The following is a 72,089-nucleotide window of genomic DNA, read 5'->3' as shown; positions in this document are numbered from 1 at the left end:
CCAAGGATTCAAACCTTCTGGCAGCACATATGTAGCGTATTTTTAAAAAGAAGAGAAAGTAGTCATCAAATATTTTTGCTGCTAAATATAGTACATGGCCATAATATTTTCACAAGATAAAAGGATTTATTTCCATTTCTTCCCGTGGCAGCAAACTGGACAAACCCACACCCTGAAGGAGTCTAATAGCATTCTTTTGATGAACCTATGGTTACACAGAATATGGGCACTCCTTATTGTGGATAATTTATTGCATCAGGGTAAAGAAAAGAGCCCTGGTTTGTCCACCCCCCCCCCCCAAAAAAAAATAGTCCAACATGGAATTATTCTAGTTTATGTAGAAGCAATCTCTGCATGTATAGAATGCCATTTTAAATCTATACTGAACATGCTTATTGCATCAAGACTGATCCTAAACTGGCATACAGAAATTGTCATTCAGTTTGCAAAAAACATGGTATTAGAATAAAAATATATTGTGTTTTTTCAAGAATTCTAATAGTTGCACATGACTCACCTCTCCAGATGCATTTGGGAGCAGTTCCTTCCCATTCCTAACCTCCCCATTATCTGCAAAAACAGGAATGTTGGGGCTGAAGACCATGAGGTCACTCTTGGCTCCAGCCTCCCCGCTCACACCTGCCAGGATGTGGCTGTGGCGATTTGAATATGACCAGCTGCCCACTTCACTGGCACATACCAGTGTGGCTGTACCAGGACCATACACCATGGCCTCCTTTGCCTGGCAACGACATCGCAAGGCCACGTAAAAGATTACTGCTAGGAGGAACAAGCTGGACACGGAGCAGATGGCAATGATCAGGTAGACATTGACATTGTCCACCAAAGGCTTTGAGCTTTCACCTGTCCTGGAAAGGGTGTCAGTCTTCACAGCCTGGGCACTTGCCACCAGTGACAAACTCAGTGTGGCTGTGGCCGTGAGTGAAGGTGTGCCATGATCTTTCACCAACACAAGGAGAGTCTGGCTGCTTCTGCTCTCCACCTCATCCAGGGCACGTGTGGTACTGATCTCCCCACTGTATAGCCCCACACGCCAAGGGCCAGCGGTCAACTCATGCATCTCATATCGCAACCATGCATTGTACCCTGAGTCAGCATCCAGGGCACGGATCTTGCCCACCATGTGTCCAGACAACACAGGAGCCACTAGAACAATTGGAGTCTCTTCTGATGACCCAGCCACTGTAGGCGCATTATCATTCTCATCCACCACAAACACCTGAACTGTAGTGTTGCCACACAAGGAGGGCAACCCGGCATCCTTGGCCCTCACTTGAAACTCCAGAAGCTTTATGTCCTCATAGTCCAAGGGCTGCAAAGCATAGACCTTCCCACTCTCTGAGTGCACTGAGATGTAGCTTGTCAGGGGCCAGAGTGTCTCATCGATCCAGTAGCTGACTAGAGCATTCTCGGCCACATCTGGGTCTGAGGCAGACACAGTGAAGATGTGGGCTCCCGGTGGATTATTCTCCTTCACAAAGACCGTGTAGGAGGGCTGCGTGAAAGCTGGAGCATTGTCATTTACATCACGGATAGGAACTAAGAGGCTGCTGCTAGCAGACAATGGTGGAACACCTTGATCTTGAGCTGTCACTACCAAGCTGTACTCAGCCGCCCGCTCCCGATCCAAAGGCTCTGCTAGAGTTAAGGAGTAGTAGTTCTTGAATGTTGATGCTAATTTGAAAGGCAGCCCAGGGGGCCACAGGGAGCAACTCACTTGCCCATTGGCTTCAGAGTCCCTGTCCGAGACGCTGACGAGGGCCACCACTGTCCCTGGAGGAGAGTCCTCTGGCACTGGCACAGCAAGAGAAGTCACAGAAACTTCTGGAACATTGTCGTTCATGTCTAACACCTCAATGAGAACCTTACAGTGTCCAGACAAAGGCAAACTGCCTTTATCTTCTGCAACAATTTGAAGGTCATATAGATTAATGTCTTCAAAATCTACTTTCCCAATCACTCTGACCTCACCTGTGTTGGCATTTATGCTAAATATCTTTGTGAAACGGGGTGGTACATTATTACTAAAAAAATAAGTGATTTCCCCATTAATTCCTTCATCTAAATCTGTAGCATTCAGTTTAATAACCATTGTTCCATTAGCTGCATTTTCCCATAGCTTTACCTTGTAAGTGGATTGGTTAAATACAGGAGGGTTGTCATTTGCATCCAGGACACTGATCACCAGCTGGACTGTGCCTGTGAGCTTTGGTTTGCCCCCATCAGTGGCTGTGAGTACCAAGTGATGCACAGGAGTCTTCTCTCTGTCAAGTGGGGTTTTTAGTATAAGTATTGGAGATTTGCTCTGGTCCTCATCACCTCCTGATTCAAGAATGAAATAGTCATTAGGGCTGAGCTTGTAGGTCAGCAAAGCATTGGCATCTGTATCTGCATCAGAGGCACCAGTTAACAGGAAACGGAAACCTGGTAAACCTGATTCTGCAATAGTCAAATTCTGGTCATTTACTGAAAAAAGAGGAGCATTGTCATTTATGTCCTTGATCTCCACTTCCACATGGAAGACCCTGAGAGGTTTATCCACAATCATCTCCAGGTGAATGGAGCACACAGGGTTCTTGCTGCAAAGCTCCTCCCTGTCTATCCGGGAATTCACAAACAAGATTCCATTTTGCACATTTACATCAAAATAGTCTTCATGTCCTCTAGACACCATCTGGAACATCCGAGGCACCAGCTCACTTACATCCAGCCCAAGATCCTGAGTGATGCGACCCACAAAGGTGCCATGCTGGGATTCCTCCGGCACAGAATAATGGAGCTGGCCGCTCCCCATTTCCCAGGCTGTGTGAAGAAGAACCAGCTGCAGCAGCTGCTTTACCACGGAAGGATTCTGCCAAGGAACCATTGCAAATACAGACACAAATCCCACCAGTGGCATCTCTCCTTTAAAAATCACCTTTCTTGAAGAAGTGAAGAGCAGGGTCCAAAGAGCTCATCAGGGTTGGTGTAATCATTTGAATAGATTCCAGTAGTCTTGCATCTGGTGTGCGATATCCCTATTGTGAATTTCACAGGCAGGATTTTCAGGCTCTCTAAGGGAGGAGCTATGAATTCTCTCTGTTCTTAAAACATTTACTTAGGCAACAGTGACCCCTTGTGACTGAATTTTGAAATGGAGAAGCAAATTATTACATTTTGTATTTTAATCAGATGTTGCCCCCATTTGATTAATAAACCTTTTACTTTTGCATGAAGTGCTTAACTTTCTCTTACAATTGCATTTATTTTCCTTTGCTTCTCTGAATACCCTGCATAAACTCATTTTAGCTTCTTCTAAAGTTAATTATTTTAAAATACAGTGGTACCTCAGGTTAAGAACTTAATTCGTTCTGGAGGTCCATTCTTATTCTGAAACTGATCTTAACCTGAGGTACCACTTTAGCTAATGGGACCTCCTGCTGCCGCTGTGCTGCCGCCGCACAATTTCTGTTCTCATCCTGAAGCAAAGTTCTTAACCTGAAGCACTATTTCTGGGATAGCGGAGTATCTGTATCTGTATCTATAACCTGAAGCGTCTGAGGTACGACTGTATAATGCATGCAGTACAAGGGTTAAGTCCACCTAAAAGTCCACATGTCAATTTGATCTGCATGTGTTTGTCAACACACATCAGACACATCATCATCATCATCACCATCATTCCAACTTTTTCTCTGACAGGAACTCAAAGCAGCTTACAAAAGCAGCTTACAGGTAAAAACAAGAATTGCTGAAACACAGGAAAAACAATAATTAAAAAACAAGTAAACATTAATAGAATTAAAACTCTATACACACAAACACAGCATTACACCAGCCGTTTCATTAAAAGCAGTCAGTTTCCAAAGCCGGTCGGAACAAGAAAGTCTTCACCTGCCAGCAGAAACACAAGGAGGGACGGAGCCAGTCTAGCTTCTCTAGGGAGTTCCAAAGTCTGAAAGCAGTAACTTTCCTGTGTCCACACCACCAATGGAGGCAGGATTAGCTGTGGACTCCGGCTGATTGTATTTTAGGAGGCAAATCTGGATCTGTTGCCATGTAATATGTGAGAGCCATTAATTAATATTTTCCCTTTAATCTGCTCATGTCACATGCTGGCATTGCTCATATTATGAAAATAAGAGTGGCATTCAACTGAATAATTGTGTGAGCAGAATGACTTCCGTTCATGCTGTAGGAATCTCCCTACCTCTCCTTCCCCACCTCAATACCCTCCCCAAATCTGCTCCAGATGGTTGGGGAGGGGAACCCAGAACAGATTTATGGGCTGCACAAGAGAGGAGAGGGGAGAGAATGCTTTGCTGTGCAAAGTGAAATCCTGAAAGTTCTAGATTGCCATACATAATTGTAAAAACTTACTATTATTTTTTGCACTTTTAGACCACTCTTCATGCCATAGCATCCTGTTATTTGTAGAGGTGGTCCAAGTTTGGGGGGGGGGCAAGAGACTTGCTGGGTCAACCTCCAAGGCCACAGACCAGCGGAACTACATTCCACTCCCTCATTTTCAAAGCTACTGTTTCTAATCAGTATCTCAGGTGGATATGGTTACGGATCACCCCTCCTGTCAGGAGAAGCAAATGACAGCAATAGAGGGAGCACTGTGGCTTTGTTGTGTTCCTTTGGCCTGACCAAGACAGGTCATCTTGAACTGGGCTTCCTCCCTGTGTTCCTCTGGAGCAACATCATAGTTACAATTGTAAGTTAGATGCCTGAGAGAGAAGCAGCACTTTTGGGGATGCTTCTTCCGAGGCAGGTAGAAAACCCATCACCAGACACCAGCTTCCACAGTGCTTGCCAGTCTAAGGCCTTGGCAGATGCCCAACTGTGCCAGCAATGTCTGTTTGCTATTGCCTCCTCCATTTTATTTTCTACTGGATAAGTTTATATAATGTTAAAAATCCAATGCATAGCTTTAATAATAATTTTTTTAAAACCTACGCCAACCTCTGATGCTGGGTCTCACAAGTTAATATTTTTGTATCTACTTCTTCTGTGGGGGGAGGGGGGTACATTTTGTTTAGACAAGCCTATCTGGATGTGTGAGGGACGCAGGTGGCGCTGTGGGTTAAAGCCTCAGCGCGTAGGACTTGCCGATCGAAAGGTCGGCGGTTCGAATCCCTGTGGCGGGGTGCGCTCCCGCTGCTCGGTCCCAGCGCCTGCCAACCTAGCAGTTCGAAAGCACCTCCGGGTGCAAATAGATAAATAGGGACCGCTTACCAGCGGGAAGGTAAACGGCGTTTCCGTGTGCGGCTCTGGCTCGCCAGATGCAGCTTTGTCACGCTGGCCACGTGACCCGGAAGTGTCTCCGGACAGCGCTGGCCCCTGGCCTCTTGAGTGAGATGGGCCCACAACCCCAGAGTCTGTCAAGACTGGCCCGTACGGGCAGGGGTACCTTTACCTTTACCTTTACCTTTTTATCTGGATGTGTAGAATGTGAATATATGCTTTAATCAGTTTTTAGTTTGTTGTTTATCTTATGTCTTGAATGATTCAAAGAGTTGTTTTATGGTTTTCTACTCACAGTTTTATTGTGTGTTATTTTGTAAACTGCTTTGGGGATTTCCTAAGAATTAAGCAGTATATAAATGTTATGAAATAAAGTAAAATAAATAAGGAAAGAACACACAGCCTTTCTTTCATAATTGCCTCATCCTCTTTTTCCCTACCTTATTCTCAAGTTTGGAAGGAGTGGTGGCTATTTTTTGCTTTTATGTACAAATAGTGGTGTGTGTGTTTTTCTGACCCTCTTTCCATGTTCTTTATTGCTGAAAGAGAAGTATTTTACTGAAATTCAAATTTTGGGAAAGTATTAATAGACCTGGAACAGTTTTTCAATAGACTTTAGACTGTTTGAGATCATGGATGTTGTGAAGGATTGAAACTATTTAGCCATTTTGTGTTTCATTGTTGGATGTAAAATTATTGCTCTCAGTTTAGAGGTTATTCTTGTGGGATGGTAAAAAACTCAGCCCAGGAAACAAACTTAAAATGGGAAAGAAATATACAAACTTCAGGAAGAAAAAAGAAGCCTAAATATTATTGGGCAACAGAAACAAAACTCTACCGCACTGTCCAAGATGGTGGCCAGGGCGAGGTGACATCATGCATGTAAATAAAGCTGGCAAATAGGAATAAAGTTGGCATTAAAGTCAGAAGAAAGAGATGAAATCAGAAGAAAGGAGCCAGGATTGAGAGCACTGTAGAGAACAACTGTTGATAGTACTGAACTGAAAAGCCTGGAGGCTCGTTTCCTCCAGACAATGATGAGCTGAAACTGCTTAGGGCTGGCTCTTTACACATCAAAAAAGCATTTCAGGAAAACAGGCTGTAAACTTTATAATGGGAATTCATGTTGGTGAAAGACTGGATTCCACAGTGCCATGTGGTGACCAAGATAACTGCAGTCATCTGACCTGGCTGGCCAATGGCTCCTCCTAGGCAAGGAGAAGTATAAAGGACCCCCTTTTGCAGCTGAGTCTTTCTTCTGCAACAAGTTCAAATATATAAAAGGATGTCACATAGAGGAGGGAGAAAGGTTGTTTTCTGCTGCTCCAGAGAAGCGGACACGGAGCAATGGCTCCAAACTACAAGAAAGAAGATTCCACCTAAACATTAGGAAGAACTTCCTGACAGTAAGAGCTGTTTGACAGTGGAATTTGCTGCCAAGGAGTGTGGTGGAGTCTCCTTCTTTGGAGGTCTTTAAGCAGAGGCTTGACAACCATATGTCAGGAGTGCTCTGATGGTGTTTCCTGCTTGGCAGGGGGTTGGACTCGATGGCCCTTGTGGTCTCTTCCAACTCTACGATTCTATGATTCTATGATTCTAAGGTCTGCTTGAACTATAGGGTGCTACTGTGGAGTGCCGGGTGCTGACTCGGTATTTAAAGAAAAGTGATTTTTTAAATAGATAGTGTACTTTGTGAGTTTGGGGGATGTGTGTGTGCGCGCACAAGACTCTAACCTGATCTGGGCAACAACTCCCCTGGCCCCAAATAAATATTTTTGGGGGAGGAAGCTAGTGTTTAAATAGGGTTAATTTGGTCCATAATCTTGATTCAAAATGCTGCCCAACATCCAAACATTGTCCGAGACTGCTGCCTCCACCTTGGGAACCCTCATGTCGAGTTTAGTGACAACTCAAAAGACAGTTGAACCCATGCCAAAAAAAGTGTGAAGTCGCACCAAAGTGACACTTTGGTCAGCCATCTTGATTCAAAGTGGTGCACGGTGTTCAAACATCAATGAAGTCCGCTTTCCCACCTTGGGAGTCCTCATGCCAAGTTTGACAATGATATCTTGAAAGGCATCCAACTCTTTGAGAACAAATGGACAAGCAGACAAATCACTTTCCCAAATATGTCTAGGACACCTTGCGTTTCTTGCCTTCCTCTTTGGTCCTGACTCTTGGCTTGTTCTTCAGTCTGGTTTGCTTCTGATTCTGATTGCTGTATGATCATGCCTTCCAATTTGTTCTTCAGTCTTGGCTTCCAATCCTGAATTAGTCTTGGCTCTTGGTTTGTTTTCTGACCCTGCTTCCTGATTACTCGCAAATCCTGAATGCTCTTTGGTCCTAGTTCCTGGCTGTCCTGACACTGCTGTTTATAGCCCAGCTATGTTTAATATAATTCATTTATCACAAATATCCAAAACATCTGTTTTATTGAATTTTCTCAGTGCTGAAATAGCATTTGACAGTGTGGAAAATGTTGTAATGTACAAAGTAATAAAAGCATTAGGATTTTGCCTCACTATGTGAACATCAATTGAGTTGATTCACTATGCAGTGAAAAAATAATTGTTGACAGACAGCAATGAAAACTGTATTTCCTGAATGAGGAATGTTTTCTTTCATCTTTCCTATTTAATTTTTGTATAGAGCTCTTCCCGACCACTGGTACAGCTTAAAGTTAGCCATGGGATTGATTGGATTATTAGAATATATGTTTCAAATTGCACTTTAGGTGGATAATATATTTCTGGTACACTTATAAAAATAAATTGAAATGCAAAGATTCAGAGTTGGTAGCTGCATTTGGAAACACAGTGGGGGTGTAAATTCAGGTGAATGGAGAAGGTAGTGGTGTTTAAAAAAAAATCTGTATCCCTTGCCCTATCAACAGAGCTCCAAAACACCACTCATATTTACAAAGATATTCATTGCTACAGATGCTCTCCAATGCAATCTTTTAAATATCACATCCAAATCAGTCAAAAGCCTTTTCGTATCTAGAAATATCCAAGCTCTCATTATAAAATTGTTTGGTAATATAATCCAATTGTATATGATTGTATTCAATGCAGGGGTGGAACTTCTGGGGGAACAGAGCTTCTCTTTCACTCCTGTCCCCTCCAGCACCCCACCACCACACACCCTCAAAATCAGTTCTGGAGAGTTGGAGGACCCTCCAGATTTTGAGGGTTCATAGGAGGGAGGAGAGGAAATGTAGGTCCTGTTCCACCAACAGAACTATGTGTGTGGAGCATTAGATGCAACCCATAGCTTTCATTTTCTCTGAAAGCTTTTTTAATTAGGAAAAAAGCCTGCTTTGTTATCAGATATATTGATAAACAATATTTTATTAATGACAGAATTTTTATCCATTTTCCTTTGATGTAATAAATAATGCTTTATGGCTGACTTAAGAGTCATGATTATTTCAATTATATTCAATTATATTTATTATATTTATGAAGAGAGAGAGAGACAGAGAGAGAAAATCTATGTTGCACTGGAGGCATGACAAGCATGGCCTGGCAGAAAATTTGATTCTTAATTTCAGACCATAATAATGCAGAATTGAACCATTTACCAGCTACAGACAATTTGCTTAAACCAATCATCATCAACCATTTGTGACCCAGCATCCACCCTTAATTGTACCACACAGAACATTACCCACTTATTATTTTTATATAATTAATCATTATTAGAATGTTGACATAATACTTTTCCATTTTGTGAACTACTTGTGTTAATTTAAAATAAACAGACTTTCAACAACGCAATTATCAAGGAACAATGGTTGAAAAGGCACCACACAGATAAAATACTCTCTGCTAAGGTACATCTCCAGCTGTCTTGTACTGTAGTTATTTATATTTATCTCCTTCTGATATGGGCTTTCCTAGCACCAGATATCTTATGATATGCCCTTTTCCTGAAAGTGGAATATCAATATTTACAAACTTGAGAGACTTCAGAGCGACAAGACTCCACAGAATTTCATTCAACAACCTTCCCTGCATCCAGTTTCCATCGCCATCCCAGAGCTGAAAGATTCACCCTCTTTTATTCTGATATCTTTTTTAAAAAAAGTGTGTAATTCTTAAACTATGAGCTTACCTTCCTAAAGGCAGGTGAACCAAGAACAGGTAACAGCTAACCATCACCACCAAAATGCCAGTCCAATTGTAGCACCTGTCCAGGCCTCCTCATTAACTCTCTAAAGGCTTCCCTAAACCCTCAAACTACCAAGCACTCACAAAGTAAAATGAAAAATAACATGAATTTTTGGTGCATTTCACAATCACACAGGCAATTCACTTCTTGTCTGAGAAATATAATTCAGATCTCATCATGGATTGTGCAGCACAAATAATTGTTTATGCAGCGTAACTAGTATTTCACCAAAAAGGCAAATATTAAAATTCTGAAAAAAATATTAGATTCACACCGTATTTCTACCAAAGTATGTGTATGTGTACAAGGCAAAACACAGCAGCCAGAGCCCTGTTTGACATTTCCTTCTCAGAGCACATTTCTCCAGTTTTATACTATCTGTATTGGTTCCCAGCTAGTTTGTGGGCACCATTAGAAGTGTTAGTTATTTTCTTTGAAGTCCTAGATAGTTTGGTACCAGAATATTAGAGGGACCATCCCCTGTCACATGAACCAGCCTGCCCATTGCACTCAGCATTGGATCCCTTGCCTTACAGAGCAATTGAAACCATACCAGGGAGCAGTGCAACTGAAGACCTACTGCCACACCTGAAGTCCTGCCAGCTGGCACTGGCCAGGAGAGAAGGTAGGGGATGGTCTTGTTTCAGTTTCTGCTGCACAAAATCCAGGCTGGTGCTGCTGGAGGGCCTGAAGACTGGGCCCCTCAAGGGCTCAGCAAGGCTTTCGATCCATCAGATCTGAAGCTTCAGATACCTTATCTCAACCTTGAAATACCCTGCTTCAGGGTTTATCAGCCAACAACCTCCTGCTCTCTTGGATGCAGCATCTCATCCTAACTGCTCCAGTGGCATGGATTGAGGATTAGAATTGCACTCTTAACAATCTTCTCCCCGCACCCCAAGCCAGGCTACATATTTGAGGATTTTTAGTTGATTTATTATGCTATAAAGAAAGTTGAGAGGTTCCCCTCCCTCCCCCCATTCTCCAATTACCCAGTAAAATCATTTGGCAGGAACTCTTTTTTTCCCAACAAAGCAGATATTTAAATATGGCATTCACTTAGGTAGCTTTTAGAAGTAGGATTAGACAAGTTCAAAAGAGATAGATCTATCATAACTATTAAGCTTGATATCTAAATGAAGACTCCATGTTAAAGAGCAGTATATCTCTGTGATAGAGACAAATAGGTCAGTAGGTCTCCTTTGTGCCCTGTCTGTAAGCTTGCCAGATTTGGTTGCTTAGCTGCTGCTAGAAACATACTATTTACCTATATGAATCTAAGGTCTGATGCAAGCAGGCAATTTCAATTGAAATTGTCTTGGTCATTCTGGCAGACCACCTTTACCAGCAAAGGGACGATAGAAGTGCAACTCATGATTCTCCTGAACCTTCAGCAATTTTTTAACAACTGGCCATGTTATCCTTCTGGAATACCTCTCTTGGATGAGATTGGGAGACAAGAAAACACACTGATACTTTTAATTATGTGTGAACTCATTCTCTACAGTAAGTCTCCAGCTGGATATTTGTTTTGTGTGTAGCTGCTAACTTAGTAAAACAATATAGAAAAATTAAAGAAGGAAAGCCATCTCCTGAGACTTACCTGTCCAGATGAGGTTGGAGCCATTTCCTTCCCATTCCCAAGATCTCCATTCTCCATAAATGCAGGGATGTTGGGGGTAAAAACCATGAGGTCATTCTTGGCGCCAGGCTCCCCAGTTGCAGCTGCCAGGATATGGCTGTGGCGATTTGAATAGGACCAGCTGCCCACTTCGCTGGCACAAACCAATGTGGCTGTGCCAGGGCCATACATCACAGGCTCCTTGGGTTGACACTGGCATCGGAGAGCCATATACACAATAATTGCCAGCAGAAACAATGTGGAAACTGAGCAGATGGCAATGATCAGGTAGACATTTTTGTTCTCTTCAAGTGGCTTTGAGCTCCCTCCTGCTCTAGAATGATAGCCTTCTGTGTGGATGGCCTGAGCACTGACCACCAGTGACACACTCAGGGTGGCTGTGGTTGACAGCATTGGCTTGCCATGATCCTTCACCACTACCAGCAGATTCTGGCTGCCAGCATCACCCTCCATCTCATTCAAAACACGGGTGGTGCTGATCTCCCCACTATATAGGCCCACCCGCCAAGGACCGCTAGTTGACTCATGCAGCTCATAGTGAAGCCATGCATTGTAGCCTGAGTCAGCATCCAGGGCACGGATCTTGCCTACCATCTGTCCAGCAACCAAAGGGATCACCAGCAAGATGGGAGTGTTCTCTGGCCCAGATACTGTTGGGGCGTTATCATTTTCATCCACCACAAAGACCTGCACCATCACATTGCTGTGCAAGGAGGGCAATCCGGCGTCCTTTGCACTCACTTTGAACTCCAGCAGCTTCAGTTCCTCATAATCCAAGGGCTGCAAAGCATAGACATTCCCACTTTCTGAGTGTACTGAGATGTAGCTTGACAGTGGCCAGAGGTTCTCATCTATCCAGTAGGTGACCAGAGCATTCTCAGCTATATCTGGATCTGAGGCAGACACCGTAAAGATGTGAGCACCAGGTGGGTTGTTCTCTTTCACAAAAACTGTGTAGGAAGTCTGAGCAAAAGCAGGTGCATTGTCGTTCACATCACCGATGGGCACAACCAGGGTGCTGCTGGCTGACAAGGGTGGGTCCCCTTGGTCTCTTGCTGTTACAACTAGTTTGTATTCTGCAACCTTTTCTCGATCCAGAGGTTCATTTAGCACCAGTGAGTAGTAATTCTTGAAAGTGGATACCAGCTTAAAGGGGAGCCCAGGAGGCCACAGAGAGCAGTTTACTTGTCCATTGGTGCCAGCGTCCTTGTCTGAGGCACTGATTAGGGCCACCACTGACTCCAGTGGGGAGTCCTCTGACACAGGTACTGATAGCGATGTCACTGATACTTCCGGGATGTTGTCATTTACGTCCACTATTTCTATGATGACATTGCAGTGCCCTGAGAGAGGAGGGGTTCCTTTGTCTTTCGCCTCAATTTCAATATCATACAGATTGATATCTTCGTAATCCACTTTTCCTTTGACCCTAATCTCACCTGTAACTGAATCTATACTGAATGTCTTTTTTACATTGGGAGAAACATGCTTACTGAAATAGTAGGTGATTTCCTTGTTACTTCCTTCATCTAAGTCTGTTGCATTGAGATGAATAACCAATGTTCCATCTGCCACATTTTCTAACAGTTTCACCTTATAAACAGATTGATTAAATACAGGGGCATTGTCATTTGCATCAATCACAGTGATCTCAAGATGAACTGTGCTTGTGAGTTCTGGTTGACCCCCATCAGTAGCTGTTAGCACTAAACGATGCACAGGGATTTTTTCTCTGTCCACAGGTTTCTTTAACACAAGCACTAATGATTTACTGTGCCTGTCGTTGATTTTCTCTTCAACAACAAAATATTCTGTGGAGTTGAGCTTGTACTTCAGTTGAGCATTAACACCAACATCTGCATCCGAGGCTCCCTCTAGAGGGAAATGAGCACCTGGCAGTGTTGACTCTGCGACACTCAAAATCTCCTCGCCCTCCGAGAAAACAGGAGCATTGTCATTTATATCCCTGATCTCCACTTCCACATGAAAAACCCGCAGGGGCTTATCCAGGATCACCTCCAAGTGAATGGTGCACACAGGGTTCTTGCTGCAAAGCTCCTCCCTGTCTATCCGGGAACTAACAAACAAGATCCCATTTTGCACATTTACCTCTAAATAATCCTTGTGGTCTTTGGAAACCATCCGGAACATCCGAGGCACCAGCTCTCCCACCTCCAGCCCCAGATCCTGAGTGATGCGGCCCACAAAGGTGCCATGCTGGGATTCCTCAGGCACAGAATAATGGAGCTGGCCGCTCCCCATCAACCAGGCTTTGTGGAACACAATCAGCTGCAGCAGCTTCATTGTCACCTGGAAATCTCTTTGCAGAAAAGGCATAGCAAATGCAAGTACTGATGATCTGTTATAAATTACCTGGCTATAACTGAGCAAATGTTGACTGACCTGGATAGAAAGGAGTCAATGCCGGTCCTTTTACATTGAGGATCGAAGGTTTTCCAATGAAGGAAGAGGCAGATTTTTTATCTAGTCAGAGGGAGGAGCGTGTCCTTTCAGAAATGGTCTTGTTAGTCAATGGCTCCCCCTTGTGTTGAAATGTTTTTGGTTGCATAGTACCGGTATTTCTTCTGACTAGTAGTATAAATGTATTCTTCTGCCACATAATGTTTAGTTTATTTTTCAAAATACTGTAGAACATTTGGAACTCCAGGTAAACTAGGCTTCTTAAAATAAGAACAGAAAGATCTTCCACTAAGTATAGGAATTTTAAAATATATAATGGCTTATTCCTTCAGAAGAGTAACTATTACCCATACAGCTCTTTGTACCGTTTCTATTTTACAGTGCTGGCCCTACTCAGAGTAGACCCATTTAAAGTAATGGATATTGCTAGCTTAGGTATAGGAGGCACTGTTTTATAGTGGTTCCATTCCTACCTAGAGTAAAGAGACTGTGCTTCAGCTCAATGGTAGAGTTACTTTCATTTTCAGGAGCAAGTTCAAGCTTTTTAAACAAACTTGCCTTGCTTTTAAACCTTTGGAGTCCTCTGATATTGTGCTATTAAGCCTTTGAAGCCAGCTCTTTCTCTTAATTTAGATTATCCATGCATGTTTTGTTGTTATTTTATAAAAGTTCCCCCAACTGAAAACCCTCTCAGATTTGGATTTAAAATCTTAAATTTCAGATTTAGAAGTCATAGAGGAAAAAGCAGGGAAGGGAAGCTGTTGCTTGGGAGACAACTCTAGTCAAGAGACACTATAGCTTAGGGAGAAAGTATTCTTACTTCATGTCACCTGTCACAAATACTAAAACAGACCCAAAACTGTGGTGATGTGATAAGGCTCCCAACACACATTGGAATTTGCTACGGGGGGGGGGGGGAATTACTACCCTCTTTCTTTAATACAGGTGGCAAAACAAATATGCAGTAGAAAACCTTACCACATGGAGATGTGGTTGTCTTTAGTAGGCAAACATTAGAGATTATTTGTATACAATTGTCTAAAAGTCACATTCAATGGAATTTCCAAAAATCACTTCTTCACAGAACCAATTCTTGACCACATTCATTCACAGAGGCAGTTGAACAATGGAGACAGTGTGCATACCTATTAACGCAAACCCAGGTGGTGGGACTGGGGCAGGCCTTCTTAAGTATCCTGGGAGTGGAGTGAAGTCTACGTGCTCCTCAGGCCTGCCCCCAAGGAGGACCTTGCCTCCAAGTCTGCCTGCCATTGGCCAATTTTGCAGACAAGCTTGGATCTGAAATCCTAGTCGCTCATCAGGGCAGTCCCCAGCAGCCTGAGCTCTGTTGGATCGCAGTGAAAGGAGACATTACCAGCCCACAATGCCTGCATACCAGAAGAGTAAGTAGACTTAGGAAAAAATAGCATTGTCCCTTGCCATTGGTTACTGGCTTCATGTGCAGTTATCCTCAACAGACGTGGGCTACCTGTCTCTGGCTTTGCTTGAAGATTATGCTTGCTCTTGGCTGAAATTTGTTAACGACTAAGTTAACATCTCTCACTATTTTCTACACCATCTTCTGCCACTTGGGTTAGAAAAAACTGGCTGCACCACTTCTAGGTCTTTGTTTATCAACTCTACCAAACGGGGTTGGCTCACCACTGCACTGTACCTTGGTCTACAACATAGTGGTGATTATCAGCCTGCTAGGCATATAGCAACATAACGGTAACTAAAGAGTGGCTAGTTCAATGCTTTGCCATCAGCAGTTATGGAAGGTGAATTCACAAGGCTGCCTTAGCAATCTTGCCCTTGTGGAAGCAGCTCAGATGAAATAGTAGCCAATGTTCTGTTATATTATAATGTTCATAGGGTTTGTTGGTTTGTTTGCTTGTTTTATATACCACCCTTCATTGTAAGATCTCAGGGCAGTTCACAGAATAAATATCACAGTTTATCTTCAGGTACTTTCTCTACACTTGGGGAACTCAGGTGAATTCCATGTTTCAGGTTTAATAGCAGATTCCAACCCAATGGTCACAGGAAGTATAGCCAAGTTCCTTGCTGTAGCCATCAAACCAAGTCACAATTATTAAAAGGAACCCGAGATTCAAGTCAAAATGCTTTGTGTTGTTCCAAATTGCTTGCTAGTATATTGTCCTTTTTTCACTCTGCTATGTGGCGATGTGGGTTAAACCACAGAGCCTAGGACTTGCCGATCAGAAGGTCGGTGGTTCGAATCCCCGCGAAGGGGTGAGCTCCCGTTGCCTGGTCCCTGCTCCTGCCAACCTAGCAGTTCAAAAGCACGTCAAAGTGCAAGTAGATAAATAGGTACCGCTCCGGCGGGAAGGTAAACGGCGTTTCTGTGCGCTGCTCTGGTTCGCCAGAAGCGGCTTAGTCATGCTGGCCACATGACCCAGAAGCTGTACACCGGCTCCCTCGGCCAATAAAGCGAGATGAGCGCCGCAACCCCAGAGTCGGTCACAACTGGACCTAATGGTCAGGCGTCCCTTTACCTTTACCTTTATGTCTGTCCTAGCAACCTTGGTAAATACAATAGACTGTATCTGATGTGTTTTGGTCTACAGACCAAATAAACTGAAACTGTTGTTGAACTATTTATTCCACAGGCATTTAAACAATGTTGGTATAAATAATCTTAGAAAGAAATCACTATAAAGAAATAAAAACAAAGAATCTTCCTACAACTAAGATAATTTCATCTAAGTGCTATGCAGATTTCAAACTGTGTACAATGAATAAGGATTGACGAGAACAGGATTGTAGTGTCATTGTGGCAAGCCACACCACTGATCACCAAGCACTCCATGTTATGTCTGCACATGCTCTACAAAACTGTACATGTAGTCTGTGTGCAACTGGCAACTTTGGGGGGGGGGAGCAAACAAGCCTACATGTCTAAAGTTTGCACAAGTGCAAGGTCTCCCCTTTATGTGAGCTGTCTATATATAGTTGAATGTCTTAATAGCCTCGAGTTGTCTGCCCAGAAGCAGGGATGTTTCTTGAAAGCTTCATTTGAAATGGATTCCATAATCTGTCCAGGCAATCTAACAAAATGAGATTGAATTTTGTTTCACGTATGACAAACATAAGCAGTTTCTTCCTTCTCATTTAGATATGATTTCTTTCAAGACTTTTCATACTCCTGCTTGTTGTCCTCTAGAACATTCCAAATTTGGTTGGATCCTTATCCAATTCTGATACAAAGAACTGAACCCCAGTCTCCCATTAATCAAGGCACTGGTTTTGACCTCTGACGTGTATTTTTGTGCTGTATTTATATATATATTTGCTTTTATTGTTGTTGAATTTTAAATGTTTTAATTGCTATGACCTGCCCTGAGAACTTTGTTATATAGGATAGTCAATAAATAATGGTAAGTAAAAAAATAAATAAAATAATGAAGTAGATTGAATATTGGGTTTGTGGTTTACTGTGAAGCATTTCCACTTTTGTGATCATTGCTACAATCCTATGCATTCTTACTTAGAAGTAAGCTACTAATTTCTGAAACTAATGCATTGGCAATAAATGTTGTAAATAAGGCATCTTATTGAGAATTCTGGTGCTCTTGGATGGAACTATCTTGGCCCATTCCAGTCTGGGTCCAGGCTTGATTTGGGGACAGAATCAGTCATGGTTGCCCTAACAGATTACCTCCTTTGGGAAAAGGACAAAGAAATAGGATTCCGTGGATTCTCCTGGATCTCTCCATGGCTTTTGATACCATGGACCATAGTGTCCTCCTGGACCACCTCCATGTTTTGAGGACTGAATGCACTGTTTAATGGTGATGCCACTTCTACTTGTGGGGTCGGTTCCAGAATCATATTGGGTGACTGTGCCTCAGCCCCGTGGCAGTTGATCTGTGGAATCCCACAGGACACAATTTCTTCCTCAATGCTATTTAATAGCTGTATGAAACCAATGGGGATAGTCATTAGGAGATTTGGAGCCAGTATGCTGATGAGACGCAACTCTGTGACAGCTGAAGTTGGAAGTTGTGTGTCCCCTAAACAGATCCCTGGATGCACTTATGGATTGAATGAAGACTAATAAACTGTGACTGAATCCTGACAAGATGGAGATCCTATGGATTGGTCTGAGAATTGGGTTGCGTACCACCGATGAATGGGATTTCACTCCCCCACAGGCAGCAAGTACATAGTTAGAGGTGTTCTAGATCCACCACTATAACTGGAGGCCCAGTTGGCCTCAGATCATCCATTAACAACTTAGCTGGTATAGCTTTGCTACAGTGGCCCATACATCTAATATCATTATTAGATTGTACTACACGTGGGGCTACTCTTGTGCCTGATTTGGAAGCCACACATATTTCAAAATGAAGCTGCTTTGTGTATTTTACTACACGTGGGGCTACTCTTGTGCCTGATTTGGAAGCCACACTTATTTCAAAATGAAGCTGCTTGGGTGCTTTGTGGAACACCTAACTTTAAAAATATTTCACCAATGTTGAAATATCTCAGCTACCTGCCTATTAACTCCTGAGCCAAGTTCAAAGTTTTTCTGCTAACATTTACCGCTCTAAATAACTTTGAACAAAATCGCCTGTCAGGCCACCTCCCCAAGTACAGCCCAAGTCGATCTAAGATCTCCTGACCAGTGAATAGTCACTTGGTGACAATGCAGAAGATGGCTGTGGCGTTTGCCTCCTAGGTGGGTCATAAGGAAAGGGTTAAAATGAGTGTGATGTGATTGGCCAGAGAGAAACTGATAGGAGGAGTTAGAGTGAGAGTGGGTGTTGTGTGAAAGTCAGTTGAGAGTTGGGAGTTGAAGAAGAAAGAGGGAGGATAAGTCTGTGGGTTGGTTGAGTTGTGTTGTGAGGGAGTGAGAGGAATTGTTAGGTGGAGTCAGATAGATAGTTGGAATAATCAGTTTGAAGTTGTTAGGAACGCATAGGACAGTTAAGGAATTAAGATTAAGAAACTGCCAAGGAAAATTAACTGAAACCATAAGCTTGTTCATGCCTATAAATAAACTTGATTATTTGTTAATGTTAACAACTGTCTGGACTCCGTGATTACTCGTGAGAAACGGGTTGGTGGCAGTGAAGAAAGCAATCACAGGGGTGGCACAGGGTCAATAGACCGTCAAACGTCTGGGCACCCTGTGTGATCGCTACAATGGCCCCCTCTGTGATAGCACCAACCCTCTGAAAAGCATCTCTCAGGTGGAGGAAGTGATTGCTTTTAAATTCCTCCTTTTAAATTTGTCCAATATTTCCTGGCTCTGACTCAAGTTTTAAAAAAAGTTATTTTGCACACTGCTCAGTTTTATGTGACATATACAGTTGTGTTGTGTTTTCATTTCATTTTTAACCAGCTTTTAGGAATATTGTATTGAATGCTACTGCATTTTTACTAAGTTTATGTTAGTCATTTAGTAACTTTTATTATTTTAAGTGTATACATATTCAATAAACAAATAAAAATATTTCTCAGGAAGAAAACACCAGTGAAATTGAACTGAAGAGGGGGTTATACGTGTTTCTCATAAACCAACCATTTGGAATTCAATGTGGATGCTTACAAAATTAAGTTCAACAAAGAAAATTTCAGATTCAATATTGAATAACTAGGATATACTCTTATTCAATGTTACGGAGACTGAACAATGGCTGAGAAAGAGAAGAAACCAAGTCAGATACTAACCGTTGCACAGAGCAGGTCCTGCTGCTTCCCATTATCAGCAGAAGTAGGAATGTTGGGGCTGAAGACCATGAGGTCACTCTTGGCTCCAGCCTCCCCGCTCACACCTGCCAGGATGTGGCTGTGGCGATTAGAATATGACCAGCTGCCCACTTCACTGGCACATACCAGGGTAGCTGTACCAGGACCATACACCATGGCCTCCTTCGCCTGGCAACGGCATCGCAAGGCCACGTAAAAGATTACTGCTAGGAGGAACAAGCTGGACACTGAGCAGATGGCAATGATCAGGTAGACATTGACATTGTCCACCAAAGACTTTGGGCTTTCACCTGTCCTGGAAAGGCGGGTATCCGTTTTGATGGCCTGCGCACTGGTTACCAGTGACACACTCAGTGTGGCTGTGGTTGAGAGTTGAGGCTTCCCATGATCTTTCACCAAAACCAGCAGGCTCTGACTTCTGCTTACTTCTGCCTCATCTACAGCACGTATGGTACTGATCTCTCCACTATACAGGCCCACACGCCATGGTCCACTTGTCACCTCATGCAGTTCATATCGCAGCCATGCATTGTATCCTGAGTCAGCATCCAGAGCATGGATCTTGCCCACTGTGTGCCCAGACCCCATAGGAAGCACTAGCAGAATGGGGTTCTCTTCTGTTGTCCCTGACACTGCAGGTGCGTTGTCATTCTCATCGACTACAAAAACCTGAATAGTCACATTGCCACACAGGGAGGGCAGCCCAGCATCCTTGGCCCTCACTTGGAACTCCAGCAGCTTCAGCTCCTCATAGTCCAAGGGTTGCAAGGCATAGACCTTCCCACTTTCTGAATGAACTGAGATGTAGCTTGTCAGTGGCCAGAGCTTCTCATCAATCCAGTAGCTGATCAGGCTGTTCTCAGCCACATCTGGGTCTGAAGCAGACACTGTGAAGATGTGAGCACCAGGTGGGTTGTTCTCCTTCACAAAGACCGTGTAGGAGGGCTGTGCGAAAGTGGGTGCATTGTCATTTATGTCACTAATTGGAACTAATAAGCTACCACTAGCTGACAGTGGTGGAACACCTTGGTCCTGGGCCATCACCATCAACTTATACTCAGCTACCTGCTCCCGATCCAGGAGTTCAGACACTACTAATGAGTAGTAGTTCTTGAACGTGGATGCCAGTTTGAAGGGAAGCCCAGGAGGCCACAGTGAGCAGCTTACTTGGCCATTGGCCCCAGAGTCCCTGTCTGAGACACTGATTAAGGCTACCACTGTCCCCAGTGGGGAGTCCTCTGGCACTGGCACAGAGAGGGATGAGACTGACACCTCTGGGGCATTATCATTCACATCCAGCACCTCAATTATCACTTGGCAATGTCCAGACAAAGGAAGGATGCCTTTATTTTCTGCCACAATCTGAAGATCATATACACTAACGTCTTCAAAATCAATCCTTCCATTTACCATTATTTCCCCGGTATTGGAATTTATGGTAAAAATCTTTTGGAAATTTAGTGGCACATGGTTAGTAAAAGAATAGGAGATCTCCTTATTAATTCCTTCATCTAAATCAGTGGCATTCAGCTTAATAACCAATGTTCCAGTAGCTGCATTTTCCAATAATGTTACCTTGTAAACTGATTGGTTAAATACAGGAGGGTTGTCATTTGCATCTAGCACATTAATCATCAGCTGGACTGTGCCTGTGAGCTCTGGTTTGCCTCCATCAGTGGCTGTGAGTGAAAGACGATGCACAGGAGCCTCTTCCCTGTCCAATGGCTTCTTTAAAACAATTGCTAAGGGTTTATTGTGCTGGTCACCTGTTCTCTGTTCTACAATGAAATAGTCATTGGGCCTGAGCTTGTAGGTTAGCAGAGCATTACTGCCGATATCTGCATCAGAAGCCCCCTCTAAAGGGAATCTGGTGCCAGGTGCTGTTATAAATTCTGCTATGCTCAGAATTTGTTCACTTGCAGAGAAAATGGGAGCATTGTCATTTATGTCCCTGATCTCCACCTCTATATGGAAAACCCTCAGAGGTTTGTCCACAATCACCTCCAGGTGAACGGCACATTCAAGATTCTTAGCACACAGCTCCTCCCTGTCTATCCGGGAATTCACAAACAAGATCCCATTCTGCACATTTACCTCAAAATAGTCCTCCTGTCCTTTGGACATCATCCGGAACATCCGAGGCACCAGCTCTTCCACCTCCAGCCCCAGATCCTGGGCGATGCGGCCCACAAAGGTGCCATGCTGGGATTCCTCCGGCACAGAATAATGGAGCTGGCCACTCCCCACCATCCAGGCTGCGTGGAGGAGAAGCAGCTGCAGGAGCTGCTTTGCCACCGAATCATTCTGCCAGGCAACCATTGCAAGCATAGCCACAAATTGTTGTCTCCTTCCTTCCTTCCTTCCTTCCTTCCTTCCTTCTTTCCTTCCTTTCTTTTTATAAATCCTTTTCTTTAATGTAGTGTAGAGCAGAGTCCAAGGAGCCCATCTGAATTGGTATTTGTGAAGTCATTTGAATAGATGCCGGTGCTCTTGCATTCTGTGCTTGATAGCCCCATTGTGAATCTGACAGGCAGGGTTTTCAGTCACTCTGAGGGAGGAGCTCTGAATGTTCTTTCTTCTTAAATATTTCCTTAGGCAACAGTGACCTCTAGCGAATGATTGTAGAAATGGAGAAGCAGGTGACTAAACTATGAAACATTTTGTGATAATAAGTGCCTGTTCTTCAGAGATTTTATGCACTTCTACTTTCAACTGAAGTTATTAAAGTCCATTCATGCTTCTAATGTGGTGGTTCACATTACAACATTACTGTTGCACACTCAGTTATCATAACAGCTTATATCTGAATGGCTCCTCCAAGAAGGGTTGCACTTGTGGTGACACCAAGTGATAAGAAAGTTCTGCCAGTTGTGTTAGATCCATGAAGGCTCATTCACCAATTGATATTGAAGTGATATGACACTTGATTATGCTCTTATACGTTTATTGAGGGAAAGTGTCATGTATTTTTCAAGATCAAAGTGCCTGTTATATGTAATAGCATGTAGCCCTCTCTTTTCATACATTTTCCAGCAACCTCTGGCATGCAACTCCATGCTTAATAGCCTGTAACTCTCAAGAGTTGAGAGGAGTAGACACTGAATGAGTTATATAGGGAAACAACAATGCACACTAGACATTGCACAGCAATGTGATGGGCCTTGCAGATGATGCTGGAATCTTGAGCAGAGAAATGGGAGGGGAAGCAGCTGCTTAATCTTTACACAACATTTGCTCATATTTGCATAAAAATTCTAGTTCAGCCAATAAAAAGGTGGGATAGTGCTTCTAGTTCTAGCAAGTTCTTTTAAAATCAACAGCAGATTGCAATCGTAAGCATACATAAGAGTCCATAGGGCTTGAGATTGCACCCATAAAGACTTACCTGGCATCAATCACCATTTAACACAGTTGGGCTCATTTCTGAGTGAGTATGCATAGGATCAGGTGGCATATTTGAGAATTTCCACCTAAGTCCTAACTAAATAATTTGCCGTTTTTTAAAAAGTTAAGAACTATCATTTAGGGCTTTTGTTAGTTTCACAAATATAATAGCTCCCCTAATACTAGAACTCTGATGGTGGAAATGCATTATATGATACTAACACGGGGTTGACAAACCCACCCCTGCCTTCACTGTCAGGGTCTACCCACTAAGTTCAGTGGGGCTTACTGCCAGTATATGGGTACAGGACTGCAGCCTTAGACACACCTAAGTGGAACTGAAATAAATGGGAACAGTTAGTCATGAAACCCAATAGGTTTCATTTACTGTCCTGGCAAATGTGCTCCAAGATACTTTTAACCAAGCTGCATTTTCATCTTCCTGGACATTGTTCTTGCTTCACTTGTCTCGATGACTGACCTACCTCACAAGAAGTTAAACAGTCATCAAAAAGTAATTAAAAGACCCTCTGTAAAGGATCAGATGCACTATTTCTCTTGTATTGCAATTTTAATTTAAGAATTACAAAGAGGAGAAACAGATGAGAGACAAAGTGAAAGCATTCTGCACTTTCTTATGCTTTGGGTAATTCAATTTATCTTCTTTCCACCCAAAGGTAAATTTTGGTTAAATATAAAAGAGGTAAACAGTAAAATTGCAAGACTCAGAATTTGACTCAGCAGGAACTGAAAATATTTTAAATTATTACTATAAATATGGAAACATGCAAAACAATATTAATAATTCATAACACTAGAAGGTATTTAAATATTATTTTACATATTAGTTACATATTAGTATACATTCAATGTACTCAAAAACAATTAGGAATTCCCTACAATTAGTTGTAGGAAAAGTAAACAATACTGAAAAGGCTGTGGTTGATATGGAAAAGGGAGCTGCAGCCGTTAGTATGGAAATAGAAAAAATGGAAACAACAAAGACAGAATTTAAACTATTGTGAGAAGCGAAAGCAAAAGATAGAAAATATAGCTCTCAAAGTCAGTAAACATGATTTAAGGAAACAACCCAGGAACAACACAAGAATTAAAAACTTAGAAGCCTCCTAGAATACATAGAAAGGGAGGACATAGTCACTATTTTAGAAGAACATCTATCAAATTACATATAGCTTGATAGATTATATACAATTGGTACTGAAGTTGTTTCAGAGGAAAAAGTAAAATCAAGACTGGCCATAGCAATTTAAGAAAAGCAGTTTATGCTAAAGTCATCTTGGTCAATTTAATTATTCATCCTAATACTCTGAAGGAAAATGAAGTTAAGTTTCTTACAGTGATACCTCGGGTTACAGACACTTCAGGTTACAGATGCTTCTGGTTACAGACTCCGCTAATCCAGAAATAGTACCTCGGGTTAAGAACTTTGCTTCAGGATAAGAACAGAAATCGTGCTCCGGCGGCGCAGCAGCAGCGGGAGGCCCCATTAGCTAAAGTGGTACCTCAGGTTAAGAACAGTTTCAGGTTAAGAACAGATCTCCAGAACGAATTAAGTTCTTAACCTGAGGTACCACTGTACATCAATGGCCAGCTCTCTCGCTTGCTCGCTCTGTCCCCTTTTAAGTTAATTATTTTGTTTGTTTGTTTTTAAAAGAGGTTAAGATTAAGACAGGGAAGGAAGCTTTACAGCTGAAAGCATATTTAGAGGAAATTTCCATGCCAGATAATGTTAGATAACGGCCACAGACATGAATACAACAAAATCAGAATAAAAAATTAATTTAAGAATAAAGAAAACCAGAGAAGACAAATAAATAATACTGGGGAAAGAGCTGAGCAAGATTCTCTGAAGGAAGCAAAGGAACAAGCTATCTCAGATCAGTAAACTCTAATAAATCTGAAGAAGATAAAATAATTAGTGAGAATAAGGTTCACTTTTTTCTCCTTGTTAGTGTTTTGTTTTAATTGTTAAATGACCATAAAACAAATTCAGTAAGAACTCTCTCACTGATTGTAAAGGTGCTGAACTCTTCATTGAAATGCTGGATATTTACAAGAAAATTGTGTTCAGAAAATGCAGGTTTTATATTTCTGCAAGAAATACAGATAAAAGCAGGGGAAATATATGAATGAAATTAGATTAGGACAAGTCTTCACTGCTTCAGAAGTACAGTGGTACCTCAGGTTAAGTATTTAATTCATTCCGGAGGTCCGTTCTTAACCTGAAACTGTTCTTAACCTGAAGCACCATTTTAGCTAATGGGGCCTCCTGCTGCTGCCGCACCGCAAGAGCACAATTTCTGTTCTCATCCTGAAGCAAAGTTCTTAACCCGAGGTAATATTTCTGGGTTAGCAGAGTCTGTAACCTGAAGCGTCTGTAACCTGAAGCGTATGTAACCCGAGGTACCGCTGTAGTGGTCTTAGTTAAAAATGGGTTAATCAAGAAATATTGAGAGATAATGGGGAAAGAACATATTAGTATTTATATATGGTCCACATAACTCACAAGGGATATTCAATTTTAAAAATAGATTCAATTAGATAGATTTTATAATGGATACATAATTATGGCAGGTAACTTGAATTAGTGAAGCATTAATGATTTTAAAGAAATTTAAATATACCAAAAATATCTAATGATATCCAAAGAAAACTAGAGGCTCCCTTTTCTTTATCGAGCCTGGTAAGACTGATGATAATTAATATTTAAATGACAAACCTCCCAGCCCAGGTGGGTTTACCAGATGGATGTTATAAAACCTCTTGAGGACCTAGAACAACCACTCTTGTGGTTCAATAAATCAATACGGTAAAAGAAATTGCCAGGCTCGTGGGATGTGGCAAAATCACCATGATATCTAAACCTAATGAATACCTAGCAAACCAGGAATCTTATAGATCTATTTCAATGTTAAACCAAGGTGTGAAAATCTAGTTCTGTAATATTGCAGAAAAAGTTATATCCATCATTGTGAAGTACATAGATATTGACTGTATTCTTGAGAGACAGAAAATGATAAACTAATATGAAAATAACCTTTTCATTATTAATATGATAATAAGATAAAAAACTAACATCTGTACTGTTATTTTTAGATGCCAAAAAGGCTTTTGATAGAGTGGAGTGGAAATATCTGATAGAGGTTATGAACTATTTCAAACTGGGTTTAAATTTCGGGTCCTAGATCCAACTTTTATATCCGACACCAACAGCACAGGTACAGATGACTGGCTGTCTCTTAGATCTTTTTTCACTGTGCAGAATAAATAGGCAAGGATGCCCATTTTTACCTCTATTTTTTTTTAGCTATCAAACAATTAGAGCAATTACATTAAATGTGAGCAATTATTAAGTTAGAGCAATTATAGCAATTAGAGAAGAATTTGAAATGTATTAAATGTGATAGGGGGTTATTCATACAAAAAAAATCTTGCTCATAATGGATGGCATCTTTTAAACATTAGCGCATCCTTAATACTTCTTATAGACATCTAAAAAGATATGAGATAGATATGGGGAAAATATCAATATATAAACTCTAGAAAATCTGAATAGATAGGCCTAGCTTCAGATAAAGAGTTGAAAAAAAGAATGAACAGGAACTGTGTATATAACTTGGTAATCTAAACCTGTTAAATGATTCTTCATAATTTGTCACAATTAATTAAAATCAATTATGAAAAATTGCACCAGGAGATGGAATCAGCATTAAGATCTTGGATCCAGTTTCCTGGATGGGTTGTATTGCAATTGCTAAAATATCTATTTTCTATTTTCTATTTATTTATTTATTTATTTATTTTTGAGTATTCCATTACAAGTCTCATATTTTGCAAATATGGCATTAATCCATTTGGGGTTGCATGGCGGGGATCCACTTGTTGCAGTAAAACAAACTGAACAGGGGCATACGGGAGTTCCAAATATACAAAACTTCTTATGCTGCAAAGCTAACATCTATCATGGAGTGGTATCTGATCACACTACCAGAAAACTATTTTAAAGAGTCAATCAAAGACAATGCTATGGTTCCAGAAGAATTGGGAAATGTTTGCTAGTAAGGTACCGTGTTCACAGTGCTCTAATAAGTTGGTATAAATTAAGTAACAAAATCTTCCCAGCTTTATCACATTATTTCATAACATACAGTCATGCCCCGCAAGACGAATGCCTCGCTAGATGAAAAACGCGCAAGACGAAAGGGTTTTTCATTTCTTGAGTTGCTTTGCAAGACGAATTTCCCTATGGGCTTGCTTCGCAAGACGAAAACGTCTTGCGGGTTTGCTTCCTTTTTCTTAAAGCCGTTAATACCCGGGGAATCTGCGCTCCGCAAGACGGAAAAATCGCAAGACGAAGCAACTCGCGGAACGAATTAATTTCGCCTTGTGAGGCACCACTGTATTTCTATCACATACACAAAGGATGATAGGGGATTTGACATTATGGTATCAAACAGAAGAGGATAGTGTTAAGAACAACATATCCAGGCAAGAAATTAAATGATACACAAAAGTTATTAAAATTATGGGTGGTCTTCAGCCACAATTATATTAGCATTTTCTAATAAAAGAAGCATTTCTATGTTTACTAAGAAAACATTGTGTCTCAAGGGAGGAAACTGAATTTGAATTTCTAACTACTGTAATATCAAACTGTGAACTGCTAATATGCATTCCATAATTACAAAACTTTATAATAAAACTGGAACGTTCATAAAGAAATGGGCCAGAGACTTAAAAGAGTTAACCTTGGATTTGGGTAGATATTTCTCTTTCAATTATATCTATGGATTTAAGGAAAACTTTTACAAGATCCAATATCAGTGGTATTTAACTCAATGTAGACTCACTAAGACAGAGCTTTCCAAACTTTTCATGTTGGTGACACACTTTTTAGACATGCATCATTTTGTGACACAGTAATTCAGTTTTACTAGCAAACCAGAAGTTAAACTAAATAAAAAAATTCCTTCCAGTAGCACCTTAAAGACCAACTAAGTTAGTTCTTGGTATGAGCTTTCGTGTGCATGCACACTTCTTCAGATACACTAAAACAGAAGTCACCAGACCCTTCTATATAGTGAGAAGGTGGGGAGGGGTATTACTCAGAAGTTAAACTAACCCCTTCCCAGCCCCGGAAGGAGAGCAAGGAGTGTTCACGTGACACACCTGCACAGTGCAGCCAGCACACTAATGTGTCATGACACACAGTTTGGAAAGTTCTGCACTAAGATATACCCAACCACATAAGATTAATGTTGGAGATTTAGCAATCATCTTGCAGATGGTTTACATACATTTTGCTCAGTAATTCAGAATTATTAAAGGTAAAGGTAAAGGGACCCCTGACCACTAGGTCCAGTCGTGGCCGACTCTGGGGTTGTGGAGCTCATCTCGCTTTATTGGCTGAGGGAGCCGGCGTACGGCTTCCAGGTCATGTGGCCAGCATGACTAAGCTGCTTCTGGCGAACCAGAGCAGCGCACGGAAAAGCTGTTTACCTTCCCGCCGGAGCAGTACCTATTTATCTACCTGCACTTTGACATGCTTTCGAATTGCTAGGTTGGCAGGAGCTGGGACCGAGCAACGGGAACTCACACCGTTGTGGGGATTCGAACCGCCGACCTTCTGATTGGCAAACCCTAGGCTCTTTGGGTTAAACCACAGCACCACCCACTGATACTCAGAAATTGGCCTCAGAAATAACTGGATATTTCTTACCAAATGATTTCTAAATACGGTTATTGAATTATTTGGAGGGTATTGTACCAGTGGCAGATTTTGAAACAATAAAAAAATTACTGGTAGCTGTAAAGTTAGTTATTGCCAAAGTCTGGAAGAAGAACACAGTACTACCAATTCTAGACAAGTCTGAAATAATTTGGAACATTGTTGCATTATTTAAAAAAACCTGTATTATAGGAGAGAAGGAACTGAGCAAATATACAGAGTTATAGAGTTATCGAACAATGTCAAGTTTTATTATATTTGGAAATATAAATATGAAGATAATATATACCCTTATGATTTATTTCCATCATTGTAGTATGATATTACTTATGTCATGTGTATATTCTTTGCTTTCTTTATTTTTATATAATTTAGTGGTAATTGTTTATGTTATATACTTTATTGTACTTATATGCTCTTTTAGATACAATAAAATTAAAAAACTTACTACATAATTCAAAAGCAGATTCCCCCATTAAAAGTTCTGTAGATGGATAGAAAGATATATTAATCCACTCTACTCACTCAAAATCCTTTTCAACATCTGCAAGCATATAGCTACTTTTTTTACAATCCTTGTCATTCAGTACTGGTTCAGTAGAGATTAGCTTGCCTGAAAGACAGTCTGCTTACAGTGTGTGTAACTTCCTATCACAGTAGCCCTTTTGGGGTGATTAGGCTGATCTTTTCATTGCTACTTCCATATTTTTGGCAATTTATTAAAGGATTGCTGTTTGCTCCATTATCTGAGATACACTGCCAAGGATTCACCTAACCATCCCCATCAGTGGAAGCCCTGTGCAAGGCTTTCCACTTGTACGGTTTCCCTTCCTTCCCCCCCCCCTCCAAAAATTCACTTATGAGGGGTAGGAGAATTCCCAGAACAGCAGGCCAGTGGGAGTAGAGGGCTATTGATTCATTTGGTAAGCTGGAATGCTTGTGAGAATGATTGGAAGTGTGCAACATTAAATTTCACCCACTATATTTTGTTTTTCCTGCCTATCTGTACAGATTAATAATGATATCCAACTAAGTCTTGCTCAGAAGAAACCCATTGAAATATCTTGTTAGTTGTGATTTTGATGGATCTATTCTGAGAACGATTTAGTTAGATACTGTACTATCCTAAATGTACAGTATTCTTATTTTACATTTTCACTCAATTTTTCTGCCTATGTTGGCTCCAAATGTGGCTTCCAATTAAAACATACACAAACATACTATTATTCTAAGGATATGTTGTGGTGTGTTTTAGAATAATCTTTGAGACTCTGGCAGTTGATGACATATCCTGGTTCCAGGCGCTTTCTGCAGAGGGAGGGGTCAGAAGGAACTACAAGGCTGGCTGATGGTTAAGCTCCCAAGCTACAGAAACAGCACATCCAATGATCTGCAGATCTGAAGCATTTACAAGGGGCTGCTGAACTTGTGACTTCAGTGCCTGGTTCTCCTAGCACCACATAGACAACTGGTTTCTGAACAGCAACATGCTAAAATGAATGCCTAGAAGAAGCCCTATGTTTATTTTCATAAAGCGATCTATGATATCTCAGTTGTAAACTTATTTACTCAGAAAGAAGGCACACTGATATCAACAATTTGGAAGTGAAGTATCGAACAATTATCTTTGGCAGTAGAAGTGACAGAACACAAAGCAAGCAGAAGGGTTTTTAAAAAAACACACCACTAAATTCACTTAACACAATATAAATTTGCTTTAGAGCATACACAATACAACATATTTCTCCTATGTCTGTTGAATAAAATAATGCAAAACACTGCAGCAATTGTTCATCAATGCTAATCTCAGGCTAGTTGCATTGCCATCTAATCTTTACACAAACTGGCATCCCATAATATAGATATTTATAATAAATACATCAGACATGAGTAACTGAAGTTCTGTTTATAGGTTTGCATACATAATTGGCCATCCACAAAGGAGTCCTTTCATTTGTGGAAGTGTTATTGACCTAGTGGATCTGTCCTAATGGAAAAAGGAAGGCCATTTCCACTTATATGGCCTCTGCTCTACAGGTCCCTGTGAATTCTAAGACCCTCCAGAACAGAGTGGAAGGTGGTGCAAATTCCTGTAGGAAAAAGAGTGAATTGGCAAAAATTGCCTCTCCCATTCCATTCGGGGAGGTCTCCAATCAGAAGCCTTCCCATTTGCAGAAGGACATTGAATGCAACACTCCCCACCCCCTCCAGCCCCAATCGCAAAAAGAGAGTTCCTCAGCTCATCATTGCACAGATATTAGGACTGAGTGTCTTTTTTTTTTTCCCCTTACAATACCCTATAAAGGACCTCCTTTACAGGAAAAGCTACAGCGTGTTATTTCAGGATCCAACCACCCCTTTATCAAATAAGATCAGTAGAACCTGCACCCATATTTCCACAACATTCTCAGTGGAGGTGCACCAAAGATCATGAGTATGAATAAACTTAGCACTTTTTAAATGTAAAGACAAACACTGCTGTACCTACCTTAAACCTGGAAGCTAACGAGGATAACTTTTAAGAAAGAAATGGAGAGAGATATAAGGCCAGTGCTTTTTTTCTGAGGAAATGCAGGGGTACGCAATGACCGCTCCCCACTTAAAACGGGGGGCACCCTTTGCGTGGACGCGTGCAGCCCTGGATCTGGAGTGGCCCCATCAGCATAGGCTTTGCCTTCCCTCAGGTGGGATACCTGGAGGTCCCCGCCTACCCCAGTGAGTTGTCCAATCCCACCTGGGGGAAGCATTGCCAGGGAAACCAGGCCAGGTAGGGGGAGGGATTACCTGCCCACACAATAGAGGGTGGATCTTAATTGGTAATCCTCACTTGGCTCCAGAGCTTCTCCCACCCTACCCACCCTCAGTTAATGTCTTCTTTTGCAGGTTAACTTTTCTTCATAGGTTTTGCAGGTTAACCTGTCTCCACAGGTATGCGGGCGCTGCTACGATAAGGTCGCTGTTAAAGGGCCGGAAAGGAATTTCCCTGCATTGGCAGGTTTCGCCTTTCCTGTAGCAAAACGTCACAACTTTGGCGGTATCAGGCCTTGGGCGGAATCCTTTAGTCCATCTTCCTCTTTGCGGCGGCGATACAAGGGTTCCCCGTTAAAGGGGTTTTTGAAGGGAGGCTTTGGCCGTACGCCAAAAGGTTGTCATTGCTCTCCCCTGCGGCGGCGTAATGGGGGCGGCTTGAACATATGTTCTCCAGAGCCGGCCCATCCCCCGCACACACACTGGATAACCCTGATGCTCCCTAGGTCCCCGGCTGGGGACTAGGGAGGGAGAACGCCCAATGCCTGAGCCAAGGTCTACCCACATTTGAAATTTAATAAAGTTGTGGCCAATTTAATCCCATAGCATGTTGTCTAGAGTTGTTATTCCACATGACGGGGGGGACCACTTGGGATCTGGGGACTCCGCCTGTCCACGCAAACCCCTAAACATTTTGTGAATCTAGGTTTGGCCTCATTGAGGGGCAATATTTCAATATGAGTAGGAAAATAAGAGTACCCCTAAACTTTTTTCTTTTTTTTTTTAGGGAAAAAAAGCACTGAAGGGCCTTTTAAATTGCATAATCTATGTTGCAGCATTCCTTGACTCTGGAATTTTGTAACAAACACAGATTTTACTTTACTTACTGGGCTTTGGCCTTCATTGGATGGTTTGTCTCTGGCTTTCTGTGGTATTTTTATTTCAGAGATTAAAGGTAAAGGTAAAGGTACCCCTGCCCATACGGGCCAGTCTTGACAGACTCTGGGGTTGTGCGCCCATCTCACTTAAGAGGCCAGGGGCCAGCGCTGTCCGGAGACACTTCCGGGTCACGTGGCCAGCGTGACGAAGCTGCTCTGGCCAGAGCCAGAGCCGCACACGGAAACGCCGTTTACCTTCCCGCTGGTAAGCGGTCCCTATTTATCTACTTGCACCCGGAGGTGCTTTCGAACTGCTAGGTTGGCAGGCGCTGGGACCGAGCAGCGGGAGCGCACCCCGCCGCAGGGATTCGAACCGCCGACCTTTCGATCGGCAAGCCCTAGGCGCTGAGGCTTTAACCCACAGCGCCACCCATAACGACATTTCAGAGATTAGCCTTATTCAAATTCTATACTACCCTTCATCCGAAGATCATAGAGCAGTTTACATTATAAAAACATTACATTTTTATGATGTACATTTTAGGGTTTAACTTTGAAAGAAGCCTTTTAAACTTTCTTAGAAACTTTGAGCAGAATGTTTTTATTTTTTTAACATAAAGCCCCAAAATGTTTGATAGCTCTGCTTTCCATAATAGCACGTTTCACTTCAGTGTTTTCACACCAAGAAGGTATAACAAAGAGAGAACAACTGCAAAGATTTTAAAGATTCCATATAACTCACCTCATCTGATGAATTTCCATTTCCTGCATCTCCATTCATTGCAAATACAGGAACATTTGGAGTGAAAACCATGAGATCACTTTTCGCACCAGCCTCCCCGCTCACACCTGCCAGGATATGGCTGTGACGATTTGAATAAGACCAGCTGCCCACTTCACTGGCACATACCAGCGTGGCTGTGCCAGGACCATACACCATGGCCTCCTTGGCCTGGCAACGGCAACGCAGGGAGATGTATACTATGATCACCAGCAGGAACAAGCTGGACACAGAGCAGATGGCAATGATCAGGTAGACGTTGACATTTTCCACCTGGGGCTTTGGGCTCCCTCCCATCCTGACAAGGTGGGCATCAGCCTGAATTGCCTGGGTGCTTGCCACAAGTGACACACTCAGGGTGGCTGTAGCTGACAGCACTGGCTTGCCATGGTCCTTCACCAACACTAAAATACTCTGGCTGCCACCACTGCCTGCTGCTTCATCCAGGGCACGTGTGGTGCTAATCTCACCACTGTAAAGCCCCACCCGCCAGGGGCCATTATTGGCTTCATGCAGTTCATAGCGCAACCATGCATTGTAACCTGAGTCAGCATCCAGGGCATGGATCTTGCCCACTGCATGTCCAGCTTTTATTGGGACGACCAACATGATGGGGGACTCTGCTGCCCTAGATACTTCAGGTGCATTGTCATTCTCATCCACCACAAAGACCTGAATAGTCACATTGCCACACAGGGAGGGCAGCCCAGCATCCTTGGCCCTCACTTGGAACTCCAGCAGCTTCAGCTCCTCATAGTCCAAGGGTTGCAAGGCATAGACCTTCCCACTCTCTGAATGAACAGAGATGTAGCTTGTCAGTGGCCAGAGCTTCTCGTCGATCCAGTAGCTGATCAGGCTGTTCTCAGCCACATCTGGGTCTGAAGCAGACACTGTGAAGATATGAGCACCTGGTGGGTTGTTCTCCTTCACAAAGACCGTGTAAGAGGGCTGAGCAAAAGCAGGTGCGTTGTCATTCACATCACCAATGGGCACCACCAGGCTGCTGCTAGCTGACAGTGATGGAGTCCCCTGGTCTTGAGCTATCACCACTAGCACATACTCAGCCATCTGCTCCCGATCCAGTGTTTCTTCCAACATCAGTGAGTAGTAATTCTTGAAGGTGGATACCAACTTGAAGGGAATCCCAGAAGGCCACAAGGAGCAGCTCACTTGCCCATTGGGTCCAGAGTCTCTGTCTGAGATACTAATCAAAGCCACCATAGTACCTTGTGGGGAGTCCTCAGGCACAGGCACTGACAGGGATTTCAGTGAAAGCTGAGGGATGTTGTCATTCATGTCTAGAATCTCTATTACTACTTGACAGTGTCCAGCCAAAGGAGGATTCCCTTTATCTTCTGCTACAACTTGAATTTCCCACAAATTAATGTCTTCGTAATCTATTGGTCCTATAACCTTGATTTCACCAGTGCTTTCACTTATTTGGAAGGTATGTTTAACTTTGGGAGGTACTAGGCTGCTAAAGGAATAAGTAACATCCTTAAAAATACCTTCATCCAAGTCTGTGGCATTGAGTGTTATTATGTGTGTTCCATTAACTGGATTCTCTGGTACTCTGACTTTGTAAACAGATTGGTTGAATAATGGAGCATTATCATTTACATCCAATACATTTATCACAAGCTGGACTGTTCCTGTGAGCTCTGGCTTACCACCGTCTGTGGCTGTCAGTAATAAATGGTGCACAGATATGTCTTCTCTGTCTAATGGTTTCTTTAATTCTAGCCCAGCAGATTTAGTGTGGGCTTCATTTGTTACTACATTCAGCTTGAAATAATCATTTGGATTGATCTTGTAAGTTAACAGAGCATTGCTGCCAATATCTGCATCAGAAGCACTCTCCAGTGGGAAAGGAGAATATGGCAATCTTGATTCTGCAATAATCAATGTTTGCTCTGTGACAGAGAAAATGGGGGCATTGTCATTTATGTCTGCAATCTCCACTTCCACATGGAAGACTTTCAGGGGTTTATCCACAATCACCTCCAGGTGGATGGAGCACAAAGGGCTCTTGGCACACAGCTCCTCCCTGTCTATCCGGGAATTAACAAACAAAATCCCATTCTGCAAATTTACCTTGAAATAGTCCTCGTGGCCTTGAGATTCCATCCGGAACAGCCGAGGCACCAGCTCACTCACCTCCAGCCCCAGATCCTGGGCGATGCGGCCTACAAAGGTGCCATGCTGGGATTCCTCCGGCACAGAATAATGGAGCTGGCCGCTCCCCATTTCCCAGGCTGTGTGGAGAAGAACCAGCTGCAGCAGCCGCCTCCTCACCCAGAATTCTATCCGCATAATAACCATGGAGATTTGAGATTAGGATGCTTCCAAGATGTTTGTTTCAAATGCAGCTGATCCAGGTGATCTAGGGAACACCAGGGAGTAGCATCACTGATAGAAATCTCTCTGGATCATGTAATCGTATCCAGTTGTCTCCTGTCTTTTTTCTTCAAATGCCTTTTTAAAGGTAGAGAGCTGTATTTAGAGGTTTCCAATAGGATTGTTTAGGCAATTGCGACCCCGTGTGACTTACTATGTTCAGTGCAGACAATACTGTGTTCCTTCATTTTGTCTGCTGTTTGAATATCTGGCATGGATTACTGTTACGGGAATAAGTTCATATATTTGTCAAACTTCATGCAAATGGAAGTCATCAAGGGTCTCCAAGAGTTCGTTCTGCCTTCATAGAGATTACATAATGTGGATTTTCCTCTTCATTTTCAATGTTTTATAAAAGTTCTTCATTATATAAATTTCTTAACATAATGTGTTAGTAATAGTTTCCCGGGGTGATGGTTCACATACACACAAATTTATCCATTCATTTTCTTAATGATGTATTCTGATTAGTCAGTCTTTTGAAAGAGGGGGTGAAATCTTTCCAAGAAATGAGTTGCTTCTGACAAGTGTGTGTTTGTGGTTATTATTTCCTTTGATAATGGAGACTGCTCTCCAAAACCAGTTTACACTAACACTTACATTATATTACAAAAACATTTAAACCACCAATATAGTGTAATAGTTAGTATCTTAACTGTTAGCATGTCCAACTAGGACTTAGACGACCTGGGTTCAGATTTGTACTCAGTCATGAAGCTCTTACTGTGTTTTTTTCTGAGGATCAAGAATGTGAGAACATGTAAGCCACCCCAAGCATCTTGGAGGAAAATAAATATATAATCAATAAATAAATGCACTTCAGGATAAAGTATATGTTCCATGCCTTCAGTTTTCAGCACCTCTGCTGATGTTTGAGAATGTAACACCACAGTAAAATTGGGTGGATTTCATTATTTTTCATTATAGGATTTACGTATAGTTCCCTTCCAATATAATTTTTTGCACTAATATTTCCATCATATACAAAGAAAATATCACTGATGACATTTTCAGACATTAAAATTACTCTTTTTATATTAGGTCTTTCAGTCATCATTGTATATCACTTCATTTTCTTTTATTTAAGAAATTTATACCCCACTTTTCATCATATGTCTCAAAGCAACTATTAGACTACCTTCAAATTTCATCAGTTAAAGAAAGTGTAGAGCTATAAATGCAGACCCTAAACTTGCCTATGCTGCCATTCTGTGACACACACCAACTGTCATGTATAAACACACGAGCTGGTCCATTGACATGTAGAGTTAACAAATAATTTGTTGGCTCCTGTCTGTCTCAAGAGACAATGGAATGAGATTCCAGGGGTGAAGTCACACCACTGTGTTAGCAGCACCTAAGTGATCTTCCATGGCAGTGTGTATGGATGTCCTGGGCTGCTCAGATGACAAGATCCCCATATTGGCCTCACTAATGTGGTCCATAGCAAAGCAGAGCAATACATTCGGCACCAGCTTGGCTGCAGGAGTTGTCAAAAGGAGGCATACAAGGCACCATCCAACCTGCTTAGTGACTCCACCCTGGATTTGTGTAGGGTTTACTCCTTAGACTTTTCTTCTCCTGAATATATCCCACAAGAGACAGCAGAGATTTAGGATCAGAGATTCCTTCTTCTAGTTGAGTTACCTTCCCCGGTTGAAAGACTCATTTGCCCCACACTTCCCTCTGCAGCATGCACAATAACAGTACTTTTGACCATTGGACCCACTGTTGGTTTCATCTACTCAGTCCACCATAGCCTGTCTTCACATGCAGGAAGTCCCAGACTCACTGAGGGTTTGAGACCCATCAGCTACCTTCAGCCAGTCAGTCAAATCCATTCCTGAGGTGTGGCCACTGTTGCATGGTGACAGCTTCTAGGAGCTACAGGTGAGAGGTGAGTGCAGGGTTGGGGCCAAAGGTAAACAGTCTACCCCAGAAGGAGCATGATGTATCCCCACTCGAGGTATTACCCTTCCCCTAACACCCCAACACACACCCCACCAATCACTGGTATGTTAATTATACTTGAAAATGAGCAGGCTACATGAGGTAGAAGTGCTTTAACCATTGTTTATAATATTGTCTTTAATGCTGCAACTTGCTCTGTGACCTTAGCATGAAGGGTAGGTAATAAATTAATAATAGTAATGATGGCCACTATATATCTACTTTATCCAAGAAATCACTCAAATGTTTGACCATTTTTGCTTATTTTGAGAAATAGCCATAGAGATATAGGAATAGATATGTGCTATTTTCCAAATATTCTTATATTTTTGATAATGAAACTTTTGCTTTAAATTCATTTTGTTTCTTAATTCCATTTGATTCCTTAATTGAACCTGAATGTGAAAAAGATCTAGGGGTCTTAGTAGACCACAAGCTTAACATGGGTCAACACTGTGATGCAGCAGCAAAAAAAAATATTAAGAAGGATATTGACAACCTGGAATGTGTGCAGAGGATAATGTGTGCAACCAAGATGATCAAGGATCTGGAAATCAAGCCTTATGAGGAATGGTTGAAGGAGCTGGGTATGTTTAGCCTGGAAGGAGACTGAGAGGAGCCATGATAGCCATTTTTGAATGTCTTAAGGCCTGTCACATGGAAGATCAAGCAAGCTTGTTTTCTCCTGCTCTGGACGGTAGGACCTGAAATAATGGCTTCCAGTTACAAGAAAGGAGATTATGACTAAAAATTAGGAAGAGCTTTTTGAACCACTCAAAATTCTCCATTGATGAAAACTCAGCTCTGGGCAGAACATCTGGCCTTGTTGCCTCAATGGTCATCCAAATTTGGGCAGAATAACTTCTCTAGCCATTCCATTCCCTTCTCTTTTATCACCCTTCTCTTGCATCGCCTGCATTCTGCTATCCAGCAGCCAGTCATGCTCTGACACTTCTATTATTTTTGATAATGAAACCTTTGCTTTGAATTCATTTTGTTTCCCAATTCCATTTGATTCCTGAATTGAATCTGAATTTGAAAAAGATCTAAGGGTCTTAGTAGACCACAGATTACGGACTGTATGAGGAGTCACTTACAGTATTCCAAGCCATTCTACCTTGTCTCAGATGACAGCTCCATTTTAAGTAAACACAAATCAATCAGATATGTGTCTACAGCTGCTGCCTCCTATCTCCCTTCCTCTTCCTGCTTTGCTATGTTTCCATGAGGAGCAACTGACTGCAACCTGCTGTGGAGATTCCATAATTGACTCATCAAAATACTCTCTATAATTTCAATTTATTAAAATCATTTTCCTATACCCAGCAATTATATTTCATTCCAAGCTAGTGTTTCAGAGTTTTCCCCAGATCAAGATTTCCAAAATTCTCTCAAAAAGATGACCATTCTAATCTATCAAAGGCTTTCTTAGCACCAAGCGACATCAAAATAGGAATTTTGCTTTGAAAGAATATTGGACCAGATTCAACTCACTGGCCCCACTAGCAGAAGCCCACAGAAGGATGTGGAGAAGAGGGGAGATTGTTTCCACTTAACAAGCAGAGATGCTTGTATTGACAGAACAATTATTTTAACATAATATTGGATTCCTCCCAATAATTCAAATGTTGTCAAATAGGCTACTTTAATAAATTGCATTTGACCAGACTCCATATAAGGATAAAGAAAGCTAGCAAGGTTATATGTATTGAAGATACAAACCATATTCACGTTACCCAGGCACTGACAAGGAGAAGGGTCACACCACTGACCTCATTCCCAACACTGTGTACACCCTGGGTCGCACTCATTGGATGTCCACACATTGCACTGTCATGGCCCATGATTTAAGAGATCATGCATTGTGCAATAGACAGCATCCCTCGGTCACTCAGAGGAGAAGATGGTGAAATGCAAACAGGGGACACAGAAAGGGCTGAACTCCTCAATGCCTTCTTTGCCTCAGTCTTCTCCGATAAAGAAAACAATGCCCGACCTGAAGAATTTGGAGCAAATGATTCAGCAGAGGAAACACAGCCCAGAATAACTAAGGAGATAGTACAAGAATACTTGGCTAGTTTAGATGTATTCAAGTCTCCAGGGCCAGATGAACTGCATCCAAGAGTATTAAAAGAACTGGCAGATGTGATCTCAGAACCACTGGCAGTCATCTTTGAGAATTCCTGGAAAACAGGCGAAGTCCCGGCAGACTGGAGGAGGGCAAATGTTGTCCCTATTTTTAAAAAGGGGAAAAGAGAGGACCCAAATAATTACCGCCCAGTCAGTCTGACATAAATACCAGGGAAGATTCTGGAGCAGATCATTAAGCAAACAGTCTGTGAGCACCTAGAAAGGAATACTGTGATCACCAATAGTCAGCATGGATTTCTGAAAAATAAGTCATGTCAGACTAACCTGATCTTGTTTTTTGACAGAATTACAAGCCTGGTAGATGAAGGGAATGCAGTGGATGTAGCCTACCTTGATTTCAGCAAGGCATTTGACAAGGTGCCCCATGATATTCTTGTAAAGAAGCTGGTAAAATGCGGTCTTGACTATGCTACCACTCAGTGGATTTGTAACTGGCTGTCTGACCGAACCCAAAGGGTGCTCATCAATGGTTCCTCTTCATCCTGGAGAAGAGTGACTAGTGGGGTGCCACAGGGTTCTGTCTTGGGCCCGGTCTTATTCAACATCTTTATCAACGACTTGGATGATGGACTCAAGGGCATCCTGATCAAATTTGCAGATGGCAGCAAACTGGGAGGGGTGGCTAACACCCCAGAGGACAGGATCACACTTCAAAACGACCTTGACAGATTGGAGAACTGGGCCAAAACAAACACGATGAATTTTAATAGGGAGAAATGTAAAGTATTGCACTTGGGCAATAAAAATGAGAGGCACAAGTACAAGATGGGTGACACCTGGCTTGAGAGCAGTACGTGTGAAAGGGATCTGGGAGTCTTGGTTGACCACAAACTTGACATGAGCCGGCAGTGTGTCGCGGCAGCTAAAAAAGCCAATGCAATTCTGGGCTGCATCAATAGGAGTATTGCATCTAGATCAAGGGAAGTAATAGTGCCACTGTATTCTGCTCTGGTCAGACCTCACCTGGAGTACTGTGTCCAGTTCTGGACACCACAGTTCAAGAAGGACACTGACAAACTGGAACGTGTCCAGAGGAGGGCAACCAAAATGGTCAAAGGCCTGGAAACGATGCCTTATGAGGAACGGCTAAGGGAGCTGGGCATGTTTAGCCTGGAGAAGAGGAGGTTAAGGGGTGATATGATAGCCATGTTCAAATATATAAAAGGATGTCACATAGAGGAGAGAGAAAGGTTGTTTTCTGCTGCTCCAGAGAAGAGGACACGGAGCAATGGTTCCAAACTACAAGAAAAAAGATTCCACCTAAACATTAGGAAGAACTTCCTGACAGTAAGAGCTGTTTGACAGTGGAATTTGCTGCCAAGGAGTGTGGTGGAGTCTCCTTCTTTGGAGGTCTTTAAGCAGAGGCTTGACAACCATATGTCAGGAGTGCTCTGATGGTGTTTCCTGCTTGGCAGGGGGTTGGACTCGATGGCCCTTGTGGTCTCTTCCAACTCTATGATTCTATGATTCTATGATTCTACGAGTAACTATAATAATTGAATGAATGTTTATGGCTTCTGGAGAAAAAAGGTTTCTTCAACCAGATGCTTATATTTAAATAGGTCTGCCCCAACAAATCTAGATTAAATTCTAGTTTCCAGGACATTGGCAAGTGCTGCATCTAAGTTGCTCATCTTGTCATCACTGAACTTACTGGATACATTTGAAGTAACAGGTGTTGAGTGCCCCCCCCCCCGAAACTACAATTCACAAGAAAAGCAGTAAGTACTAATAAAGTACACAAGTTAAAATTACAGGTATTTAATGCTTCACTGACCAAATTCTCCAAATGCAGAATATGTTTAAAACAAAACAAAGCAACACATTTAAATAAAGAATATATATAAAAAAATACAGGTAAGTATTTCTAGAAAGGCAGATTAATTTACTTTTAATTATCTCAAAAGATAAACCAGTGCTTTGGTCATGGAACAAATTAAGTTCGCCATAAACATTTTTGCAACACATATCACCTTCTCTCAGATAAACCTGCCTGAACATTAAGATCTTCAATCAGAGGCCCTCTTTTAACAACAGTTCTGAACTGCCTTCTAAACTGAGGCAGGTCAAGAAAGGGCCTTTTGTGTTGTGGCACCATTCCTCTGGAACACCCACTTCAGGAAATTTGTTTAGCACTGAATTCTATATCTCTCCAATGTCATGCAAATATCTTTTTTAATTTTTAATTTTTAGTCTATGCCTTCCAGCATGCTACAAAGCTGGTTTTAATCTGCTGGCTTTAATTGTTTTTCAGTATGCTATTTTGTGTGGGTTGCTGCTAGTTTTATTATTTTGTTGTTTTAGCTTTTTAAAACAGCTATAAGCTACCTCAGGGAGTTTTTAAATCTAATCGTAACATAGAAATGTTTTAAATAAAATAAAATAAAATAAAATACCAGAGACACTGATGCTTCAAACTCTTAGTCTCACTATCACAATAGCAATCATGCTCAGTAGTGTGAGGCTGATTTAATGGCTACAATTACATATGATAAAAGTTCCCAAATGTTCCTCAAAATGTATTACTCACCTGCACTGATGAATCACCAAGTATTTGTTCCTGTTTCTCACTGCCTTGCAGAGGCGGAATGTTGGGGCTGAAAACCATGAGGTCACTTTTGATGCCAGCTTCACCACTCACACCTGCCAGGATATGGCTATGACGATTTGAATATGACCAGCTACCCACTTCACTGGCACATACGAGGGTGGCTGTGCCAGGGCCATATATCATAGCCTCCTTTGCTTGAGATTGGCATCGCAGGACAATGTATATTATGATTGCAAGCAGAAACAAGCTGGACACTGAGCAGATGGCAATGATTAGGTAGATGTTGGCACTGCCTGCAAGAGGCTTTGGGTTCCCTCCTGTTCTTGGAAGGTGAACATCAGTACGGGTGAGCTGGGTGCTTGCCACCAGTGTCACACTTAATGTAGCAGTGGCTGACAACATTGGATTCCCATGGTCCTTCACCAAGACCAGCAGATTCTGGCTGCTACCACTAACTTCTCCCTCATCAAGGGCACGTGTAGTGCTGATCTCTCCACTGTACTGTCCAACTCGCCATGGACCACTTGTCCCCTCGTGCATTTCATACCGTAGCCATGCATTATAGCCTGAGTCAGCATCCAGGGCTTGTATTTTCCCCACTATATGCCCAGCCATCACAGGGATCACTAGCAGAACTGGGTTTTCTTCTGCCATTCCAGACACTGCAGGTGCATTGTCATTCTCATCGACCACAAAAACCTGAATAGTCACATTGCCACACAAGGAGGGCAGCCCAGCATCCTTGGCCCTCACTTGGAACTCCAGCAGCTTCACCTCCTCATAATCCAAGGGCTGCAATGCATAGACCTTCCCGCTCTCTGAGTGCACCGAGATGTAGCTTGTCAGGGGCCAGAGCTTCTCATCGATCCAGTAGCTGACCAGCGCATTCTCAGCCACATCTGGATCTGAGGCAGACACAGTGAAGATGTGAGCACCAGGTGGGTTGTTCTCCTTCACAAAGACTGTGTAAGATGGTTGTGCAAAAGTGGGTGCATTGTCATTCACATCACCAATGGGCACCACCAGACTGCTGGTGGCTGACAGCGATGGAGCCCCCTGGTCTTGAGCTGTTACAAGCAGCTTGTATTCAGCCACCTGCTCCCGATCCAGAGGCTCAGACACTACCAGAGAGTAGTAATTCTTGAAGGTGGACACCAACTTGAAGGGAAGTTCAGGGGGGTGCAGGAAGCAGCTTATTTGTCCATTGGCCCCAGAATCCTGATCTGAGACACTGATCAGGGCCACCACCATTCCAGGCAGGGAATCCTCTGGCACTGGCACCAGGAGAGATTTTAATGACATCTCAGGGGCATTGTCATTGACATCTAGCACTTCAACCACAACACTGCAATATCCCGTCATTGGATTGCTCCCTTTGTCACTAGCTTGTACCTGAATCTCATATTGGTGATTTTCCTCAAAGTCTAATTTTTCTTTTGTTCTTATTTCCCCATTAACAGAATCTAAGGCAAATATATTTTTTAATTTAACAGGCACATGATTCTGAAATGAGTATGTAATCTCCTTATTGATTCCCTCATCCATATCTGTGGCATTCAATTTGACCACTAATGTCCCTCTTAGAACATCCTCTGCCATTTGGACTTTATAAACTGACTGATTAAAGGCAGGTGCATTGTCATTTTCATCAAGAACAGAAATCACCAGCTGTGCTGTGCCACTGAGCTCTGGCTTCCCCCCGTCGGTGGCTGTGAGCAGCAAACGATGCTTAGCTCTCACCTCTCTGTCTAGAGAGGTTTTTAAAAGGAGTGCTAGTGATGGACTTTCATCGTGTTTCCTCTGAACATCTAGACTAAAGTATTCACTGGGGCTGAGTGTATAGGTGAGGTGAGAATTTGGACCAATATCTGCATCAGAAGCTCCCACCAGAGGGAAAAATGATCCAGGCATTCTCATTTCTGAAATAAAGACATCTTGTTCTATTTGAGGAAATGTAGGAGCATTATCATTTATGTCCTTGATCTCCACCTCAATATGAAAGACCCTCAGAGGCTTATCCACAATCACCTCCAGGTGAATGGCACACAAAGGGCTCTTGCCACACAGCTCCTCCCTGTCTATTCGAGAGTTAACAAACAAAATCCCATTCTGAACATTTACCTCTAAATAATCCCCTTGGCTTTGAGACTCCATCCGGAACATCCGAGGCACCAGCTCCTCCACCTCCAGTCCCAGATCCTGGGCAATGCGGCCCACAAAGGTGCCATGCTGGGATTCTTCAGACACTGAATAATGGAGCTGGCCGCTCCCTCTCTCCCAAGCCATGCAGATGAAAAACAGCTGCAGCAGCTGCCTTCTCGCCAAGCAGCATCGGAGCAAAACAACCATAGCAATGGTAGGTCTTATTCCTGGTTTTAAAAATTAAATCCACTCTTTCGTGATGGCATTAAAGGCTGGGAATCAGTCAGTTGTTACGCTGTTGCATCCATTCTGTCCTCTGATGGTCTTGTTCTTTCTGAATTGCTGGGAGGGGCTTTGATCTTTGTACCAAAAGAGCGTTTTGATTTTCAGTGGATAGCGACATCTTGTGACAAATCAGTATTAGTGGCATACAAATGTTCCTTCCTTCTTGTTTTCCCTATTTTTCTGGCACTATAATAAAGTAGAATTCGTTTGCATTTTGCTGATATTGTATTGTAATATTTTTTCCTTGAAAACTTAGTGTCTCGTAACCACACCACAGTATTTTTTTAAAGAAATAAAGCCTAGGTAGAGAATACATGTTGACTTAATTGGCCAAAATTAAATCAAAATTGTTTGGCTCCCCTAGAGTTTTGTACTGGGTTACCCACATTGTTAGAAGTGTTCTACTCATTTTAGAAACTCTTATTTTTGTTTCTTGGCCATTTTTCCTTCACTATGTTTTCACAAGGGGCCAAAGGGGCCATCCTCACTGGCAAGTTTATCTTGTCACCAGTCCACAGTCCTCCCATCACCCTATACAATGAAGGCCAGGCCACTGTCACAGTGCTGACAGCCTGAGTGCTGAGCAAAATCCCTCTGCCATGTCAACAAAGAAAAAGGAAGAACAAAAAGTGTCACAAATGATGAGTCATGATTGTTGGAAGTCACAAGATAACCTACCTACATATGCCCAAGCCAGTCTTGCACTGTTTCATTTGGGTCTATCTGATTATGCTTCCTTTATGCCAAGCTTTAGATTTTAAGTTCCTCGGAGCACAGACATATCCTCTTTCACTCTATAAAATACCATGCACACTGATGGTGCTATTTGAATAGTTAAGGGCGAACAATCATAAGTTTCAGTGCATACTTTATTCATGGAGCTCTAATTCAAACAGTGAAGTGGTTCGATCCAGAGAAATTAATTTCTTCCTCAATCTGTCAGCCTTTAAAGGCCTGAGGAGTTCTTTATTCTAAAGAATATTAAAAGGAATCTTTATGAGAACAATGAGTTGTTGGGATTTTTCAGGGAAGCGGGCATGCTGACAAATTGAATAGCATATCTGGATTTTGAAGTTGAAGAGCTCTGTTCTCTTGGGTTCGTTTGGTTTACTATGATTCTATGCAACCTGCCCTCCAAGTAGCTCAGAGCAGAAGTTTCCCTGCTCATTATTTGCACAACAACCCTGTGACGTAGAACAGGCTAAGGGATAGTGATGGCCCAATTGCTGTAATGGTTTTCAACAAGGACATTGGTTAAACAAATGGATGCAGAAATGCAGCCGTTTGGTCATGTAATTCCAAACTGTTCTTATCATCTGGTTTTACTTTGTCATTACAAATAAAATTAAGATACATGATACTAATCACACATTATAAAAAGACATTTTCTCACTTGTTCTGAGCCCAAATTATTCCTGTTTTGCCTGAAAGCCCACCATTACTGTAATTCCACCTTATTTTTACGAATGGGTAACAAAAAAACGATGCTCTTGCAAAAACTACCTTTGCAAATATTTTCAGGATTACTTTCTCCTATCTTGTTCTTATCACACTGGAATCTTGAAGCCCAGGTCGTAATACATATGGTTGTGTCACCTCTTATCATACAGATTAGGCTGAATGATAATGAGTGGGCCTAGGCTACCTTGTGCAATTTGTGGCTGAATGGACATCTGAAGCCACTTCTAAGATTGTTGCTGCTATGTCATCATCATGATCCTACCCAAGAGTAGGTCCCGCCAAATAGTTTTTCATTTTAAAAAGTGTCAATAATGACTAATTGTTAATGCAGGATAGGTAAAGGTAAAGGGACCCCTGACCATTAGGTCCAGTCATGGCCGACTCTGGGGTTGCGGCACTCATCTCGCTTTATTGGCCGAGGGAGCCGGAGTACAGCTTCCAGGTCATGTGGCCAGCATGACTAAGCCGCTTCTGGCGAACCAGAGCAGCACACGGAAACACCGTTTACCTTCCCGCTGGAGCGGTACCTATTTATCTACTTGCACTTTGACGTGCTTTCAAACTGCTAGGTTGGCAGGAGCTGAGACCGAACAACAGGAGCTCACCCCCGTCACGGGGATCTGAACCGCTGACCTTCTGATCGGCAAGTCCTAGGCTCTGTGGTTTAACCCAAGCGCCACCATTGAAAACTTGACCACTTGAAATTTTTGAAAACTTGAAAAAAAAATTCTTTCTTTTGTTGTCTTTCTTTTATAGTCTTTAAAATGTTAATAAATATAATTTTTTTAAAAAAAATGAAAACTTGACCAGAGTTCACAGAAAAGTCAGGGATTTCCACAGTGATAGCAATTTGAAAGGAACCAATGCATTGAAACACATGCATGTCAGAGCTTCCTCGAGACTAGGGTACATCATAGGACACAGGCATCTAACCAAGCTTCCTACACCCTTTCCTGCAAAGCTACATCACAATTAAAGAGATTTAAGCCTACATATCCAAAATACCTTGTCCTCAGGGAAAGCTTCAAACAGCTAAGGACGTCAACTAGACAGATCCCTTCACTTCTCAAAGTAAGGGAAGAGTGAATTCCTCCTCCACACCTCCTACTGCGCTGTAATATTCTTACAAATATTGTAAGTATGGAATGAATTTTATACTTTTTTATACCTTTTATACCTTTTTTATTGTAAGCAAAATTGTACCTGTCTTGAGCCCGGGTGGAAGGATAGGCAAGAAATTCAATTAAGAAAGAGAACAGATAAATATATAGAAGTGCACAGAGCAATCATGCCCCATTGTCTCTGTATATGGTGTCCTATAGTATAATGCCATGCATTCAAACGAGAAAGGAATACAAGAGCATCAGTTACAAAGATTCTTAAGGCTTCCATGTGACTCACCTCTCCAGATAAATTTGGAACAAGCTCCTTTGCATTTCCTACTCCTGTGTTCACAGCAAAGACAGGAATATTGGGACTGAAAACCATGAGGTCATTCTTGATACCAGCTTCCCCAGCCACACATCCCAGGTTGCGACTATGACGTTGTGAATATGACCAGCTACCCACTTCACTGGCGCACACTAGTGTGGCTGTGCCAGGTCCATACCTGGAACTGTCCTCGAGCTGAGACTGGCATCGCAGAGCCACATACACAACGATGGCAAGCAGGAACAAGCTGGACACTGAGCAGATGGCAATGATCAGGTAAATGTTTGTAGTGTCCACCAGAGGCTTTAGGCTCCCTCCCATTCTGGAGAGGTGGGCATCAGCTTGAGCTGCCTGGGTGCTTGCCACCAGGGAAATACTCAACGTAGCTGTGGTTGACTGTACAGGCTTGCCATGATCCTTCACCAGCACCAACAGAATCATGCTATTGCCTACCCCCTCTGTCTCATCCAGCGCATGTGTAGTACTAATCTCACCACTGTACAGCCCCACACGCCAGGAGCTACTACTTCCTTCATGCAGCTCATAGTGCAACCAGGCATTGTAGCCCGAGTCAGCATCCAGGGCATGGATCTTGCCCACCATATGTCCTGCAGTAACAGGAACTACCAGCAGGATGGGGGCCTCTGCTGCCTTGGAAACTTCAGGTGCATTATCATTCTCATCCACCACAAAGACTTGCACCGTCACATTGCCACACAGGGAGGGCAGTCCAGCATCCTTGGCCCTCACTTGGAACTCCAGCAGCTTCACCTCCTCATAGTCCAAGGGCTGAAGAGCATAGAGCTTCCCACTCTCTGAGTGCACCGAGATGTAGCTCGACAGGGGCCAGAGCTTGTCATCCAGCCAGTAGCTAACCAGGGCGTTTTCAGCCACATCTGAGTCTGAGGCAGACACCGTGAAGATGTGAGCACCTGGTGGGTTGTTCTCCTTCACAAAGACAGTGTAGGAGGGCTGAGGAAAAGCAGGTGCATTGTCATTCACATCACCGATGAGCACCACCAAGCTGCTGCTAGCTGACAATGATGGAGTCCCTTGGTCTTGGGCTGTCACCACCAGTCTGTATTCAGCCACCTCCTCGCGGTCCAGGGATTCAGACAACACCAGTGAGTAGTAATTCTTAAAGGTGGATATCAGCCTGAAGGGAAGTCCATGTGGCCACAGGGAGCAACTAACTTGAGCATTGATGCCTGCATCACTGTCCGATATACTCATCAGGGCCACCACTGTCCCCAGTGGGGAGTCCTCAGGCACTGGCACAGACATGGATGTCACAGACAGTTCTGGAGCATTGTCATTCACATCCAAAACTTGGATCAGAACTTTGCAGTGTCCAACCAAAGAGTAGGACCCTTGATCAGCAGCTTCCACTTGCAATTCAAATAAGTTAATATCTTCAAAGTCTATCTTTCCTTTGGTTTTGATTTCACCTGTGTTAGAATCTATGGAAAAAACCTGCCTTAAATGGGGAGGCATCATATTGCTAAACGAATACAGTATTTCTTTATTTGTTCCTTCATCCAAGTCATAAGCAGTCAAAGTAATGACTGATGTTCCCTCTGTGATGTTTTCCAGCAGATGCACCTCATACACAGACTGGTTAAACATTGGTACATTATCATTTACATCTAGTATAGTTATTTTCAGCTGCACTGAACCAGTTAGCTCTGGTTGTCCCCCATCAGTGGCAGTAAGCAATAAATGATGTACAGAGATTTTTTCTCGATCCAGGGCATTGTATAGCACAAGTGCTAAAGATTTACTGAGATCTCCATGCTTTTCTTCACGTAGCTGAAAATGATCATTTGGACTAAGGATGTAGGTAAGCAGACCATTTGAACCAATATCAGCATCTGAAGCTCCCTCTAGTGGAAAATAGGAGCCCAGCAGCCTAGATTCCAAAATAAATAGTTGGTGTTCATTTACTGGGAAAATGGGGGCATTGTCATTTATGTCCCTGATCTCCACCTCTGCATGGAAGATCCTGAGGGGCTTGTCCACAATCATCTCTAGATGAATGATGCAAATGGGACTCTGAGCACACAGCTGCTCCCTGTCAATTCGGGAATTCACAAACAAAACACCATTCTGTACATTTACCTCAAAATAGTCCTCCTGTCCTTTGGAAACCATCCGGAACATCCGAGGCACCAGCTCCTCCACCTCCAGCCCCAGATCCTGGGCAATGCGGCCCACAAAGGTGCCATGCTGGGATTCCTCAGGAACGGAATAATGGAGCTGGCCGCTCCCCATCAAGCAGGCTGTGTGAAGCACCATCAGCTGCAGCAGCTGCCTTCTCTCCATCTCCATTGATCTGTGGTTTCTCAGAATGATGGCCAGAATGTGAGGTTTCCTGATGCTATGAATTCATCCTTTGGTTAATGAAAATTGCTCTTGAAAATCTGGAATCTGCTTTGTCTGTTATATTTTGATGGTATCTGGGGTTTTCCTCCGGATTCTTGCATCAAATGATTTGCTTTCCATCTGAGGGCAGGGCAGCAAATCCCCTTAGGTTTCCTGAAGAGATTTTGTAGGCAAGAGTGACACCATGTGTCTGAATTCGCAAGCACAGTGGTTTAGCAGGGCTTCCAAAATTGTTTTTCCAGGTTTACAGACTCTTCTGATATTTTAATTATTAAATAATTTTTAATCAACCTCATTATTTTGTTAATAGATTATACAGTGTTTATCTTCCCAGATTATTCACCAGGGCAGGGCAGTCTAAATATGTAACACCAATTCCAGCATGACTGTACCCGCTACTAATTACCGGTAGTTTCCAGGCTCAATTCAAAATGCTGGTTTTGATCTATAAAGTCTTATGTGGCTCAGCACTCCAATACCTCAAGGACCATCAATCCCCACATGAACTGATCCAAACCCTGTGATCATTCTCTGAGGCCCTTCTTCATATGCCCCCCCACAGGAGTTCTGAAGTGTAGCAACACAAAAACAGGCCTTTTCTGTGGTGGCTCCCCATTTATGAAACGTTCTCCCTAGGGATACTTGCCTGGTGCTCTCTTTATTTTTAGGTGCCAGGCAAAAACTTTCCTTTTTATCTGGACTTTGGGCCCTTAATTTGTAGGGTTTCCAGTGCATGTGGCCCCTCTTAGTGTAAGACCTGTCTTTTATTGGTATAGATGTGTTGGTTAGGGTTTTTTTTATTGGCTGTGTTTGTTGTAATTGGTTTTGCTGTTTATATTTGTTTTTGCTTATAGTCACTTTTGTGAGGAAAATGACTAATGATGATGATGATGGCAGTGTGGTGCAGTGGTTAGAGTGTCAGGCAAGAAGCTGGGAGACCCAGGTTCAAATCTCCAGTCAGCCATCATCCTCACTGGCTCAACCAACTTCACAGTGTTGTTGTGAGGATAATATGGAAAGGGGCAGAACAAGGTGTGCTACCTTGAACTCCTTGGTGGGATATTTTAGAAGGTTTGAAATTTTATTTGCAATTGCTTGCAATTCACATTTTTCACAGCCGCTGTGCACCTTCCATCACACTGTCCACTATCATCCCAAGGTCTCGTTCTTGGTCTGTAACTGCCAGGTTAGATGCCATAAGCATAAGTGCGGAGAAGGGGTTGCCTCAATGTGCATTGATTTCCACTTGCTTACATTGAACTGCATTTGGCTCTTTATTCTCATTCACCCAGTTAGAAGAAATACTTTCAGAGAAAAGTGAAATCCCTCCTTGTTTTAACCCTCTGATGAACAATTTGGTATCATTAGCAAACTGACGACCTCACTGTTCACACCTAATTCTAGATAACCTATGAACAAATTAAAAGTGCAGGTCCTGATTCCTGGACCAGCTCCATGAATTGGCTACTGGGGACACAGAGTCACGGTGGTTCCTGACCTACCTATAGGGCTTAGTGCAGAGGAAAACGTTACATATTACACACATTACAACACATATTACACCTGTGCTGAAAAGCCTGCACTGACTGTTAATTTGTCCCTAACTGCGGATAATATTGATAAAGGCAGTCTGTTCATCTGGTCCCCCAAACCAGGGTTGGGTAGGTTTCATTAAGAGGTGTAATGGTTATGTCTCCAGTCAGATGGAATACACACCATGCCTTTAAAGCTACAAGTCCCAGCACCCTTAACAAACTACAGTTGCCAGGATGCTTTGAGGCTTTGAATATAAAGCTATGGTACGTACGCAGACAGAATCTCAGGTCTACAGTTGGCCTCGTCCACACTAGAGCATAATTTGGATTTGAAGCTGCTTGTGTTCTCATTAATTTAACTCCATCCACATGTTGTCCAAGCAAAGAACTGTGATCTCACACATTTTACCTTCTAAATTCAGATTTCCCCAATCCAGAGATAATTGAGTAAATTCCCCCAAACCACTGCACTTTGGGTAATGGATGCTTTGCATCAGGGTTCTTCCTGTGAGTGGATCAATCCTTCACTTTAATTCTTCCCCTTCCCCTGTGTCCAATTTTCATTTCTTTTCTGGCAGCACTTGTGCTTACCTCCAGCAGCCTCCCTCCGGAAGCAAGCGCTGCCTTGAATTGTTTATTTATTTTTCATCACCCCAAATAATTATAGACGGGGGGGGGGGAGGGGAGGGAGCATTAAAAATAAAAGTTGTCCTTCCAGTTATGGGATGCAGGAAAACGAATGACAAAAGAAGTGCAACCTTGCCTGACGTGGAGCAACAAATTTTTTAACTAACCTTTTGTGCAAATCTTTTTACAGCATTGTATTTCCCAATTTTTTAAAAAAAATTAAAAGGCGCTATTCACAGAAAAACAATACCTGCCTACATGCCCAGAAATGACCTCACATTTTCTGGCTTGGAGGGACACCCACAAATATTCTTTAAAATTCTTTTGACTGGAAATCTGGAATATTTGAAAACTTGAATTTCTACAAATAAAGAAGTTCCCTAAACAACTAAACAAATGGCGCACATGCCAACACTCAACTCCAGGTATCCAGAACTTAGTAAGGGTGGGAAAGTACTAGCAACATCCTCCCCACAACTACAAATGAAAAATAAAATAAAGACCAGGAACCCACAACAGGTATTCAGAAGCCTCTGACACTGGATGCACAGGATAGCCATCATGACTAGTAAAGGTAAAGGGACCCCTGACCATCAGGTCCAGTCGTGACCGACTCTGGGGTTGCACGCTCATCTCGCTCTATAGGCCGGGAGCCGGCACTTGTCCGCAGACAGCTTCCGGGTCACGTGGCCAGCGTGACTAAGCCACTTCTGGTGAACCAGAGCAGCACACGGAAACGCCATTTACCTTCCCGCCGGAGAGCGGTCCCTATTTATCTACTTGCACTGTGAGGTGCTTTCAAACTGCTAGGTTGACAGGAGCAGGGACCGAACAACGGGAGCTCACCCCGTCGCGGGGATTCGAACCGCCTACCTTCCGATCGGCAAGTTCTAGGCTCCGTGTTTAACCCACAGCACCACCCGCATCCCCTGAGCCATCATGACTAGCAGTTATCAACAGCCGTCTCCTCCTTGAATTTGCCCCATCTTCTTTTAAAGCCACCTAGGTTGATGGCCATCCCTGCCTCCTGGCGGAGTGGATTCCCCAGCTTGACTATGTGCTGTGTGAAAAAGTACTTTCTGTTATCTCTCCTAAATCTTCCAACCTCCACCAGTTCCAGTGATATGAGAGGGAGAAAAACTTTTGAAGGAATGACCGCTGGGTGTGGAGCACACTTCCACCCACAGACAAAGCCACAGCTGTCTGAACATCATGCCCTCTATCTAACCTTAGCTCTCTTAGTGCTCTGCCATGCCCTGTCTGTGACCTTTGTCTCCTTCATCATCCATTGTTCAAGGGGAAAATGACGCGGTGGAAACAGGTGCCAAAATAACTTTGTACCACCCCTCAATCTCGGGATTGGAAGATGTGTAAAGGTCACAGTCCAAAATGTATCTGACTGGTTTTGCATATTGTGCTAATAAAAGGAGCCTCTACAGAGCTAGCTGGCAGCTTGTCTTGGAGCATGCTTGCCAGTGTGCTTCTGCACAGCTCACCTGCATCCAACCTCCTGTCGTCCGCCGTTATTCTTATAACTTTTCTCTCTCCACTTTCTCCATGCCATGCATATGTTATACACTATTTTATATTCTATCATGTCTCCTCTTACTCACCTTTACTCTGAACTAAAAAGTTCCAAATGCTGCAACATTTCCTTATAAGGGAGTTGCTCCATCCCCTTGATCACTTTGGTTGCAATTTTCCTAACTTTCCCCAACTCTGCAATATTCTTTTTAGATTAAGGAACTAAGAAAAGAATTCTCATGTTACATTCCGAGCCAAATGCAGAGGAAGGAACAGATCTCTTTGTCTTGCTCCTGACAGAGGATATTCATCAAAAAACAAGCAACTGAAAAAGGCAAGATTACAGCTGAGGCTCCAATACTTTGGCCACCTCATGAGAAAAGAAGACTTCATGGAAAAGACCCTGGTGTTGGGAAAGATTGAGGGCACAAGGAGAAGGGGATGACAGAGGACAAGATGGTTGGACAGTGTCCTCAAAGCTAATAACATGAGTTTGACCAAATTGTGGGAGGCAGTGGAAGACAGAAGTGCCTGGTGTGCTCTGGTCCATGGGGTCATGAAGAGTCGGACACGACTAAACAACAGAACAACAACAACAATCTTCCAAATAACCAGGTACAAGTCAAGCATCATTTGAAAGGTGTTGCTTTCTGACCAAATACAAATACAAAATCCTTAACCAATATTTGGAATATCAGTGGCATACTTCTTAATGGGGTTCATATGGACCTTGGAAACATTAAAATGTGATTACAATGTATTCCTGTTATTGCACAAATGTTCTGAACAAACTATATGAAATAAAAGAGGGGTTACTAACCGTTGCACAGAGCAGATCCTGCGGTTTTCCATTTTCTGCATAAGCAGGTATGTTGGGGCTGAAAACCATGAGGTCGCTTTTGGCATTGGAGTCTCCTGTCACACCCAGGATGTGACTGTGACGATTTGAATAGGACCAGCTGCCCACCTCACTGGCACACACCAGCGTGGCTGTTCCAGGACCATACACCATGGCCTCCTTAGGCTGGCAATGGCACCGCAGGGCAATATACGCAATGATGGCCAGCAGGAACAAGCTGGACACTGCACAGATGGCTATGATGAGGTAGATGTTGATGTTATCTGCAAGGGGAATGGGGCTCCCTCCCCTTCTGGGAAGGCGGGCATCAGCTGGGAGGGCTTGGACACTGGCCACCAACGAAATACTCAGCGTGGCAGTGGCTGACAAAGCGGGCTTCCCATGGTCCTTCACCACAACCAGCAAACTATGACTGCTGCTGCCCTCTGCGTCTTCCAGGGCACGTGTTGTACTGATCTCACCACTGTACAGTCCCACCCGCCAAAGCCTACTGGACCCCTCATGCATCTCATAACGCAGCCATGCGTTGTAGCCGGAGTCAGCATCCAGGGCACGGATCTTGCCCACCACATGCCCAGCTGTCAGGGGAACCACCAGCAGCGTGGGAGCCTCCTCTACTGGTACAGTCACAGCTGGCACATTGTCGTTCTCATCCACCACAAAGACTTGCACCGTCACATTGCCACACAGGGAGGGCAGCCCAGCATCCTTGGCCCTCACTTGGAACTCCAGCAGCTTCACCTCCTCATAGTCCAAGGGCTGAAGAGCATAGAGCTTCCCACTCTCTGAGTGCACCGAGATGTAGCTCGACAGGGGCCAGGGCTTTTCGTCCAGCCAGTAGCTGATCAGGCTGTTCTCAGCCACATCTGGGTCCGAGGCAGACACAGTGAAGATGTGAGCACCTGGTGGGTTGTTCTCTTTCACAAAGACTGTGTAGGAAGACTGAGAAAAAGCAGGAGCGTTGTCATTCACGTCGCCAATGGGTACCGCCAGGGTACTGCTGGTTGATAGTGATGGAGTCCCTTGATCCTGGGCAGTCACTACCAGCTTGTATTCTGCTTCCCGCTCCCGGTCCAGGGGCTCAGCCACCACCAGAGAGTAGTAATTCTTGAAAGTGGACAATAGCTTGAAGGGTAAGTGGGAGGGCGTCACAGAGCAGCTCACTTGCCCATTAGCCCCAGAGTCTCTGTCTGAGATGCTGATCAGAGCCACCACTGTCCCTGGTGGGGAGTCCTCTGCAACTGGCACAGATAGTGACTTCAGTGACATCTCAGGGCTATTGTCATTCACATCCAAAACCTTAATGAGAACTTTGCAATGTCCAGGCACAGGGTAAGCACCTCTATCTGTTGCTTCAATTTGAATATCATATGCTGTACTCTCTTCAAAATCCACCATTCCTTTCACTCTAAGTTCTCCATTGTACGGATCTATGCTAAACATTTCCTTTATACTTGGAGCAACAAGGTTGCTAAATGAATAGGAAATCTCTTTATTAATTCCCTCATCCAAATCGCTTGCCTCCAGTTTAATAACTAATGTTCCCATTGCAGAGTTTTCCAATAATTCAGTTTTGTAAACTGATTGGTTAAAGGTAGGTGCATTGTCATTGACATCGACCACAGTGATGATCAGTAGGACTGTGCCAGTAAGTGCTGGCTGCCCACTATCTGATGCTGAAAGGAGCAGGTGATGCTCTGCAGATACTTCACGATCCAGTGGTCTTTTTAATGTCAGAACCAAAGACTTGCTGTGCTCATAATTCTTTATCTCTTCCACAGAAAAATATTCATTGGGGCTGAGCTTGTAGTTTACTTGGCCATTGCTACCAATGTCTGCATCAGAAGCTTCTTCTATTGGGAAATGGGAACCTTGCACTCTTGATTCTAAGACTGCTAAATTCTGCTCTCTGACTGAGAAAACAGGGGCATTGTCATTTATGTCCGCAATCTCCACTTCTACATGGAAGACAGTCAGGGGTTTATCCACAATCACCTCCAGGTGAATGCTGCATATCGGGTTTTTACCACACAGCTCCTCCCTGTCTATCCGAGAATTAACAAACAAAATCCCATTCTGCTCATTTACCTTGAAATAGTCCCCATCTCCTTGGGACTCCATCCGGAACATCCTGGGCATGAGCTCCTCCACCTCCAGCCCCAGATCCTGGGCGATGCGGCCCACAAAGGTGCCATGCTGGGATTCCTCAGGCACGGAATAATGAAGCTGGCCGCTCCCCATCAACCAGGCTGTGTGAAGCAAAATCAGCTGCAGCAGCTGCCTTCTCCCCACTGAAGAACAGTCTCCCCATAGAGCAACCATTTCAGAAATATTTCATATATTTTATATATTACTTCATGTCACAGCTTTATAAAATATATTTTTTAAAAATTTAATCCAGCTCCATAGTATCCATTTTGCTCATCCATCCATTTGCAAGCACAGAAAGATATCTGATGACAAAGAAGGGGAAGAGCCTTGTGTACACCCTTTATTCTTAGCAAGATATTTAAGCAGAGAGCGACATCGTGCGACTAGATGGGGAAGTACAGTTGCCTTATATGAGAAGGCCTTCTTGGAAAAGCATAAAAGTTTACTTGAAAGATATGTTTATTATATTCTGCATGTATCTTTTCATTTGCTGGTAATTGTTGCCATTTCAGTTCTATGATTTTGATAGTCTCCAACTTTTAAAATCATAGTTACAAACAACAAGATTCAATTATTGCGTGGTTTACAACTTAATAGCGAAATCTTGAAATTAGTTTTGGTTTCAGCATTTTAATGCAAGGGAAAGTGTTGATGGGAATATGATACATTGTCTACTGGAATTTGAAAATAAAGGGCTTTCCCTCTAGGGGTTGTTTTTCCACTTTAGTTAGTGAAAATCTCAGCTGAACTGTTGATAAATCAACTGCAAATAAGGAACTAGGAACAAAATTATACACTAATGACCACAAAAAGTGAGAGGAAAGCTGGGCAATTTTGAGGCAGAAGATCGAAGGAGGCTGCAACTTATTTCTCCCCACTTCATTATTCCTATTTCTATACACGCCCATATGTTTCTGAGCATGGGGTGTCTCACCATTCAAGTAAACTGTGTCCTGCTTGAATGTGGGTAGTGTTCAGACATGAATAGCTCAGACAGGTAGGTCCCTAAAGACCAAGGATACCTTCCCTTTTCAGATTTTTGTATGGCTTTCATCTTATAATTTCAATTTCATTGCCTTGGGTGGGTTTAAGGATTCTTAGAACCATCTGCTTTACAGAAATCATATACTGTATTTTGCCAAGTTAAAAGAAAGCTATCTTTCTATGTAACTGTGATTCTCCAAAAGTGAGGGGGAATTTTTTTTAAGACTTTCACAAAATACGGAATTGTTAGCATACAGATGTGTGCATTCATCTATGTTTTAGGGGACGCTGTGAACACTGCCAATCCCAAATTAATTTCATGAGTGCACCTATATAAACCTACTATAACACTACAAGGGGAAGAATTTGGATGGATTTTCTAATGAATATATAAAATCCATCCTCCCCCCCGTTAGTGTGTGTTGCCCCCTTTAAGTTGCCATGTCCCAATGCTGCAGTCAAAATAAACTCAAGAACTAGCAGGATCCCCCTGTCAGTGTATAATTCTGTTTCATAATATAGGTACAGGGGTATACCTAGGGGATGGCAAGGTTGGGCTCCCTGCACACATCCAGGGGGACCCTCTGGCTTGGAGTGGCCAGGAGGGAAAGCAGATGGAGGGAGGCAGACAGATAGACCCACAGAGGCGGAGGAGAGGGGGGGAGGAGAGCAGACCAGACCCAACCCCAATGGCCATGGAGGAAGTCACTGGCGGAGCATGAAAGGCGACAGGAAGCAAACTTTTTGAGTTTCTGGTCTATAGTCTTTTCTGGCTTTGGAGGTGCCAAGACATATTGCCAAGGGCACAAGGGACAGCTGTGTTTGTGTGTGCCATACAGCTCCTTGCCAAGGGCGCAAGGGAGCCTAGGTACACCACTGCATGGGTGAAACAAAAAAAAAAAAAATGGGATAGCACTAACAAAAAAAAATTAAAAAACATTTTAAAAACAAAATATTTTGGGGGGGAAATAAAATGTCATCTTCCCATGCACTCTAAGTTAACAACATTCAGGAGACATTGAGAGGAATGTTTTACAGACGAAGGCAAACCACATTTATTCTCTCTAAACCTAGGAGGCTCAACAATTCTGAAGGAAGTATACCTCAGGCAATCCAGCTTGGTTATCTGTTTCAAATCAGGAGAGTACATACTGTGCAATGCAATGAACACACCTATTGTTCACTGGGGCTTACTCCAAAGTAAGTGTGCATAAGAACGCAGCCTAAATCTCATTAATTATTACCGACATCTCACTCACCCCACCCATTTTTGAAAGCATGTCACTTTGATACCAGATGAAGTTACAAACACACTTTGAATGAGATCGCTTGGCTAACATCCTCCAACAATAGAGTTTCTTAACTCAAATCATCCTTCACATACATACAACCAAATATGGAGGAAGCATCCATAAATGGAGAGGTGCTGTACTACCACAGCTACATAGGAAAATACAGTGTCCTTTATTTCAAGTTGAACTCTTTTATTCAAAGGAAGTTGTCTTACAATGACTTAGAAAAGCAGCTGAATCTGTTCATCTTCTTGTTGCTGATAGGGGTGGGAAACAGTCTGTCTCTTAAAGCTGTGAGGGACCATTGAGTTCAGTCCTGGATGGGAGCAGGACATGATGGAGGCAATATGTAAAAACCTGCCACATTTTGAGGGTGGAGCCTGGAAAGAGCTATGTAAACCCAGATCCCACCATCCCACATATCTGTGTCCATCCATCCATGTTGGGAATGGCTGGTCATACAAGGATTAAGTAGGAATTCTTATGGTTTGGGCCTGTCAGCCAAATAAGTGGAGAGAGGAGTTTGGTGGGTTTTCTGCTTGCTCTACGCTGTGTGATTTGCAAAGACTGGCAATTAATGCTGGTTGGAACAATGCCTTCATGTTGTTTCTGGACCTTGTCTGTCTTGCCTTTGGGTTCCTTGTTATTCCTCTGCTGGACCCCATAGCAGATGGTAAATCTCACAACCTAAGCAGAAGGGCAGTCCTTGTAAGTCCACTCATTCCAACAGGAGGTCAGCAGGGAAGGAAGTTTTTAATGTTTGATGTTTTATTATGTTTTTTTATATCAGTTGGAAGCCACTCGGAGTGGCTGGGACAACCCAGTCAGATGGACTGGGTATTATTATTATTATTATTATTATTATTATTATTATTATTATTAACATTAACAAAGCCAGCAAGCAATTTTGTATGAGATGGGACGCTGCTCCAGAACCAACATCTCTTCAGTTCTCCATTTCTCTCAAAGATGAAAAACTTCATGTCCAATAATAGTGACTCAAAGAGATTTTGCCGAGGTTAAGGTAAACAGAAGAAAGCGAGAAGAAGGATAATCATCTGGACCATTGCTTGAAGAAGTCTGTATCATTGCTATTTTTTAAATGAACATTTTTTTACTATTATGTATGTAAACCACTTAAGATTTTCTATATATATAAAACTGTATAGAAATCTTGCTTTTAGAATAAGAAAAATAGGATGACTCTATAATAGAAGGAATCTGTTCACAATAGGCAGGTCTATGCAGGAAAATAACCTGGTGGAGGCACTGAAAAGTTGAACTTTTCCCACATCGTTTGAGTATCATAGAATGATAGAGTAAGAAAGTTCATTGGAGATTATCTACCGGTAGTTTTGTTGTTGTTTAGTCGTTTAGTCGTGTCCGACTCTTCGTGACCCCATGGACCAGAGAACGCCAGGCACTCCCGTCCTCCACTGCCGCCCGCAGCTTGGTCAGACTCATGCTGGTAACCTCGAAAACACTATCCTCCTGCTAATGCAGGAGCCTGCCACTACAGTACCCCTGATGGGTGGCTATTTAGCTTCTACTTAAAATCCTCTAATGAATGAAAGCCTAACACCTATTGAGACAGTGTGTTCCATTGTTAAACAGCTCATGCAATCAGGAAGTTCTTCCTAACTTTTGGTCTAAACATTTTTTCTTGCTACATAGGCTCTTTCATTCATATCCTACCTTCTAGGACAAAAAACACACACATTTACTCCATACTCTAAAAGTGTCAGCCCTTCAAATATTTCAGAATGACTATCATAAATCTTTTCTCCAGGCTAAACACACCCAACTCCTTTCCTCATAGGACTTAGTCTCCAAGTCTTTGTCACTTTCCATGAACACATTCTAGTCAGTCAATATCCTTCTTGAATTACAATGCCCAGAACTGGACAGAGAACTCTAGATGAAATCTGACTAAAGCAGAATAGAGTGTCGTTACATCTTGTGATCTGAACAGTATACTTTGGTGCATCAGTCTTCTTAACTACATTATGACTTATGCCTAACTTGTGGTCTACTGAAACCCTTAGATCCTTTCACATGTATTGCTCACATATCAAACAGCACCCATCCTATATTATTCCTACCTAAATGCAGAACTTTACAGTTATTTCTTTTGAAACTAATTTTGTTTGCTTCGGCCCAATTCTCCACCCTATCAAGATCATCTCTGATCCAGTCTCTGTCTTCTAAAGTACTAACTACTCCACCCAGTTTGGTATCACCTTGATTCCCTTGACTTCTTTGTCCAAGACATTTATAAATATATTTAGCGACACTGGGCCTAAGGTAGTCCCTGTGACACCCAACTTGTCTCCAGGTTAGCAAGGAGTCATTGATGAGCACTCTTGGGATACAGTTTTTCAACCAGCTACAAACTCACCCAGTAACATCATCAAACCACATTTACCAGTTTCCTAACAAGAATATCATGGGGAACTTTGTTAAATGATTTCTATGGGCAGTTCCTGGAATCAATTCCACAGCTCCAAAAGACACAAGGCTTCTTGATTATCTTGATCCTGTGTGACATTCTTCCATGTGCCCACCTCCTGCATCTGGTTTTCTTCCTCTTCCTTAGAAATTGATCCTTCCTTTTGTCCTTTTGAAAGTATTTCCTGTGTTCCAGCTAGAAATCATTCATTTTCCATGAGGAGCCAAAGATTGGGTGGGCATGTCTCAGCCCTTGCACTTTCTCTTCCAGCAGCAATACCAGCTTGCACTTGCTGCAAGTTTTATACATCCTCAGACAGGAAAAAGAACAAAGCACAGACATTGCATGTCAGCACAGCGCCATGCACACTGGCCATGTTCTGTGGCTCTCTGTGGTATTCCTGGATTCCCTTTCAAACTCAATTAAAATTCTTCATTTGCTGATCCTGTTTGCTTTCTCTACATCATGATTAGTTCAGAGACTCCAAATGTGTCAGGAATGAATGGGTCACATTCAATGCCAGTCCTACTCAGAGAAGACCTATTAAATTATTAAGACATGACTAACTTAGGTTCATTAATTTCAATGGGTCTATACAAAGTAGGGCTTAGTTGAATTCAACCTAGTGACTCTTCTTTTTGAACTGATCCCCCTGTGCTAGTTGGAATAACCTGTTTCAGCGCTCATTGATACAGTGAGGAAGTGTTATTTCTTTCCAAACTCTATCTTTTTCAGCCTCTTAAACTGTCAACCTTTTATGCAGCCCATTTATAGGTTTTGATGATTAAAAGGCATATAAATTCTGTTAAATAAAATAAAATAAAATAAAATAAAAGCTGCACCAAATCAAACTTTTTTTGGGGGGGTGATAAGCAATTAATGATGGATGTCAAGTTCTCTATAGCTGTACCTGATTTCATCATGAATGGCTGGAACTACAGGCCACAGAAGGCCAATTATTGCAGGGAAAGAATATGACACTTTGCTATTCAGAACACCTTTGCACACCACTCTTTGTATATGGGGAAGAGGCAGGATCATGCTGAATGTTTTTGTTAAATACAAAGCCAAGTTGCTTTTTCTTTTCCTTGTATTTTAGTGTTATAACATGGAAGGGGTTGTTCTGCATGCCATTTTTCAGTCCCCCTCCAACCCTGTAGTTTCACCACTGTAAGATAGGATTCTGTTTGGAACAGAGGTCAAACCAGTCTCTTTGTTAAGTTAATTACTCTAGCCAAGTCTGTTTTGTATCTCTTTGCATGAGATACAAGCATTTGGTTGCCACAGAAACTGCTAGCTAGAGGTGCTTCCAGAAGTGGGCTAAAGTGAGGCTGGCTTCCCCCCTCCTTCCCTGGCTGGAGCTGATGTCTTCTATGAGTGTAAAAAAACAATATGCCTTGGCCAGTATCATCTGCAGAGAAGATGCAAAGTCCTGACTTGCTCTCTGTGCTCAATCCAAAACTATGACAGGGGTGGGCAGAACCTAAGGGATGAGCAGGATCTGTTACAGTGTTAATGCTGTAGAAGTGTGTATCTGAAGAAGTGTGCATGCACACGAAAGCTCATACCAAGAACTAACTTAGCTGGTCTTTAAGGTGCTACTGGAAGGAATTTTTTTATTTTGTTTTGACTATGGCAGACCAACACGGCTACCTATCTGTAACTAGTGTTAATGCTGTGAGGTCTTCCATGTCACGCTCAGCCCACACATACTGTAGGAGGAAACCAGGCATGTTTAAAGTCCATTTCGGGGGCCTAATCCGGCCCCTGTGACAACTTATTTCTTGGGGTAAAATCCTTCTTGGGGTAAAACCTCAGCAACATCAACCCTAAAAAAAAGCTCAACAAGTTCGATCCTTTAAAAAGGTCAACAACAAATCTGGCCCTCTTTGAAAAACATTTGGACACCACTGTACAGAACATTATATCACACAGATGCCACCATCTCCACTTACCTTCATTCTGAGGAAACCAAGTACATGGTATGTGCTGGGACCCCTGAAATTTCTTGCCGCTCAAACAGTGAATATAACAATATTTTTTCTAAAGATCTTTGTTTTTTTGATGTAATCATTTATTAATGTTGATATTTCTGCATAGATAATGTCTATTGTTGTAACCAATTTAGTTGATTTAGGTGTTCATGTGTCTTTCAGAAGCCTTGCATCACCTTTTCTATTTCCACACCATGGAAATTTCACACCCTTCAGCACAATTAGATCCAGTTGACCACTGTTAATTGTTTTATAGTTAGGAAAAATTATTTTATGTGATCAAGTGCATTACCTTCATATATTTTAAAATCTTTATGCTTTAAAGGCATCAGGTAATGGTACACGTCATAGAAAATATAATGAAAAAAAAATGTTTTAAAAATTTCCACTGGGTGATCTGATATTTACATTATATGCATATTGTGGACATATTAACAGAAAAACTGTCCTACCATAAAAGCAATTCTAAGAACATCAGAGACTCACCTGTCCAGAAGAATCTGGGACCAGCTCCTTTGTATTCCCTACCTGTCCAGTCTCTGCAAAAACAGGTATGTTGGGGCTGAAAACCATGAGGTCGCTTTTGGCATTGGAGTCTCCTGTCACGCCCCCCAAGATGTGACTGTGACGATTTGAATAGGACCAGCTGCCCACCTCACTGGCACACACCAGCGTGGCTGTTCCAGGACCATACACCATGGCCTCCTTAGGCTGGCAATGGCACCGCAGGGCCATATATGCAATGATGGCCAGCAGGAACAAGCTGGATACTGCACAGATGGCTATGATGAGGTAGATGTTCATGTTATCCGCCAGGGGATTAGGGCTCCCTCCCCTTCTGGGAAGGCGGGCATCAGCTGGGAGGGCTTGGACACTGGCCACCAACGAAATACTCAGCGTGGCAGTGGCTGACAAAGCGGGCTTCCCATGGTCCTTCACCACAACCAGCAAACTATGACTGCTGCTGCCCTCTGCCTCTTCCAGGGCACGTGTTGTACTGATCTCACCACTGTACAGTCCCACCCGCCAAAGCCTACTGGACCCCTCATGCATCTCATAACGCAGCCATGCGTTGTAGCCGGAGTCAGCATCCAGGGCACGGATCTTGCCCACCACATGCCCAGCTGTCAGGGGAACCACCAGCAGCGTGGGAGCCTCCTCTACTGGTACAGTCACAGCTGGCACATTGTCGTTCTCATCCACCACAAAGACTTGCACCGTCACATTGCCACACAGGGAGGGCAGCCCAGCATCCTTGGCCCTCACTTGGAACTCCAGCAGCTTCACCTCCTCATAGTCCAAGGGCTGAAGAGCATAGAGCTTCCCACTCTCTGAGTGCACCGAGATGTAGCTCGACAGGGGCCAGAGCTTCTCGTCCAGCCAGTAGCTGATCAGGCTGTTCTCAGCCACATCTGGGTCCGAGGCAGACACAGTGAAGATGTGAGCACCAGGTGGATTATTCTCTTTCACAAAGACTGTGTAGGAAGACTGAGGAAAAGCAGGAGCGTTGTCATTCACGTCGCCAATGGGTACCACCAGGGTGTTGCTGGTTGATAGTGATGGAGTCCCTTGATCCTGGGCAGTCACTACCAGCTTGTATTCTGCTTCCCGCTCCCGGTCCAGGGGCTCAGCCACCACCAGAGAGTAGTAATTCTTGAAAGTGGACAATAGCTTGAAGGGTAAGTGGGAGGGCGTCACAGAGCAGCTCACTTGCCCATTAGCCCCAGAGTCCCTGTCTGAGATGCTGATCAGAGCCACCACTGTCCCTGGTGGGGAGTCCTCTGCAACTGGCATGGATAGAGACTTCAGTGACATCTCAGGGCTATTGTCATTAACATCCAAAACTTCTATCAAAAGTTTGCAGTCTCCTTCCATTGGTGCATGTCCCTTGTCAATGGCTTGTATTTGAATTTCATATAAATTCACTTCTTCAAAGTCTAATTTTCCTTTTAGCCTGATCTCCCCTGTATTCTCATCAATCTCAAACATTGTTTGAATAGTTGTGGGTAAAGATGTTTTAAAGCAATAAGTAAGCTCCTTGTTAATGCCCTCATCAAGATCTGTTGCTTGTAACTTTGCAACAAGAGTCCCAATAGCTGAACTTTCTAGTAAACTCACTTCATAAACTGACTGATTAAAGACAGGTCTGTTATCATTAACATCCAGCACAGTTATCACTAGCTGTACTGTTCCTGTGAGTTCTGGTTGACCCCCATCTGTTGCTGTAAGCAGTAAATGGTGCAGAGAGATGTCCTCTCTGTCCAAAGTCCTTTTTAAAACAAGCTCTGGTAGAGGGCTTTTAGCTTGCTTATCCTGAGTGCCCAGAGCAAAGTATTCATTTGAGCTGATACTGTATGCAATAAGGGCATTTTTACCAATATCTGCATCTGAAGCACTTTGTAGAGAGAAGCGAGAACCATATGCTGTTGATTCTGATATAAAAAGATTTACTATATTTACAGAGAAAGTGGGGGCATTGTCATTTATATCCTTGATTTCCACCTCTACATGGAAGACCCTCAAAGGTTTGTCCACAATCACCTCCAGGTGAACAGCACACAAAGGGCTCTTGCCACACAGCTCCTCCCTGTCTATCCGGGAGTTAACAAACAAAATGCCATTCTGAACATTTACCTCAAAATAGTTCCTATGATCTGCAGACTCCATCCTGAACATCCGAGGCACCAGCTCATCCATCTCCAGTCCCAGATCCTGGGCAATACGGCCCACAAAGGTGCCATGCTGGGATTCCTCCGGCACAGAATAATGGAGCTGGCCGCTCCCCATCTCCCAGGCTGTGTGAAGAAGGACCAGCTGCAGCAGCCTCAGCCCCACCAAGGAGCCTGGTTTCCAAACATCCATTTTTAAAAATGCATCCGGAGCACAGAGGAATCCACAGTCTTGTTTCTTTCAGGAGTACAAATAGATAGAAATTGATGTGTGTCTACCTTAAATGTTCATTTCTGTTCCTATGTTGAGCAGTCATGATGGTTCATTACTTGCTGCAGATCTCTGCACAAAGGAAGGAGGAGCTGACTTTTCCAGTCCTCTGACACTATTTTTTACCAAACAGCGACACCGTGTGATTGAACTTTTAAACACTGAAAAGATTGTGTACTTGTCATCTGACCTTAGGCATTATGTTATAATGTATGTTATAACTGATTTCACAGAACTCTTTCAATTAAGTAAATTTTACACGGCATTTTAACTTATTAGCCATCCAGCTTTCCTTTAAAAGGGTTGCTGGCCTTGGGTATTTTGATGCATGTTCAGTGATGGCATTGACATGTGTAGTAGGGTAGTAGTAGTTTGCTCTGGCAGGATAGCTGTTTCAGAGCTGCTTCGGTCCATTTTAGGGCATTAGTTTTATTTGCCCTAGATTGTGGAGATGGGTATTCTGCAAATTGTCTGCAGTGTTCTGCTCTGTGTTACTTGGAGAGAAAAAATCTTGGGCTCATTCATACTTAGCACCAGAGGTGTGGGACCTGTTTCCATGAAGCATTTGTGTGGGAAGGAACCACATCATTGACCACACCAATTTCATTCAAGCACACATTCCTAGAATAACATAATTGGGGAACAGCTCTTCCATTATTCACCCTGAATACCATTTGTCTAATTCAGCCAGGTTCTGTGATTAATAACTGCTTAGTTGGCTTGTGTCTGAGGGTTTATCCTCTGCTCTTTCCAGGCACAGTCCACACTTTAAAGCTCTTTGCCTGAGTGTCCCCCACTTTTTTAACTTCAGAGCTTTCCCTGCAAAAACCTGCTCTTTAAAGCTCAATCACAGCAAATGGCAATCCACAGAAAACCTGAATTGACATTTGCTACTACTGAGCGCTAAAGGGCGGGCTTTCATGAGGAAAGCTCCAGGGCAAAACAAATGCTTGGACACAGTTTTTAAGCATGGACTTGTGCATGGCAAGAGTGAAGAAAGGCTAAGTGTGGATAAGGCTTGAGTCCTTATAAATCAGTGGCTGACTTTTCTGATTTTCACACCAAGCTTGGGGAGCTGGGAAAACTGCCTGGAAGCAGCATATGTTATGTTGTGCCAAAACGGTTGCACAGAATAAAGGAAAATATATCATGGTGCTCCCACATTTCTCTCAGGGGACTGAGAGATTTTTCCCTACATGACAATAACCAGAAAGCTGAGACTTCAGCTTGAGTGCAGATCCATCCAACAGCTGTTGCCGGAGAGCGCTAACTTTTTCCTGTGGACAATTTGATTTTAAAGTAATTACCCGTGAGTAGAGCTGAAGCGGGAGAATTGCATTTCTAAAAGTTTAATTTGGTATCGTAACGGGGAGGTTCAATACAGGAAGTCCGCCTTCCCCTTTTGTAAATAGACTGAAGCATTGAGGCTGCAAGCTGAAGCCTTGGAAAGCCTATTGTAAAGGACCAAATTTCCATCAGTAAAGAACATTAACCCCCCCCCCCCCTTGGAGGCAGGAGAAGGGGGGGGAGCTGTGAACTGAATATGCCTGCGGGAGAGAGCAAAGAGAGTTAAAATACCGCCGCTCAGACCCTGGAAACGGGCTGCTAGCAGGACTGACGTTTTTTGGAAGGCTCACTGACAGTGATTAGAACGTTCGTTGACAGCTAGCTAATAAGAGAAATACATTGTTTCTACTGTCTCCATCTGCTTTTAAAAAGGAGTAAAAGTAACTGAAAATTGAAACTAACTTCATTGTTTGAGCCGTGTTTAAAAGAGGACATACTGACTAATATAAATAGAAACTGTTTCCCCCTAGAGGAAGCCTTTGAAACTGTTACAAGAGCTGGGCTGGGGGAATTTCCAGCTGCAAGATAAAAAGCTGTGAGACTCTGGGACTGACCTTGAATCGGTTAAGTGTTATGGCAAATGGAAAGGAAAATACTGACTAGTCAATTCCTGAAAAAACATTAAGGTCTGGGAGGACTTGGCAGCAATCTAGGAGAACCTCAATATCAGGCCCCCCCTGCTTCTTCTGCTATTGCTTTTGTAACAGTATATTCAAAATCAAGAGGAATGTCGACAGAAGAGGCCTTAGCGGTTGCATTAAGTAAGATAAATGATTCACTGGAACAGCTTAACAAGAAAACAGACGTGATAAATGCGAAAGTGGACGCTGCAACTATTAAAATACAGAAAGTATAAATAATCTGGGACAAAAGGTGAATATCAATACAGAAACAATCCAGAAATTGATACAGGAATCTACTTTGATATGGCAGACTGCGGAGGAAGCTAGGGAGAAAGCCGTTGCTGCTGAATGTAAAGTAACACAATTGGAGAGAGAGAGAGAGTCCCAGCCTTACAGAGGCAACTTGATGACCATAAGTCGACGCTTGCTATGATTGAATTTAAAGAAAAATAGACGAATTTGAGGATCAGAGCCCTACCTGAATTGGAGAAGGAAAGTTTGATAGACTTCTTCACACAGGAATTTGCTGATTTTGGGGACTTGGATTTGGGTCAAGAAGAGATTAAAACTGTGAGAGCCTTCAGATTTGGAAGAGGAGGGGGGAAAGAGAAGAACAGAATAAGAGACTGTTGGCACTACCAGAAGAACCTAGAAGTACAACAGCCAAGAGTGGAAATTTTTAAAGACGTCCCGAAATACCTTTTGGATCTTAGGTCTAACTATGGAGATTTGGTTGCCCTGCTGAGAAGGAATAAAATCATCTTTAGGTGGAAGTTTCCCCAAGGTCTATTCTTCAGCTTCAAAGGAAGGAAAATAAAAATAAGATCAGTAGAAGACAAAGTAAAGTTTTTGTATAAATACGAAGAAGATCTGCAGAAGGGACTTGGAAAAGAGCTAAGAGCATCGGACAGAAGATCACCAGGTTGATGGACTATATGGAACTGGCGGAAATGACTGGCAGAATCCGAGACCAGGGAGAAGAGTCGGTGGAAGAAGATTGGAAAAAGTTTAAAGACTATAGAAATACTGTAAAATTAATGAATGTTAGAAAAATGTTGGAATGAAGTTATATGGCTTTAGTAGAAATGTTATAAAGAATTAGGTATAAATAGATTACTAGAGTATTAAAGGAAAAATAAGGTTAGAATATGTTAAGGTAATTATAGGACAGAAAATAGAGGAAGATGGAAAGGAATTGCTGAAACAATTAATAGAAGTGGAATACAAAAAGGGAGGTGTGAGGAGGTCATTGAAACAAGTGAATGAAAGATAAGATATTGAAATTGTATGATGTGTGTTAAACTGTTTTTGTTTTGTTTTGTTTTGTTTATTGTGTTAGTGTTGTGTAATTTTTTATATTGCATTGTATTGTCTTTTTTTCTTTTTTCTTTCCTTTTTTGTAGTATTTAAAAGTAATAAATGTTTTTTTTTTAAAAAAAAAAGAGAGAGAGAGGTTAAAACAAAAAGGGGAATTAAAACTGAATTCTCCCTCACTATTTTATTGGCCAGGTAGAATGCTCATGCACTGAGAAAACATCAAAAGTCATTTTCACAATACTACAGGAAATGATTTTTTTTCTTTCATTTTTGCTATTTTGTTAGGCCATGAAAAAGAGTCTGATACTGTCCCATCTGAAGGGGGCAAAAGATAAAAACCAGATTCATGAAAACCTCATAAAGGAAGTCTTATGCTTCTTTCATACCTCTTATTATAGTGCATAAATGTTTGTATCATTGCTATTAGACCAAAAGAGAAGCCCAAAAGATATTATAAACCATTAAAATCCATTAAAATGTCTTGGGGGCAACTTGTAATTATTTATTTTAAAAATAAAGCAGATGAAAATTATATACACAAATATTATAACACAAATATACATAATAAAATAGTTCAGAAAGGGCACTAACCGTTGCACAGAGCAGATCCTGCTGCTTCCCATTCTCCACAATGGAAGGAATACCAGGACTGAAAACCATCAGATCATTCTTGGCACCAGGCTCCCCACTCGCAGCTGCCAGGATGTGGCTGTGGCGATTTGAATAGGACCAGCTGCCTACCTCACTGGCACAAACCAGTGTGGCTGTGCCAGGGCCATACATCACAGGCTCCTTGGGTTGACACTGACATCGCAGAGCCATGTATACTATAATCACAAGCAGGAACAAGCTGGATACTGAGCAGATAGCAACAATCAGGTAGATGTTGACATTGTCCACCGATGGCTTTGGACTCCCTCCCATTCTAGGAAGGTGAGCATCTCTATGGATTACCTGAGTGCTTGCCACAAATGACACACTCAATGTGGCTGTAGTGGACAGTGCTGGCTTGCCGTGGTCCTTCACAACCACTAGAACACTCTGGCTGCTGCTGCCCTCCATCTCATCCAGGGCGCGTGTTGTACTAATTTCACCACTGTACAGCCCCACACGCCAAGGGCCTCTGGTTGCCTCATGCAGTTCATAGCGCAGCCATGCATTATAGCCTGAGTCAGCATCCAGGGCATGGACCTTGCCCACCACATGTCCCGCCAAGACAGGGGCTACCAGCAGAGCAAGGGACACCTCTTCTGGCCTAGATACCGCAGGCACATTGTCATTCTCATCCACCACAAAAACTTGTATTGTGACGTTGCCACATAAAGGGGGAAACCCAGCATCCTTGGCTCTCACCTGGAACTCCAGCATCTTCACCTCCTCATAGTCCAAGGGCTGCAAAGCATAGACCTTTCCACTCTCCGAGTGCACCGAGATGTAGCTTGACAATGACCAAAGCTTCTCATCCAGCCAGTAGCTGACAAGGGCATTCTCACCTAAGTCTGGGTCTAAGGCAGACACTGTGAAGATGTGAGCACCAGGTGGATTATTCTCTTTCACAAAGACAGTGTAGGAGGGCTGAGAAAAGGTAGGTGCATTGTCATTCACATCACCAATGGGCACCACAAGGCTGCTGCTAGCTGACAGTGATGGAGTCCCTTGGTCTTGGGCTGTCACCACCAGTCTGTATTCAGACACCTCTTCACGGTCCAGGGATTCAGACAACACCAGTGAGTAGTAATTCCTATAGGTAGATACCAGCTTGAAAGGAAGGACAGTGGGCCACAGAGAGCAGGTCACTTGTCCATTGACCCCAGAATCCCTGTCTGAGACACTGATTGAGGCTATGACTGTCCCCAGTGAAGAATCCTCTGGAACTGGTACCAACAGGAAAGTCACTGACACCTCTGGAATATTATCATTCACATCCAGAATTTCTATTAAAACCTTGCAGTGTCCAGACAAGGGGTAAGCACCTTTATCTGTTGCTTCTGCTCGAATTTCATACGAATTAGTGTCCTCGTAATCCAATTCATTATTCAGTGTAATTTGTCCAGTATTTGGATCTATTCTAAACATGGTACTTGATTTAGGTGGGATTACACTACGAATAGAGTATGTAATGTCTCTATTAATGCCATCATCCAAATCAGTGGCATTGAGCTTAACCACTGATGACCCAATGGAAGCATTTTCTAACATTTGTACCTTGTACACTGACTGGTTAAAGACAGGAGGGTTATCATTCACATCAAGCACTGTGATCACCAGCTGAATTGTTCCTGTTAGCAGAGGTTGGCCACTGTCCGTGGCTGTGAGCAGTAAGCGATGCACAGAAATATCTTCTCTGTCTAACGGCTTTGTTATTACAAAGCCTAAGGAATTATCCTCACTGCTCCTTCGGAAATCTAACATGAAATAATCACTGGGGCTGAGGTGGTAAGTTAACTGTGCATTTGTACCAACATCAGCATCTAAAGCTCCCTCTAGAGGGAAAACGGATCCTGCAAGTCTTGATTCTAGAATAGAGAGATTTTCCTCACTTGCTGAGAAAACAGGGGCATTGTCGTTTATGTCTGCAATCTCCACTTCCACATGGAAGATCCTCATGGGGTTATCCACAATCACCTCCAGGTGAATGGCACAAACGGGGTTCTTGCTACAAAGCTCCTCCCTGTCCATCCTAGAATTCACAAACAAGATTCCATTTTGCACATTTACCTCTAAATAATCCTTGTGCTCTTTGGAAACTATCCTGAACATCCGAGGCACCAGCTCACTCACCTCCAGCCCCAGGTCCTGGGCAATGCGGCCCACAAAGGTGCCATGCTGAGATTCCTCCGGCACAGAATAATGGAGCTGGCCGCTCCCCATCTCCCAGGCTGTGTGGAGAAGAACCAACTGCAGCAGCTGCTTCCTCACTGAGTAGTCTCTC

The 72,089-nt window shown here is 42.7% G+C and overlaps 2 protein-coding genes and 3 pseudogenes across 5 annotated transcripts; all 5 read right to left on the bottom strand.

Annotated features, from left to right (window-relative positions):
• Positions 1-19,174: 19,174 nt before the first annotated feature.
• Positions 19,175-21,754, bottom strand: LOC307219954 (protocadherin alpha-5-like; the record flags this gene model as incomplete). Its single annotated transcript, XM_079983534.1, has 1 exon — positions 19,175-21,754. The coding sequence occupies exon 1, from the start codon at positions 21,551-21,553 to the stop codon at positions 19,175-19,177; it is 2,379 nt and encodes a 792-aa protein (XP_079839660.1). The 5' UTR covers positions 21,554-21,754.
• Positions 21,755-32,660: 10,906 nt separating this feature from the next.
• On the bottom strand, positions 32,661-35,078 carry LOC307219546 (protocadherin alpha-5 pseudogene; annotated as a pseudogene). Its single transcript has one exon. The product of its transcript is annotated as a protocadherin alpha-5 pseudogene (transcript).
• A 6,697-nt stretch (positions 35,079-41,775) lies between these two features.
• On the bottom strand, positions 41,776-44,100 carry LOC307219544 (protocadherin alpha-3-like; the record flags this gene model as incomplete). The annotated part of the gene is made up of 1 exon (XM_079982799.1): positions 41,776-44,100. One exon carries the CDS (start codon positions 44,098-44,100, stop codon positions 41,776-41,778), a length of 2,325 nt encoding a protein of 774 aa, XP_079838925.1.
• Positions 44,101-44,772: 672 nt separating this feature from the next.
• Positions 44,773-49,461, bottom strand: LOC307219543 (protocadherin alpha-8 pseudogene; annotated as a pseudogene). Its single transcript has 2 exons — positions 47,104-49,461; positions 44,773-44,835 (listed from the first exon to the last, which is right to left on the bottom strand). The product of its transcript is annotated as a protocadherin alpha-8 pseudogene (transcript).
• A 4,506-nt stretch (positions 49,462-53,967) lies between these two features.
• On the bottom strand, positions 53,968-56,301 carry LOC307219542 (protocadherin alpha-5 pseudogene; annotated as a pseudogene). The gene has a single exon. The product of its transcript is annotated as a protocadherin alpha-5 pseudogene (transcript).
• Between the last annotated feature and the right edge of the window lie 15,788 nt (positions 56,302-72,089).

The sequence above is a fragment of the Podarcis cretensis genome (genome assembly GCF_951804945.1).
Source record: "Podarcis cretensis genome assembly, chromosome: 7".
NCBI lineage: Eukaryota > Metazoa > Chordata > Lepidosauria > Squamata > Lacertidae > Podarcis > Podarcis cretensis.
The sequence above is the reverse complement of the archived record's forward strand: the minus strand, read 5'-3'. Positions and strand labels throughout refer to the sequence as shown.